Source organism: Azolla caroliniana, unplaced genomic scaffold (genome assembly GCF_043228905.1).
Source record: "Azolla caroliniana isolate FFs.n. ecotype wild unplaced genomic scaffold, voAzoCaro1.0.p SCAF_12, whole genome shotgun sequence".
Classification (NCBI taxonomy): Eukaryota; Viridiplantae; Streptophyta; class Polypodiopsida; order Salviniales; family Salviniaceae; genus Azolla; species Azolla caroliniana.
Window position 1 is genome coordinate 11,442,449 of NW_028230447.1, and position 72,089 is coordinate 11,514,537.

A 72,089-nucleotide genomic window follows, 5' to 3' on the forward strand; every position below is an offset into this window, starting at 1 on the left:
CTCCTCCATTCAACTTGGACCAATGCACTCGGATGCTCATGCCCCAATCACAATGCACTCCATCTCAATGGGCAATGACTCAGAGTCGAATACCCCAGCTTTAGTTCTTATGAAAGCCAATCTGGACTCGCTTCCATACAAATATGGTGACTTTGCTAATGTGTTCGAGAAGAAGAATGCAGATCACTTACCGAAGCATCAACCATATGATTGTCCGATCGATGTACAGGAGGGCACATCTCCACCCTTTGGGTCCATCTATGGTCTCTCTGAACTAGAACTAGAGGCTCTTCGCACATGTCTCGATGAAAATTGGGAGAAGGGCTTCATCCAACTGTCTAAGTCACCAGCTGGGCCCCCCATCTTTTTTGTGAAGAAAAAGGATGGATCATTGTGTCTATGTGTGGATTTCCGTGGCCTCAATAAAATCACGATACGTAATCGATACCCTTTACCTCTCATTCCAGAGCTCCTCGATCGCCTTCGTTGTGCACAGGTCTTCTCCAATATTTGACTTGCGTGGAGCATACAACTTGGTTCGGATTAAACCTGGTGATGAATGGAAGACGGCATTTCGTACGCGATACGGACACTTCAAGTACAAGGTAATGCCTTTTGAACTCACCAATGCTCCAGTTGTTTTTTCAACATATGATGAACGACATATTTCGAGAATATCTCGATCACTTTGTCGTTATCTAACTTGATGATATTCTTGTTTTCTCGTCAAGCATTGAAGAGCATACTCACCACTTTCGATTGATTCTCTCGAAACTCAGGGAGCATGGCCTCTATGCCAAGAGAGAAAACTGTGAGTTTCATTGCAATTCCATAGAATTTCTTGGTTATGTTATCTCTCCCCAGGGCATCGCCATGGATCCAAGGAAAATCAAGACAATTCAAGAATGGGCCACTCCAAAACGCGTAAAGAATGTCCAATCGTTCCTTGGTTTCGCAAATTTCTATCGGCGATTTATCAAGGGGTTCTCCGTCATAGTCCAACCCTTGATTGAGCTTACTCGTAAAGGGATATTGTTTCAATGGACTCCATCTACTCAACACGCCTTCGACCTACTCAAGGAAGTTTTTACCCGGGCTCTAGTCCTCCTTCACGTCGACCCTACTAAGCCTTTTCTAGATTAAATAGATGCCTCTGACTTTGCCATTGGTGCCAACTTATCCCAACCCGATGATGGCATCCTACATCCGGTGGTGTACTACTCGCGAAAATTCACAGCTCCAGAAATCAACTATCCCATCTACGACAAGGAGCTCAAGACTATAGTGGCAGCTTTCATGGAGTGGAGACCTTACTTGGCTAGGGTGCAACATCAGGTTCAGGTATTAACAGATCATAAACATTTATTGTATTTCTCAACAACCCATACTTTGAATTGGCGACAGGCCTGTTTTTCAACTTTCTTAACCGACTATGACTTTGAAATTGTCTTTCGGCCGGGCGCACAAAACATGAAGGCTGATGCTCTTTCATGACGGTCGGATTTTGAGTTGAGCCCAAGGGATGATGCCTATGCTCAACAATCTCAATGTTTTCTTAAACCAGATCAATTCCAGCTCTTCGCCACATGCATGCTCCATGACGACTCTTTGCTTGAGGAGATAGCCAAAGCACTTCCCACCGACAAATTCGCCAACGCAATTCAAGAAGGTCTTATTGATTTGCCTAAATCCAAGCCCAATGATTTACTACGTGCAAATGGCAATGTGTAAAAAAAATCTCTTTCGATTGTTTCCTCTCCATCAATATCCAAGTTGTCTTGTTCTTCTTCATTTTATTTTGTACTTGATCTGAACATTCACATTTATAATATCGATCGTGTCTCAGGTCATTTATCATATTTTGAACAACAACTCAATGAAATCTTAAATGATTTTCGTGATGGTTTTTCGAGTGAACTACCACATGGGTTACCTCCTAAACGTAATATAGACCATCGTATAGATATTGTACTTGGCGTTGCACCAATAAGTATACCTCTGTATCGCTTAAGTCGATCTGAAGAGGATGAGGTATCTAAGCAACTCAAGGACTATTTACAAATGGGTTATATACGTTATAGTAAATCTCCATGGGATGCAGTTGTTCTCTTGGTAAAAAAGAAAGAGGACACATGGTGTATGTGTATTAATTACCAACGCTTGAATAAAGTGACGATCAAGAATTCATATCCATTTCCCCGGGCTAACGCTTGAATAAAGTTAGCACCATGGTTTGTGGACCTTTTACATTCCTCAAACGCATTGGTTCATCAGCCTATCGTCTCGCTCTTCCTGATAGCGTTGAAATCCATCTAGTTTTTCATGTAAGTCATCTAAAAGAACTTCTTGGTTTTGGCGACAATACAGTTACAACAGAAACTCTGGTTACTTGTAAAGAATTGTCTTCGAAATCACATGTACCAAAAGTGTAATGTTTTAAAGAGGGGGAGGCATGTCCATATAATATCCCATGGTAAGTTTTACCATAGTATTCTATACATGTGAATAAAGTGTGAGGATTAAACGAGAGTGTAAAGTAGGGAAGGATTACTTTTAATCCTTGTGATTGAGACAACCCATTAAGGCCAAGTGTGAACTTGCCTGGGGGTCTTTGGTCTGGCTATAAATATGAGGCTTAGCTACCCTCATTTGACACATGATCGACTACATTGAGATTCCGTCATTGTGGTAGGTCAACTCTTGTAGTGAGCGCGCCACTACCAAGTACGACCTGACGCCATGGCAGTGGTATGGGACACCAATCGAGGCTCGAGTCCATCTCGATCCCTTCGTTCGGGGTGGTTGGGTGGATCAACACCCTTCTTTCTCTCTCTCCTTATCTATTTATCTTTTATATCCTTATCTCATGCTTACATTAGGATCTAGCTCTAACACAAGTTGTATCAAAGATAGGGAGATATTTGTAGCTTAGACCAAGTTCTATATTTGTGTAACATAAGACCCACCTTAACATACGTAATGGGAGTGTTGGCAAAGTTCACACCATATGCCGTGAAGATTTATTGGCATTTTTTAGATGCATACACATAGACACCTCTGAAGGATAAACTATCGGATTGGAATCAATCATGGTGAAGGGACAAAGCTTTTTGGATATTATGATTATGATCGAACAAGGAATTTCAAGTATAGAAGTGAACCTCCAAATTTTGTTTCATTTTTGCGTTCAAAATATTTTCATGAACCAACAAGAAGCAATATGGCGAAGAAAGCTTCTACCTAAAATGAGGATGTTGATCGCCGGAGTCAACATGGATAGGAGTTGACAACAAGAGTTTCATCATTATTCCAAAGAATATAGTGTTCTATGGGTAAAACAAATTGAAATAACACTTATGAAGTCAACTTTAACATAACAAAGTAAAAAGTAGATGGATAATTAGAAAAACAGGTTTCTGAACCCAAGCGATGGCGGGGTTTATGGGTGCAGAGAGTGCCTTGAACACAGCAGAGCGGTATCAAGTTTCCTTACTCCTCATGGATCAGGTATGTCTCTTCAACTAGGGTGTAAGGTTAGTAGTAAGGTTACATAGGGGCAACGAAACATGGTGGTGAATGAGCCAACAGTGGGCAATAAAGCATCAATGGCGGCAGTTAAAGCATCGGCGGCAAGGGGGCCGGCTGGACGATGGATGGAGTCGAGGTATGCATTGCATGGGATGAGTAAGAATTGGGAGAAGCAACAGGCAGAGATTTTGGGACAAAGGAATGCAAACAACATGTGGAAAGATGTAGGGAAACACATTAGTGGAGGAATTAGTAAGTTATGCAAGGAAGTAGTGCATCAAACAGATAATGGGGGATTGGTGGAAGAGGAGGTTAGGGCTGCTGCCAATGGTATGGCGGCGGCCGCCTTCACAGTTGATTGTAGGGAGGACTCACGGGTGTGGAGAGAGTCGGAAGCTTGGAATAAAGAGGTGGGGATGCATGAGGATGGGGGAGATCTCCCCAACCTTGCATTATGGCATATGGAGGGTGTGGGAGTAGAAGAGAGGCAATGGGGACCACAAGGCGGGTCGTCTAAGGGGCTAGATGTTGTGGAAATGGAGGCCACCGAGGACATGATGCAGGTGGAGAATCTTTTGAATGAATGTGGTCAAGCACATAATGCATGCCGGATAGGAGATTATGGTAAGCAATTGGAAACGAAGGAAGGCTCTGAGATACTTGATGTTTTTCTGTCCGAGGAAGAAAGTGAAATCTTAAATGCGGAGAAACACTACAACGGTTGATTATGTCTAGAAACACGATGGTATTCAGGAGTTCCGCGGCATGGTGGAGCAAGAATGGGGATAAGGTAAATCATCAATTTTTTAAGTATAAAAAGCCGAGATCAAACTGTAGTTACAATCCTAAGCTGATTAAGGAGGATGGATCAACATCGGAGGATGGATCAGAGATCATGGAGGCAGTCACAACTCACTATCGTGGGTTACTCTCATACAGTTCTAATATCCTTGAACAGCCTAATCTAACAGAATTTGTATTGGAGGGTATGCAACAAAGAATTTCAGAGGTTGCACAAGTTAATTTGTCAAGGCCACTCTTGGAAGAGGAGGTGTCAGATGCTTTGGCAGGTATATGTAGAACGTCTTGTCCAGGCATCAACAGACTATCAAGAGATTTTTTTGAAAAATATTGGGATGTGATTAAGGTTGACTTGGTTGATGGTCTTAATGAGGCATGGGCTATTGGCTGCTTACCTGAGCATTTTAAAGAGAGGCTGATATTTCTAATTCCAAAGGTACAAGGGCTAATAGCTGATGCAAGGCAATGGCGACCGATTACGTTGCTCAACACAATATATAAGATTTTTGCCAATATTTTGGCCAAGAGGGTCAAACCCCACTTGAATGCACTAATTAATTTTGGACAAACTGGATTTATGGCAAATAGATGCATTATTGATAATGTGTTGACCTTTTGGGAGGCGATTGCCATGGCAAAGAAAACCAATCAACATATTGCATGTCTCATGCTTGACTTCGAGAAGGCGTATGACAGAGTACAATGGTCCTTTTTATATAAAGTGATGGAGAGGTTGGGACTACCCTCCAAATGGAGATCGGCTGCGTTAGCCCTTTACGAAGGAAGTTTGAGTAGGGTGATGGTGTCAGGACATCGGGGCCCACCAATTCCATTATGCAAGTCTATCAAGCAAGGGTGCCCGTTGGCCCCCTACCTTTATTTATTTATTGCAGAGGCATTCTCTTTCTTTTTAAACAGACCAGATGCAGGTATAAGGGGATTAGTTGTCCCACATGCGGGCAAGGAGTTGTTGGACTCATCATACGCAGATGACACTATGCTCTATCTACAAGGCAATGATGATAATTTACAACTTGTTGAAAGACGGATTGAGCTGTTTTGTAGTGCGTCAAGAGGGAAAATCAATTGGAACAAAAGCAAAGGATTTTGGGTAAGTTCAAACCCATGGCCTCTTTGGTGCCCTAATGCTGATTTTCAATGGGTTCCCAATGGAATGATTGTTAAATATTTGGGTTTTTTGGTGGGCGTTGAGACACCTAAAAACCAGCAACTTGAGCAAGTGAAAGACAAAATCAGAAAAAAGCTTCGAGTATGGGCATCAGTAAAGCTTTCTCTTGCAAGTAGGGTGGTCGTGGTAAACCACATTTTGTTAGCCACCATGTGGCACTCGGTGGCATGTTGGGTGTTAGACAAAACTTGCATCAAAAATATTAAGGCAATGGTGAGAGGGTTCCTATGGTCGGGTAGAGACCATGAGATGGCATCAGCTAAAGTGGCGTGGAGTTGTTTGATCAAGGCGAAAAACCAAGGTGGACTTGGGTTGGTGGATCCAATTCACCAAAGGCTTTACTCGGTAAGCTACTTGTGCGAAGTTTACAACCTGGACCTAAACTATGGAAGATGCTTCTTAGGGACAGAGCTAACCTTTGGTGTCCAAGGAATGGCGGCCCTTGGAAGGCAAAGATGTGGTGGTTGTTCAGTCCAGATCTAAAGGTGAAAGAACCAACTAACATGGAGGACAGTGTGGGCCGTGCCATAATGATGGCTTGATCAAGTGTAAGAGAAGGGTTGGTCTTAATGCAACCGAAAACATTTTGGAACCCTAGGATAAGAAGCGAGGACAGCATGATGCTTGGACAGAAAAAATATTTGCCATGGGGCCGCATGTTAGGGTACAATGTTAGTTCAGTAAGAGAGTGGGATGTTTTCAAAATGAAGAGGAGTGAGGGTCAGTTTGGTAGCATTTCTTGTAGGCTTGAGAAGGTGACCCAACTGATAAATAAGGCTGTTGATGGTCTAGATCGTTTGACTAAGGAAGAGGGGGTTTGGTCTGGGTGGTTTGTAAGTGAGAGTGATGGACAAATTATCCGTGGCAAGTGTCCATTTAATGAATATCGCTTGTGGGGAAACCTAAGTGCTTTGTCCAATAATGGTCGGTGGTTGGCAGTGCGGGTGGCAGTGTTGGAAGGTAAGAAGTGGCAAGTAAACCCGGACCCAGGGAAACTAGATACTGATTGTAAACTATGGCTATTTGACAACAAGCCTCTACATGATTTGGAGTGGGATCCACTAGAGGTATGGTGGTAGAAACCAGGAACGAACAAACTTGAGGGGTTTTTTTATTATAGTACTAAGCTCGGAAGGCAAATCATTGGCTCCAAATCAGTGGGCGTTGTTCAGACTCGCAATAGTTGGAGGGATAAAGGCATATCAAATGACTTGTTGAAGTCGTTTTGGAGGAGACTATGGGCATAAGATATGCCAAAAAAAATAAAGGTGTGGTTTTGGCTTCTTAGTCATACGGCGTTACCCGTAGGGGAGTGGATGAGGTCCTGTGGTGGGGAGGCTGGTTGTACGTTATGTGGTCACTCTTTGGAATCGATACCTCATTGTTTTTGGAACTGTGCCGAGGCAATCAACATTTGGGGTCGAAGTCTTAGGATAGTGGCAGCATGCGGTGTAAATGGGAGAGTTGTGTGGGGGTCCTTACAGGGTTTGAAACTAACTAAGGAAGGTTGGGCGGAACATCTAAATCCATATGGTCAGGGTTTTATAGTGCAGGGCGACAGTGTATTCAAATGTGTTGGTGGCATGCTTCTCGGTCTGGCACATTTGGACCAGACGATGTTTGTTTGTTTTTCAACAACGAAAACTCCCAAGCGGTGAGGTGTTGCTAAACATTTGGTTCGAGCTGGTATCTTGGCTGCGCGGACAATACAACTCGATTGAAGGGAACTCGGATGTAGCAGAAAGGGCTCAGTCAAAGTTTTTGCTGAAATGGGGTCGTTCTCCTATGATGGTAAATTCAGCGTCAGGGCCTAAATGGAACTACCAAGCACCGAGATGGTTGTTTCCGCCATTGACTTCCATGAATGGACAGGAGTTGTAAATATGTGGTCACCATGTACAAAGTGTTAGCAGGATACTTTTGTTGTAAATAGTAGGGTGGGGATTATGTTGTTTTGATTATGGCTGATCTTTGATGTACTTCTTTTGCTAACTAATAGGAAGTAGTGTTTTTTTTGAGAAAAAAAAACAAATTGAAATAATAACTAATTTCAAATGTGAAGGTCTTCGAAGTTGGAGTATTGTCTAACAAGGGCCTAGAACTTGTACAAATAAAGAAGCTATTTTAGATGATCACCTAGATTGAAAAATACGAACCAAAGGGAGAGAAGAGAAAATCAGATGATACAAGAGTTCAAGAAATCCAATGTTGCAAGAGTCCAAAAGTAAATGATGGGAGTCAAATAGGCAGATGATGTGAGAGCTTGCTATACAAAAAAAGACAGTCAAATGAGGCAAGATGACTGGCCCTACAAAAAAGCAAAATTAAACTGATTTTTAATCAAGCTAGATGAAATAATTGCTGTAGGCAAAGTGATTGAGGTGAAGTACTGTGAACAATGCCAAAACCCTCACACATGTAGTCACCGAAAAAGGAAGTGCATTGAATGGGTTATTCACAAAACAAACAAACAACCTATTTCATGAAATGAAGCTCAGAATGTACTTTAAGATGAGTTTTGGAAATAACAACGTATTGCATGAAGGGAACCTTACAATACATGTCACTTATCGCATGCACTTCATGATCATATATCTACTGCATGCCGTAGGAAGCACAATGAGTTGTAACTCACATTGTAAGTAACCTTGTTGTCATGGTATTTCAGAAGCTCCATGAATACACATCCCTTCCTTATCTTGGTCACTCAATTGTTTGGTCTTTGCATTCCCTTCCAAAAAAGTAGGACATGTATCCCTCACTTAAGGAAATATTGATGATTTGGTGTTTCTGATGCAAGGTACAAAACCTTCCATAACATAATATCCTTGGTACGTCCACTTTGAAATGACTTCATAATTTTCCACACCACAATACAAAGAATAAGTATAACCTTGCCTTCTAAAAGGAACCACATTTACAATACTTGTAAATTTCTTTCTCAAAAGTCCTTTGATAATTGTAGACACAACACAGTTTGCGCACTTAATGAAAAAGAATGCAATCTGAATTAATATAACAAGAACATCAAACCCATCCTCACAATATACATGCTTGCATCTTATGATAGATACTAATTGAACCAAGTTTATTTCTCTCTCTCTCTCTCTCTCTCTCTCTCTCTCTGGCTCTGGATAAGGCACCCACACATGATTTAAGCCGAGTTTGGTACACCTTTTTCTGATAATTAGCAATGCCCTCATGTACTAAAGACATACATACAACAAACTCACCCGTTTATGCCGATATTCAACTTTAGCCATTAACTGGGACACTAATTGTTGCATTTTGCCCTATAATGACTGGCTTTGACTTGGGGTGCATCAATAGAGCTAGAGTATTATTAAGCCTTCTTGCTCTTAACCGTCCCGCTTCTTTCAGCAATTCGGATAGCCGATTTCTTTCATCATCCACTTCGGGTTCAGCAGTACCCAATTCCTCCTCTCTTACTTCCACAACATATTGGAGGGCATTTATAGCATCATCCAACCTGAGGTGAGGTATATTTATTTATACAAATATGTACACACACACACACAGACACAATGTACACAAGTAGGTTGAGTGAGTGTCATGTTCTTTTGTAAAAAACTGACCTCAGTGTCAGGCTAAAATAATAACAGACCCACCCAGGTTTCAAATAAATCGTTGCACTTATCCAAAACCAGTTGTATTACATTCACAGAAGATTTTTGTGAAGTTACGGTCGAGACTGACTAATGCCTATTTTGATTGGTTGAGGGAAAGGTTGTGGGTGGGTGACAAACTCCCCAAGCACAAAATTCCCCAGACCATACATAATATACATACATACATACAAGAAGCCTTAGAGACATTTTTACACACAGGCTCATTAATTCGCACATGGTAGCCAATAAAGACCTAGTATTATATATATATATATGAGAGCTTCTATGGGCGAGGTAAAAACACACCTTATTTAAGTAAGTGCGAGGGGTAATATATTCAGCCAGCCAGTGTGTACTTTTAGGATTTCCTAAACTAAAAATTGGCTCGACCATTTATGAATCAAGTGTTTGAAGCTCCATCCAATAGAGAAAACAGGAGGGAAGTCGCATGCTGAGACTTCTAACCATGTCCCACTACATTTTCTTAGAGCTATATTCTTATTTTAAAATTCCATTGAAATGTTGCACCTCCACAGACCATGTTGAATGTGTGCTGATAAAATTTTGGGCGTTTTAAGTAACGAATTGTTTAATTAAGTTGTTGTGTTTTCAAGCGTAGTAACCATTTTGAGAGGTAAAGTATTATATATTCACCAATCAAAATTATGTACTACTACAGGTTTACACACCCCACGCAAATACAATAGAATATAAACAATGAAGTTGTTTCCTTAGTAATGCATTCATTATGGGAATGTTGGAAACGAAAGTAAGTTTTACCTGCCCAAGGCATCGTACGCGCCTGCCAAATTGCTATAGACGATGAGTGTGTCAGGATGGCGGGGTCCACAGGCCAACTCTAGAACCGATCTCGATTCCTCGAAGAATTTTACCGCCCTTTCGATCTCTGATAGGTGCAAGCAACAAAGCCCCATTTGATTCAACACAATGCCAAACAACGCTGACTTCTTCTCGACACTCGCTCGAAGCTTCATTATAGCCTTGCTAAAAGAGCCTTGTGCATCTATATAGTTTCCACACATATAACTAAGTACTCCTATTTGAGCCTCAACCCCGGCTATGGCACTCTGTTGTCCTGGAACAGACTCGAGGATAGACAATGCCTTCTTAAGTAGAGAAAGTGCTTGGTCTTGTTCATTCAATGATTCATACACCACGGCTAGGTCTGTGAGGCCACTCGCAACTTCATCCAACAAATGTCCACCTCCTTGTTTATTGTTATTATAGATTCTTAGAGCACTCTCGCAATACGTTTTGGATTCACGGATCTTGCCAATTCTTAAATAAGCTTCAGCTAGGCTCACATACACTGATGCAACCGAAACGTGATTCTCTCCTTTCGAAGACTTGAAAACTGTAAGAGCCTTTTGGTATGCAAAAACGGCTTCATCGGATCGACCTAAGGAGACGTACGTATCCCCAATGCTCACATCGACGGTCGCCACATCCACATCCTTATTATTTGCAATTAATGCCATACTAGCAAGCACCAAATGCTCAAGGGCGGCTTCAAATTGGCCTTTTCCATTGCAAATCAAGCCCATTAGCCTCCTATCCGTTGCTTCTTCAATCGAGGCAGGAGCACTATGCTCTTTGTGAATGTCTAGGGCATGTTGGCATAGTTCCTCAGCCTTATCAAATTGCATTGCCTAAGACTCAACCACATACATATACAGAGAGCATTTATTCATCTCAGTCAGGCATTGAACTTGAACGATGGAAACAAGGCATTAATTACATGCTAAAAATCACATTTTCCACACTCTCTAAATACAAAAGGGTAAAGGTATAAATAACCATGCGAAAATATAAGTGTGCTGCACTCCCAGAACCTATTACGGTTCTGAGATTGAAGTCTCACGCTATGGATCTAATGCTATATATTATTGATTGGTAACTTTGTCTTCACCGCCCACCCTAGATGAAGATCGTGCAGTGCGTACCATAAAAAACAAGTTTCTACAACCCAAGGTAATTTCGAGATTTGATCTAGCATCATGCAAATTAACACTCTATTCCTGATTCATTTTCCACAACCGACCCAAGTAATTCAAAAAGCATTAGCGTTCCCTTACAAAAAAGAGAAGATAATAGTACCTGAGCATGGGCCTCAGCGAGGTATCGGCAAGTCTCTCCGACTCGAGGATCTTGATCTCCGAGTGCTCTTTTCTGGACCTCCAATCCGGCATGATATGCTGCAAGAGCATCCTCACCCCTCCCCAGTAACGCATAGGTGTCACCCAGTTGCATATTACCTGCAAAAGCAGCTAGAGCATGGTCTTGCCCTCCCACATCGATATCTGGCACTCTTATGGATCTCTCTAACACTGGTATAGCTTCTTCGAATTGCCCGAGAGTGCAATGAATAGCTGCAAGGATGTGAAGGCTCATCACTAGGTCAAGGCTAGGTTTCCCATCCGCTGCACTCTCGAAAGACTTGGCTGCCCTTGCCGCATAATCCAGTGCTTTTTGTGGGTTGTCTCCTGAAGTAACCGTTTGTTTAGCAAGCTTGAGCAGGAAAGGTCCTAAATCTGGATTCTCACGAGCCAAGATAGTACTAGTCCCATGGTCGCTCAACGCAATGCTCTCACTTTCTCCGTATTTCCTGCTCCCAATTCCGATGCTAGATTTCCTGCGATGAAAGAAATCCTTCACACTCGAATGCACCCTCTCGCCTTCGAGAGAAGCCCGCCTTTGATGTATAGGGTTCTGCTCGGGGGTGACTTTACCTGTAATTGATGAGGGAGACTTTGAGATCGACCTATTGAGGTCCATGAACCGAGAAGGAGGTTTACTAGGAGAAGTTCGATTCACGATCCTTTCAGAGCTGATTGATGGAGAAATTGTTTTGAGGGGGCTTGTTGCTGGCAACATTGGTGATTGAGATGGGCTGGTTGAGCTATAAACAGGTTTTTCCTTGTCTTTAATCAAGGGAGAGGGAGATGCATGTTTGTAACCATTTCCTATCGTTGTCCTTGTTGGAGAAGAGTGCTTGGGTTGAGCTTTAGAAGGAGAAGATGTTTTCTCTTTATCGGCTTCCTTGGGCTTCATCAGATCCCTCTCTTTGGATTTTATTCTAGGAGCAGGGAATGGCAATTTCAATGAGGCAGTAGTAGTGGTTCTGGTACTACTACTGGACTTCTCTTTATCCACTTTCGATGATGCCGAATTTATTGAATGTCCCACCAGATCTTTGTCTTTCTCCACATTCTTGTCTGTGATGGAGTTGCGTTTCTCGGAAACATATTTTGGCTTCGATTGAGATCGCAATGGCTTCTTAATCTTAGGGTTAGATTGCATCAAGGTAGTAGAAGAATTAAGCAAAAGGTTTATCTGCTCCTTTTTAACATGTGGTGGAGCCGCTTTGGTTTTTGATCCAAAACTCTGATTGAAAGACGGTAATGTGGCTGCCGATGCTTCTTCCTCACCATCATGTTCATGTTCATGTCCATGTCCATGTCCATCCTTGGGGGTAGTATCGTTTTGATGATCCAGTGACGACTCGGTTGGTGCATTCAAATTCAAATTCTTCTTGATGATGTCGGGAATAACAACATGATGAGTAGCATTATCCTGTCCATCTTCTTCTACTTCATCATTTGGCATTCCATTGTGGTGCACATTATTTCCTTGATGTTTAGTCTGCATACACACTTGCTCTCCATTCTTTCCCTTTCCATCATCATCATCATCATCATCATCATCATCATCATCATCATCATCATCCATTTCCTTTTGACCATCGTTCTCACTTTGATCATTCGTTTCAATTCTACAACTCACAGTCTGCGGGGACAATGCTTTACCATTCTCAGCTTCCAATCCATGTACTAGGATAATGACATCAGGCTGCTTCCCCGGTTGAATCCGAACGTGAGATTCAGATTCCTTTTCATTGGAAACGCCTCCTCCGTGGCCGTGGCAGTCATGCCCTTGTTGTTGGGAGCCAATATTATTATTATTATTATTATTGGTGGTAGCTTCTTCACTCTCCATCAAAACAAGAATGAATCTCTCTCTCTCTCTCTCCCTCTCTCCCTAAGATAGATAGATAGCTATAGCAGTAAGTAGGAAAGGAGAGATCGTGAAGTAAGTAAGCAAGCAAGATTTATAATAGCATAGTTAATAAAAAAGCTATATGTTGTATGTAGTACATACAGTAGCGAGCGAGCCAATATGCGAGGAGCGAAATGAATTAGGAAAAGGAGAATCAAGGAATGAGATTTGGGGGGAGATCTAGATTCTAGAATAGAAGAGGAAGTGAGTGAGTGAGTAAGGAAGTAAGTAAGGACCACCAAGGAAGGAAGGATGGAATCATGAAAGAAAGGAAGGAAGGAGAGAAGAAAAAAAATCAGGCTAGATCTGCAATGCGCTCTGTTCTAGACAGACACAGACATACACAGAGAGAGAGAGAGAGAGAGAGAGAGAGGGGAAGGGGGGGAAGGGGGAAGGGATGATTAATGAATGAGGAGGAGGACGTCTTTCTTTTTAGGGGGGTTCACGTGTGTATGTATGTAATGTATGTATACATATGTATTTATGTATGTATGTATATGTATGTATGTATGTATGTATGTATGTGTGTGTGTGTGTGTGTGTGTGTGTGTGTGTGTGTGTGTGTGTGTGGGAGCGGAGCACACATACAGGTACAGTGAGTTAGGGTGAGAGTGAGAGAGAGAAACGGCAAAAGGTATGATGTATGTAAATAAAGTAGAAGAAGAAGGATATCATCATTTGAGAGAGTGAGTGTGTGTGTGTGTGTAAGGAAGTAAAGGCTAAGATTAGGTGGTGGTGGTATTATCAACATGTGCATATTTATGTATGTATCATATGTATGTGTGTGGATTATTATTTATTAAGGAAGAAAGAAAGAAAAAAGAGGGGACACACACACACAACACGGAAAGAGTAAATAAAGAAGGCGCACCCTGGACACACACACACACACACACGCTCCCTCTCTCAATACACGTACCCACGGACACTCTCGCTCTCTCGCTCTCACTCTCTCGCTCTTGGAACGTTACTAACTAAAGTCTCCGGATCACTCCACTCCCACTTCCGCTCCCTCCCCCTCCAAACAACAAAATGCACGCACCACCCAACAATCAGTCATGCAACTTCTCATTGCTTCGTATGGCGAATCACAATATTGCATTCGACAACAGCTCATATCGGGCATGCCCAAACAAACAATGCACTCTATACAAACCGCCAAAGATGAGTCCTTCCAAGCATGCCTCTCTCTCCCTCTCATTTATTTCTTAATCACTATTGTCTTGAACTCGTGTTATGCACGGTAGTTGTTGCACAAGGTAGTTCTTGTTGCATTATCATATAGTTGGTTGTGATCGAGATTTGTGTGTGTGGTGTGTTTTAAAATAATTCATAGTGTATGTCTAAAAGAATGACAAAAGATAACAACCCATATATACATGGGGCCCTTCAAATTTTAACTCATCTCTCTCTCTCTCTCTTTTTCTCTTCGTAAAGCAAAAGAAAAACATGGTCCCCAACTCCAAAGGAAGGGCACAGTAGCTACCAAAATACGGGGAGAAAATGGAGAAGCAAGTAAAATGCACTCTAGAGTCTAGATATGCAAAGAAAATATATAGAAACGCAAACATAGTGAAAAAGAGAGAGCATGAGCGTACTTCTTTACTTTGACTTTTTCCTTGCTTTGGCGCATACTAAAAGAACAAGTTCACATGCTCTTCCTTACCACCTTTGGTTATAGATGCACAATTCTTACGTAGGAACATGATATACTTTCGAGTTGGGTTTGGGGTTTTGATGGCAAGTGTTGAAGTTCCTGTACATAGTGCTAAACGAAGCCACCACACATAGCGGGGTAGTATAACCTGTAAGGTAAATCCCCAATTGTTTTTGTCACAATCAGCTTATGGATAATAATGGAATTGATATTCCTTGGGATGAAGAAGCATTAATGGATCTATTTCATCATGAGCATCACAATGACGTGAAGATTTACACCATCTAGCTCACTATAACAAAACAAGCAGTTAACTACGACAAAAACATGACGCCAATTGCGTCACTAGCCATGTCGCTTCCATATTGTCGTGCAATGTAGGGGCGTCGGGGTGCAACACAATACAGGCGTAGCAATTTGACCTATAATAACTATGTGTGGAGCTCGAGACCATTTGGATGCTCTATTGGTGTTTTCTTGGTCCTCTCTCTCTCCTTTTGTTTTTTACTGTAATTAGCTTACCCTAGTGGTAAATTGTTTACACTTTTAGCTCTACATCTTGGGTTTGAAAACTAATTTTCTCACCTCGCTATTACTCAATAGATATCTCTTATTTCACTAGATGCCACAATGGAATGTAGGGGTTGAACACATGATTGCTTGGTCTCCATTGGGCAACCTTACCAACTGTGCGGCATCCATCTAGGCTCTCTCTCTCTCTCTCTCTCTCTTTGACAAGTACTCTTGCTTTCACTCTTTGACTCACCCTCTTCCATGTGCACTCTCATTCACAATGAAAATATTGAGTAAGACAACGAAATAATATTGGGTAAGACAATGAAATAAGTGTTGTTTACACAAAATTATATATGTCAAAGACATGTACAATATGTATGTCAAAGATGGGGATTATCTCTACTAATGTCATAATTCCTCATTGCTATATGATGAAGAATTATCATTATCTTTTGTCGAGTGTTCCACCCTTGACTAGATCTCGAACACTTACCATGAATTTCCTAAAATATAAATTTAGTTTAGGAGTAAAAAATGTAATTAGGAAAGGACTATAATTATAGTTATTAGGGTTTTAGAAAATTAGTTGTTTTATGATATGCATTTACCATCATATTCAGTGGAGGATACATGGTTGTCAAATTTTTATAGCCTTTGTATGTGGCTATTTTTGCTCATCCATCATTGGTGAGTGCCCATAATCTTTAACCTACAAAACAAATGTTGCATTAGGACATCTTATGAATTGATGGTTTCATGAATGAAAATTTTGAATTACAAATTTATACTTACAAAATGGGCCTGAAACCTTTTTATGCCGCTCTTCCCAAGTGGGAAGCATGGCCCATGCATACACATACCACGACTTCCTATTTAAAACACAAACTCACCAAATAATTTACACAATATACTAGCATATAAAGAAAAAGTTAGTGTGCGGAAGCTTAGACAAATCGGCTCGGCTAGATAGCAATAGAAAACAAAGACAAGGTTTAATGAAAAGCTTGGGAGTGCACAGTACGTGGGAGAGACAGAGAGAGTAGAACAATAAACTCTATTTCAATAATAAACTCAATACTCTGTACATACAATGTGCTCAGTGAGCACTTTTATACAAGTCCTTAATAGGATTGACAGAAGTATTGACATGTACTTCAATGCTCGTATCGAGTGACTGACACTGACTCCAAAAAATAGGCCTACGTACTAGGCTATGATCGTAGGCCTCTAACGGCCTACCGGTTACAATCCGATCCAGATTACAATCCAGCTCTTGGTTCCGAATACCGATCCGGACACCGATCCGATTCTTCGTTCCGGATACCGATCTGACTCCGGCTTACTTAGCCGATTCGGATCAGGTTGAGCTTGTCCACTCAACAATATACAAGAAACTAAATCAATTACCATGATAAATAATAGAGCATACATACCTTCTACTATGGGGATTGCATATTTAAATGCAGTTCTTTACAAAAATGACCTCACCTAGCCTTGTTCGTAAACTGTGGCATGATGACACATTTACTAATTTGGCAATCCTCTTGTTATACAAGTAAAAACTTATGTTAGATTGGTTCTAATTCAATTTTTTATCTTATGCGTAATACAAATCCATATTCAAGGGCACGAACACCATCTTGAACTCAACTCAAGGTTGGAACACATGAACTTACCAAGGATGTATACATCGTCTTTGAGGGCTCCAGAGATGCAATATTAACATGATGGTATTCTAAGTTATGTCAAGACATGATCACCTGGTTATGAATCCAAGTTCATCAACACGAGTATCAAAATGGAGTGACCCAAATGTACCACCAACACATTAACGAGAGGGCCAGCCCATGGCAAACATATTGTTTTATACTTTCATATTTTATAATTGGACATGTGTAGGTTAATTGACATAGTGTATCCTGGAGGTACTTGTCACAATATCCAAGCTGGATAATGATGAGGAGGATACTATTGACAATACCTCTCATGGTCATTCTATAAGAAGGACATGATCAATACAAGCGTTTTGAGAATTGGAATGAGATGTGTTGTTATGCTCCATGCTTGTTGGACACGTAACAAGACATGTTGAGTAACAAGCTCAACGTGTCTATCGGCTTCGATGGATAATGATGAGGAGGATACTATCGACAACACCTCTCATGGTCATTATATAAGAAGCTCACGATCAATACAAGCGTTTTGAGAATTGGAATGAGATGTGTTGTTATCTTCCATGCTTGTTGGACACATAACAAGACATGTTGAGTGACAAGCTCAACATGCTTGATCGGCCGGGAGCCGACAGGCCGTTAGATGCCTATACTCCTATTTTTAGTAATAGGAGTATAATAGGTAGTTAGTGTTATATGCTCACTTATGAGCATTAAATGACTTGTAAGTACTTGTGTCTGCCCACTATCAGGGCTTGTATATAAAGTGCTCTGTGAGCACATTGTCTGTACCGAGTCTCATTTTTTGAATATAGAGTTTGTTGTCCGCTCACTCAGTCTTACTCTCCCTCTCTGTGTATCATCCATTGTTACCCAACTAGGATAACACAATGTCGAATGTCCGGTCCTTTGGTGATTCGACTCAAGGTCTTGTGGTCAGGGATAAAGGGGAGTTCGCTTTGCTACGAACTTGTTCGATGATTTCCAACTATAGAACTTAAGCGTGAATCGAAATGAGACTGTACGATTGTGGAGATGACAAGTTGGCTACAACCGACTGTGTACACGTGATTACGTAGAACGTAAACTCAATATAGTTACTCAGAGTATCAGAGATAAACAAAATTCTATTAAGCGCAATGATACACAAATTTTCGATTAGCTTTACAAGCTTTCCATGGTGCTTTATATAGGCTCATAGATGGTTATGTCTTTTCGTGAACCATTACGATAATTCAATAGCTTTTCTATTTTTACGAATGTTTATTTCTCGCCTAATAATTACTCGGCCCTACCCATTCCTTTTACTCTTTCTAACTGTCCTCCATCCTTTCTACACTTGGACGTCCAACCCGGCCAACATCCATCTCTGTGTTTACCGGCAAGGGTTCATGGGATTGTGACTCGGGAGGAGTCGTAGGCTACTGCGGTTGCAACATCATCTCCAAGATTTCTTTGGTCGGCCATTGCTCAGTAATTTCTGCGTTGAGGAGGGGGTGTGAGGGTTGCTCGTCGGATTTGTTATTGGGGAGCGGTATTGTTTCCGGCGCCTTCTCAATGTCTTGCTCCTTTTTTGCCTCCAGATCCAGATCTATCCAAATCGGCGCGCTTCTTCCGGCACTCGCTTTCTCTGTGTCCCTTTTTACCATAGTACCAGCATTCCGTGTCGGCCTTTGCTTGCTGGCCTCCGGCGCCATCTTGACTCCCCCTGCTTGTGGAGGGTCCGGAATTGCTGTCGGCACGTTCCTTGTGCCTTCGGTCCTGCTCTTGCCGGCCGCTACCATTGTGAGCCGACCTGCCTCGTCCACCACGCCCACGGGGCTGATCTGCCTCTGTGTACAACATCCGGCTGTTGGTGGGTGCACTTGTTGATGCACCGGTGTGGTTCTCCTCTACAAGGAGCATCGACTGTAAGTCGAAAAATGACAGCATATTCTCCCTTGTACATACCGCCGTTCGGAATGCTCTGAACTTAGACGCTAGGCCTCCAAGACAGATCTGCACCATCTCATCTTCCTCTATGTTCACGTTGACAGAGGCGAGTGAGTCGCAGATTTCTTTGATCTTGGTGGTGTAGTCAGCCACCGACATATCTCATTGTTGTACATTGCTAAACTCTTGCCTGAGTTGAAGCTTCCTAGTTGTAGTGCTTGCGGCGAAGATCTTTTTTAGGTTTCCCCAAGCTTCTTTGGGCTTCTTGGAGTCTCGAATATGGCTCAGCAGCTGGTCTCCGACACTGAACACAAAGTAGTACATCACTCTGCTTGCCGCTTGTTCCCACGTTGGAAAGTCCTTGTGTGTCGCATCATGTGTTGTGTCGTTAGATCCGTCAACATAGCTCTAGTAACCATGCCCAAGTAGGTACTGGTGCATCTTGTATGACCAAGATGCATAGTTGGATCTGTCAAGCTTCTCCACCGGGAGGGAGCTAGCCATTCCTCTGTCCATTACTCCTCTTCCTGTTCTTACCGGTTCTTAAGGTTTGTCTTCAGATGTTGATGTCAGTTGTAGAGGTTCTCAACCCTCGCGCTCTGATACCATGTAAAAGATTATGTGTGGATAGCAATAGAGAGAGAGAAATTAACACACAGAGTGTACACAGGAGAGAGAGAGAGAGAGAGAGAGAGCAGAACGTTCAAAATCTATTCTAAACCAATAATAGTTCTCTGTACATAAAACGTGCTCAACAACACTATTTATACAAGTCCTTAAGTGGACTGACAGAAGTACCGCGTACTTCAATGCTCACTCGAGCGTTTGACACTAACTACAAGACTATTAATTACCAAGTAGTTTAGGCTACTACTAGGCTTCCAATTACTGTTTGATACAACTAACCGGCTCCCCAGCTCACCGGCTCACTTGCTCACCGGCTCGTCGATCTATCTCACCAATCCGGCTTCATCCTTCCAGATGCCGATCCGGCTCAGGCTTATTCAGCTAATCCGGATCCGGTTGACCTTGCCGCTCAACATGAAGCACCCAAGATGCGTGAACCGGACTTGCATCCCTTGGTCGACGATCTGCCTGACTGACACCAGATTCTTCGTGATTGTCGGGACGTGTAACACGTTCATGAGTTTCCCTTTTTTCCCGACATGGCTCAAGGGAACTTCATCGACATTCTCGATCGAATGCGGAGTGTCGTCTCCTGTTGCTATTACTCATGGTTGCATCGGTTTCTCAAGGTATGAGAACCACTCCTTATGGCTCGTCATGTGGTTTGACGCGCCGGAGTCAACATACCACACCTCGTCTGATTTTGGGGTGATCTTCTTCATTGAGTTCGCTCGTGTCTCGTCACGAAGGCTGCCCCCCTTTCCGAATTTTTCGGATCCTTCGGCGTAGTGCGATCATTGCCGATTTCCTTTGTCGGTTTGTCCGGATCCGGATCCGGTTTTGTCCGAATCAGCGCGGCGTGCTTCTTCCAGTAGTTGCTCTCCTTGTGGCCTTTCTTGCCATAGTACCAGCATTCCGTGACGGATTTCCCTTGCCGGTTCTCGTCACCTCGACTCCCCCTGTTTTCGGAGGGTCCGAAATTGCTGTCGGCATCATTTCGGTGCCTTCTTCCTTGATCCTGTCGGCCACCTCCATTGCGCACCGACTCGCCTCATCCGCCATGTCCACGGGGCCTATCTCCCTCTGTGTACAACATCTTGCTATCGGCGTGCGTACTCGTCGACGCACCCACATGGTTCTCCTCTATAAGGAGCATCGACTGTAGGTCAAAAAACGACGATGTATTCTCTCGTGTGCACACAACAATTCGAAATGCTCCGAACTTCGATGCCAGTCCCCCGAGACAGATCTGCACCATTTTGCCTTCCTCGACGTTCACATCGATGGAGGCTAAGGAGTCACATATATCTTTGATCTTCGAGGTGTAATCAGCCACTGACAAATCGCGTTGTCGCAAGTTGCTCAACTCCTGTTGGAGTTGAAGATTTCTAATTGTGGTGCTTGTGTTGAAAATCTCTTTCAGATTTCCCCAAGCATCCTTTGGCATTTTTGCATCCCGAATATAGCTCAGAAGCTGTTCACCCACACAAGATGCGAAGCAGTAGAGAACTCTGCTCGCCAATTGTTCGCAAGCCGGGAAATCTCTGTGTGTCGAATCAGGTGATGTGTCATTTGCCTTGTTGTGATAGCTCCAATATCCATGCCCGAGTAGGTACTGGTGCAACTTGTACGACCAAGACGCGTAGTTGTTTCTGTCGAGCTTCTCGGTCGGAAGCGAGCTAGCCATGCCTCTATCCATTTTGTTCTTTTTTCCTGTTCTTTACGAAGGTTAGGTTTTCTTCTCGAGCTAAAGTCGGCTGCAGAGGTTCTAAAACCTCGCGCTATGATACCATGTAAAAAGAACAACGTGCGGAAGCAACAGAAAACTGAACGTAGGAAAAACACAAGTTTAATGGAAAGATTGGAGTCACACAGTATGCGGGAGAGACAGAGAGAGAGAGGCAATACACACAACTGTATTCAAAAAATAATACTTAGTCTGTACATAGGATGTGCTCAATGAGCACTTTTATACAAGTCCATACGGACTGACAAAAGTACTGACGTGTATTTCAATGCTCATAACTGAGCTCTACACTAACTCCCAAAATATATTCCTACGCGGAATATCTTTCCAACGGCCTCGCGATTTACGCACCGCTACGGCTTCTCATTGCGCACCGGTTTATGCACCGGTCTGGCCTAACCGATCGGTCCCAATTGATCCGGTTCTCGGCTTGCACAACCGATCCATCCAATGTTGAGCTTGTATCTCAACAAAATGAAACAAAGAAATGGTAAATGGAGAGTACACAAGGAAATACACATGATGTTTATGTGGAAAACCCTAAATGGGAAAAACCACGGGAGCCCACAAACTCCAACTATCACTATATGAGAAAGGTACACTCAGACCCTCGGAGGCAATGACCTCGAGCTCTGTATCTACGCCAATCGGCGGTTACAACAGAGTATTTCTCTGTATCTTACACACACACACACTCTCTCTCTCTGCCACTCTCTATACAACAATTACAACAATATGACAACGACACATATATGATTGCCCTAAGTCATATTTATACTGTTGAGAGACAAGCTCAACATCGATTGGATCGGCTGAGCAAGCCAAGGACCGGATCGGTACCGGTATGCAGACCGGTGCGTAAGAAGGCTGGATCAGTGCAGAAATCGGGAGGCCATCAGAAAGATATTCCGCAAGGAATATATTTGGGAGTTAGTGTAGGGGCTCCTTAATGAGCATTGAAGTACTGTTAGTACTTCTGTCAGTTTGAAAAGGACTTGTATAAAAGTGTTCATTGAACACACACGATGTACAGATCGAGTATTATGTTTGAATTAAGTTCATGTGTTTACTCTCTCTCTATCTCACCCGTGCGTACTGTGCAAACCTAAGCTTGCCATTGAACCTATATTTTCTTTGTGTTCGTCTTTTCTATTGCTTTCGCACATAATCTTTCACATGGTATCAGAGTGTGAGGGTTGAGAACCTCTGCAGCCGACATTGCTTGAAGGAAAAACCAACGAAGAAGAACAAGAAAACCGATGGACAGAGGAATGGCTAGCTCGCTTCCGACAGAGAAGCTTGATAGAACCAACTACGCATCTTGGTCCTACAAGATGCACCAATACCTTCTTGGGCACGATTATTGGAGCTATGTCGAAGGAGCGAATGACGCGACACCCGAATCTACACACAAAGACTTCTCGGCGTGGGAACAATCGGTGAGCAGAGTGTTGTACTGTTTCGCGTCTTGTGTGGGCGAACAACTATAAAGCTACGTTCGGGATGCAAAAACGCTGAAGGGTGCATGGGAAAATCTGAAGAAAATCTTCGCTGCGAGCACCATAGCCAAGAAGCTTCAGCTCCGATAGGAGTTGAGCAACCTACGACAACGCGATTTGTCGGTGGCTGACTATACCTCGAAGATCAAGGACATATGCGACTCCTTAGCTTCCATCGATGTGAACATCGAGGAAAGCGAGATGGTTCAGGTCTGTCTCGGGGGTTTGGCGTCGAAGTTTGGGGCGTTCCGAATTGTTGTGTGTACCCAGGAGAATACGCCGTCCTTTTTCGACTTACAGTCGATGCTCCTGGTAGAGGAGAACCACGCAGGTGCGTCAACGAGCACGCACACCGATAACAAGATGTTGTACACGGAGGGAGATAGGCCCCATAGACGTGGAGGACGAGGCAAGTCGGTGCGCAATGGAGGCGGCCGACGAGATCAAGGAAGGAGGCACCGAAATGATGCCGACAGCAATTCCGGACCCTTCGGAAACAGGGGGAGTCGAGGCGATGAGAACCGGCAAGGGAAACCCGCCACAGAATACTGGTACTGTGGCAAGAAAGGCCACAAGGAGAGTGAGTGCTGGAAAAAGCTCGCCGAGTCGGAGAGGACCAGTTTCAAATCTGGTTCCGGACATACCGACAAACAAAACGGGCATCGATCGCACTATGCCGAAGGATCCGGAAAAGCCGGAAAAGGGTCTGTCTTCGTGACGAGACACGAAGCAAACTCAATGAAGCAGACCACCCCGAAATCGGACGAGGTGTGGTACGTCGACTTCGGCGCGTCAAATCACATGACGTGCCATAAGGGGTGGTTCTCATACCTAGAAAAACCGATGCAACCGGGAGTGGTCGCAACCGGAGATGACACTCCGCATCCGATCGCAAATGTCGGAGAAGTTCCCCTGAGCCATGTCGGGCAGAAAGGGAAACTCATGAACGTGCTACACGTTTCGACAATCACGAAAAACTTGGTGTCGGTCGGACAGATCATCAATCAAGGGATGGAGGTCCGGTTTACACACCTTGGGTGCTTCATTGAGGAAGAAGGCCGTGTTATTGCGCAAGGGCACAGAGATGGGAGGATGTTCATCCTTAACTCCACTGACGGTGGCACCGCAATGTTCGCAAAGGGACAAAAAGTCGAGTCGGACATTGACTTATGGCACAAGCGGATAGGCCACGTCAACTACCAGCGGCTTCAAGACCTGCAATCGAAACAAGTGGTGTTCGGATTGCCCAAATTTAGTGGCCGGAAGGCACAAATTTGTGAAGCCTGCCAGCTTGGGAAGCAGCACCGACTTCCTTTCCCCAATGAGCGTAACCGGAGCCGGAACAAGCTCGACTTGATACACTAGGGAACATCGGAAATCACGATAAGTGAAGAAGAATTGATGCTCATTATTGAAGAGAATGAGTTAAACCTTGTCGGCGACGAGACAACGTGGTTTGTCGATTCCGGAGCGTCATTCCACCTGACACCGGATCGGTAATGCTTCTCATCTTACACAACCGGTGATCATGGTTGTGTCCGGATGGGGAATGAAGGGACATGCCGAATTATCAGCATAGGAGATGTGTTGTTGACAACATCAACCGAATGCAAGTTGTTGTTGAAGGATGTCTGACACGTTCCGGAGGTTCGACTGAACCTGATATCAGCCGGTCGGCTAGATGATGAAGGCTACACGGGTAGCATCCGGAACGGAGTTATGAAGTTCAACAAAGGGAGCCTAATAGTGGCCCAAGCTCGGAAGGTCAACACATTGTACATGATGCATGCCCGGATATGCTGGGAAGAAGTGAACCTAACATCCGACACTATCGGTGAGCTATGGCACAAAAGACTGTGTCACATGAGTGAGAAGGGGATGAAGAGGCTTGCCGAAGACAACCTCATTCCGGTGAAGGACGTGCACCTTGAGAAGTGCACCGATTGCTTGGCTGGCAAGCAAAACCGAACCTCCTTCCGGTCAAGACCACCGATGAGACCGAATGCACCATTTGAGTTGGTGCATACCGATGTGTGTCAAGTGGACACGAAGTCACATGCCGGATCTCAGTACTTCGTGATGTTCATAGATGACCACAACCGGCAGCTGTGGGCCTCGCTGTTGAAGACAAAGGATTTGGTATTATCCATCTTCAAGGAGCTCCACGTGAGAGTGGAAAGAGAAACCGGCCGGAAGCTGAAGGCGGTTCGAGTAGATAACAGAGGAGAATACCGGGGGCAGTTCGAGGAGTACTGCCAGTTGAAGGGAATCCGACTCGAATTTACCATGCCCAAGACGCTGGAATTGAACAGGTTGGCCGAAAGAATGAACTGGACCATAATGGAGAGAGTTCCGAGCATGCTCACACATGCCAAGCTACCCAAGAAGTTTTGGGATGAGGTGCTGACAACGGAGACCTATGTGATAAACAAATCACCCTCAGTACCCTTGGGAGGAGACTCAGCTCAGAAAGTATGAACCGGTAAAGATGTCTCTTACTGGCATCTAAAGGTTATCGGGTGTCTTGCATACGTGCATATGGCGAAGGACAAGAGAGCAAAGCTGGATCCGAAGTCCAGGCCATGCATATTCCTTGGATACAGTGATCATGAGTTCCGTTACCGGGTGTGGGATCTGGTCGACAAGAAGGTGTTCCGAAGTTAGGACATAGTCTTCATGGAAGATAGGACCATTGCTGACAAGGAGTCGAAGAAGAAGATGATCAACTCCCGATCATCCAATGAAAACCGATTTGAGGACACAAGACCTACTTGGTTGAAAACTGGATGTTGGCTGGTAACCGGATGACACTCGACGAACCGGCCGGATACGGACAAGAAACCGAATTGACCGAAGAAGAAGAAGAAGAAGAAGAAGACACTGGAACCGGACAAGATCCCGAATCGGATTTGGATTTGGAACAAACGGAGGAACTGGTAGTAAGAAGCCAAGGACGGAGATATCCTCTCCGAGAGAGAAGAGCCCCCCGGAGATTTCCGGATGCAGAGCATGTGTTGCTAACCGATGAGGGGGAGTCGGAAAGCTTCGAAGCAGCAAAGAGAGACACCCACTGCCGCAAGTGGTTGAGTGCCATGCAGGATGAGATGGATTCCCTGCATGAGAACCACACGTATGAATTGACGGAGTTGCCAAAAGGGAAGAGAGCACTCCGAAACAAGTGGGTGTACAAGCTGAAACCGGGAGACACCGGGAATCCACCAAGGTATAAGGCCCGAATCGTGGTAAAGGGATTCCAGCAGAAGAAAGGAGTGGATTTCGACGAGATCTTTGCCCCAGTAGTAAAGTTGACTTCCATCCGGATGGTGCTGAGCATAGCGGCAAGCATGGACCTCAAGGTAGAGCAACTAGACGTCAAGACAATGTTCCTCCATGGTAACCTCGAAGAGGAGATCTACATGCAGCAATTGGAAGAATTCGTGAAGAAAGGGAAGGAGCACCTAGTATGTCAGCTGAAGAAGAGCTTATACGGCCTACCATTCCCGGACGAAACATATCCAGCGGAGGTACCACTAGATCCGAGAGAGAGTAGAAGATCAAGAGTTTGTGTTGACGAAGATCCACACAGAGGAGAATGGGTCAGACATGTTGACCAAGGTCCTGACAACCGACAAGCTAGACACGTGCCAAAAGTGGATCCGGCTGACAAGACATCCCATGCTGGAGTGAAGGGGGAGATTGTTGGGAAATTGGTCCCTCTGGATGGAATCCGGTGATTAATAAAGAGGACCCGGTGAGAACCAAAAGAGATCCGGAAACCGGAGGAGACTTGGTGAGAACCGGAAGAGAAGACATATCTGTAAATATGTTTTGAGTAAGCCTATTGAGGCTATATTTGTAAATAACCCTAAGTTCATATAAGTATATGTGAAAGATTATGTGCGGAAGCAATAGAAAAGACGAATACATAGAAAATACAGGTTCAATGGAAAGCTTAGGTTTGCACAGTACGCACGGGAGAGACAGAGAGAGAGTAAACACATGAACTTAATTCAAAAATAATACTTGATCTGTACATCGTGTGTGTTCAATGAAAACTTTTATACAAGTCCTTTTCAGACTGACAGAAGTACTGACAGTACTTCAATGCTCATTAAGGAGCCCCTACACTAACTCCCAAATATATTCCTTGCGGAATATCTTTCTGATGGCCTCCTGGTTTCTGCACTGATCCGGCCTTCCTACGCACCGGTCTGCGTACCAGTATCGATCCGGTCCTTGGCTTGCTCAGCTGATCCGGCCGATGTTGAGCTTGTCTCTCAACACTCCTCCTCAAGATCAACTTGAGGCTCTTCGGGATCTTCCGGATCACCGCTCCGGTTCCTCCTGGCTCCACGCCTCGCTCGTGCTCCTCGGCCTGTTCGACTTCGCATGCTTCGACCCTTCCGGTCGGCTTCTCTGCTCCCACGGCCCTTCACAGCTCCCTTGCTATCGCGGTGTTGGCGCTTCTCCTGCTGCCTTCTTTTCCGCTTGGCCCTCAGTTGATTCAGTGTATCTGAATCAAACATCCGAACTGACTCGGCTACCTCCGATCGGTTTTTGCTCTCGTCCGAGTTGGCTGTCTCCAACTCGTCTTCGGTCTTCTCGCCCTTGATGGCGTCATCTCCCCCATGCTTGGTTGGCTTCAGCTCTTTCTTTCGGCCACTCGCCTTATGTCCGCTTTTGGACTCTTCCGCGGATCCGCCCTCGGCTTCTTTAGCCGATCCGAAGTCGAATTTGTCATCCGACTCGATTCCGCTCCCTTCCTGCTCCCTTGCTCGGTCTTTCGAGACTATTCTCCCCCTCAAGTTTGGCACGTTGAGGTGACACAACCCAAGCGCACCCGAGAATTTCCGCAACTTGTCCAGACCAAGGGGCTTGGTGAAGATGTCGGCAGTTTGCCGATCCGTCGGAACATACTGAAGTTCGACTTCACCAGAAAGGACACGCTCACAGACAAAATGGTAGTGCACCTCAATGTGCTTGGTCCGTGCGTGGAAAACGAGGTTCTTCGTGAGCTAGATGTTGCTGGGGTTGTCGTAGTAGATCGTCGTCGGATCAGACACCTCCTCTTGCAGGTTCTTAAGTAGCCGCTTCAACCAAATGGCTTCGCATGTCGCGACAGCCGCTCCTCGGTACTCAGCTTCGGTGCTCGACAATGCAACTGTTGGTTGCTTCTTAGTGCTCCACGCTATCGTGGCACTCCCAAGAGAGAACGCGTATTCGGACGTGGATCGGCGATCGGCGGCGCTGCCAGCCCAATCAGCATCATACGTACGTACCGCAGTCCCCGGTCCCTAGTGCCGCTTACGTCAGTACGCGTTGCGCACACTGAAGGTGCTCCTCGGTAGGTCGCACCATGAACTGACTGATCACCCCGACCGGATAACTGAGATCAAGTCAGGTGATTGTCAAGTAGATAAGGCTTCCAACAATTTGTTGGAACCTCGTCGGGTCGCATAACTTTCCGGAATTGGGGCGAAGCTTGATGGTTCTATCCAAGGGAGTCGAGACAGACTTATAGTCGGCCATCCCGAATTTGAAGAGCATACTCAGCATATAATGGCGTTGGTTGATCAATATGCCTTCGGGGGTACGAATCACTTCGATCCTGAGGAAGTAATGAAGATCCCCCAGATCCTTCATGTCGAACAATGCCGCAAGCTGGAGCTTCACAGTCGATTTCTCCTAGGTCGGTGCCTGTGATGACCAAGTCATCAACATATAGTAAAATACTGACCGGACCGAGTCGACCTTTCTGGATGAACAGTGAGGAGTCCAGTTTTGACGTCGCAAAGCCCATCCAACGCAGTCGTTGTGTGATCTTCGCGTTCCAGGCACACGGGGCTTGCTTTAGTCCATAAAGGGACTTCTTCAATCGGCACAATGTCGACGTGTTCGTTCCGGAGTGAAATCTGGGGGGCTGTACCATGTACACCTGTTCCTCAAGCTCACCTTGCAGGAACGCATTCTTTATATCCATCTGATGTAAGTGCCACCCCTTTGCCGCAGCTATCGCGAGCAAAACACGGACGGTCGTCATCTCCGCGACCGGCGCAAACGTCTCATCGTAGTCGATGGCATGTTTTTGCGCATAGCCTTTTGCCACTAACCGGGCCTTGTATTGGTTGACCGAGCCGTCGGTGTTGTACTTGACCTTGTACACCCACCTACATCCGATCGGCTTCACACCCTTCGATGCATCAACCAGGTCCCAGGTCTCGTTTTCCGCCAATGCGTGCATCTCTTCCTCCATCGCGGCGCGCCAATTTACGTCCTTAGCTGCTTCTGCGTAGCTCTCCGGCTCACGCACTTCCGCTACACGGGTCATGTACGCAGAATGATGCACCATGTACTCGTTGTATCCGAACCGCACAACTGGGTTTTTCTGGCAGGTAGATCAGCGTAATCGGTCATTAGCTGATGTCGAGGTCTTCTCAGCCGACACGGACTTTGCTCTTGAAGACCCGTCACCGCTTCCCTCGAGGTCGGACTCGCGTCGGTCTGACTCGTTCCTATCTGTGCCGGAATCCGACACCTTCTTCTTCCCTTTCTCTTTGCGCGTAAGCCGTCTCCTCGGCTTCCTGCGCAGGGAATGCACGACCGAGTCTCCACTACTCGCCGGCTCTTCATTGGATTGGTCGAACCGACTTAGTCGTCCATTCGGTCCACTTAACCGAAACGAAATCGGACTCTCTTCGCGGGTCCTGATTTCATGCACATCCGGAGGCATCTCAGTCTTGCTGACCTCATCGTCAGAGCTCGGATTGGAGTTGAGATCCGGAGTCGGAGGCAAGTACCAGGACGCGGACTCATCAAACACAACGTCACGGCTCACGCGCGCTTGTTTGGTGTGCGGGTTATAACACTTATAACCCTTCTGCTCATCCGAGTAACCAACCAAGATACATTTCTCGGCCTTTGCGTCCAGCTTCCTCTGTTTCTCCTTCGGCACATTCACATACGCAATGCTACTGAAAACTCGTAAGTGTCGCAAGTTCGGCTTCGTTCCGAAATATAGCTCGTGCGCCGACACTTTGTCTCCGATCCGATTCTGGATGTATACCGCGGTCCTTACCGCCTCGGCCCAGTAGAACTTGGGCAAGCTCTTCTCCTCCAACATTGCCCGTGCCGCTTCCACAACCGACCGATTTTTCCTCTCGGCCACGCCGTTTTGCTCCGGCGTGTATCTACAACTGAATTCGCGCTGAATTCCCATCTATTGTAGATAACCGTTGAATTGACCGGAAAAGTATTCTTTTCCGCCATCCGACCGCAGGCACTTGATCTTTCTTCCTGTTTCCGTTTCCACGAACCCTTTGAGGTCCCCAAAACAGTCGAAGACTTCGCTCTTCCTCTCAATGAGGTAGATCCACGTGTGCTGCGTGTAGTCGTCGATGAAGGAGACGAAGTATCGGCTCCCACCAATATCCGGGCCTCTTTGGTCTGAACTTTTCGGTCCGAACTCTTCTTCGAATCGGTGGTGCCGGTTTCTTTCTCTTTCCAGAAATGCCGACAGTTCTTCTGGAAGTGCCTTGGCTTCCCATAGTAGAAGCAAGTAGGTAGAGCTCTTGACTTCGACCTCGTCCCCGACTTTGGGGACTCCAATATCGACCTCTTCCGTGACCAAGGCCTTCGGATTGGTTCCAGACTCCCGGTCCTTCCGGCAAGCTTCTTCATCTAGCAAGCTTGACTTTACCCTTGCTAGGGACAATTGTTTTCCTTCCGGCCCGGCGTTGCCCAATGTGACAACTAACGTCTCCCAGCTATTCGGGATGGAATCGAGCAGGAGCAATGCGAGTACCTCATCGACGAGAGGTACTTCCAACGAGGTTGCCTAATGTATCAGTCCTTGGAAGGCATTCATGTGCTCCGCCATACTGGAGTCGTCTTGGTAATGGAGCCTCACTAGCTTCCGAAATACCGAAACTCGATTAACAACATTCTTGTTCTGGAACATGATGCCGATCTTCTCCCAGAGTTCATGAGCCTTGCTTTCTTCATTGAAGTTGTTGTACAGGCTCATGTCGATGAAGCACCAGGTGTATGCCGTCATCTTCATGTGCATCACCTCCCATACTGTGGCGTCGATCTTGTCCGGTATGTTGTCCCTGAACTATATCCGCAACCAAATATCTTTAACAACCAGCATATCCCTCATCTTCGACTTCCACATTGATTAGTTGGAGCCGGTGAGCTTGAACATGTCGCCGAACGTTTCTTCCATTTTTTGTGTTGTTCACTTTGATACCAGTTTGAAGAGAATAATAGCATGGAATATTGCTTGGCCACAACCGAGGCTTCAATACTTCACTTGGAATGAAACACAAAAATGGTAAATGGAGAGTACGCTGAATGGGAAAAACCACGGGAGCCCACAGACTCCAACTATCACTATATGAGAAAGGTACACTCAGAGCCTCAGAGTCAACGACCTTGAGCTTTGTATCTATGCCAACCGATGGTTATAACAGAGTATTTCTCTATATCTTACACACACACACACTCTCTCTCTCTGTCGCTCTCTATACAACAGTTACAACAATATGACAACGACATATATTTGATTGCCCTAAGTCATATTTATACTTATATGAACTTAGGGCTATTTACAAATATAGCCTCAATAGGCTTACTCAAAACATATTTACAGATATGTCTTCTCTTCCGGTTCTCACCGGGTGTCCTCCGGTTTCCGGATCTCGTCTGGTTCTCACTGGGGCCTCTTTATTCATCATCGGATCCCATCCGGAGAGACCGATTTCCCAACACTAGCTTCTCGGTCAATGATGTTCTTTCGATGTGTTCGGAACGACTGTTGTTGATGCCTAAAGGGGCGCCTTCGTGGCCGCCTTCGATGTTGTGTCTTTCGCTAAGCCTTGGCCATTTTTTCGATCTAGATGGCGGCATTGTGGCTGTGGGCTCCGAGGAGGCAGCTCCCTATTCTGTTCGCTCCATTGGAGGTTCGGCTCCGTGGTTTCTTGCTATCGCTCTACAAGCCCGGGGGTGTCGTCGGCCGCTTTGACAAGCCCGGACGGTGCGCTTTTTTGAGGGAGCTCCATTTCTTCTTCCTGCCACTCACTTGGTCGGAGTTCGCCGACTCGCCTCTTCCGTTCGGAGGTGGGTGTCTACATTGTTGCTTGGCTGACCGGATTGGGAGGTGGAAGCGACGTGACAGGCAGAAATAGTGCTGTTAAGTATTGCGCAATGATGGAGATAATTTCTTCCCCACCTGGAGGGCTATGAGTCCTGCCTGTAAGGCCACACCTATAATATATCCCCAGTCGATTGGGGCTTCCTTGTAGGTGGTGATGATCACCCCCGCTTTATGCTTCACCATCCCGTACGATTTTGGGTGCACATTGGCGACTTCCAGCATGAACTTGGCGACATCCTGGAAGAAAATATCCAGTGCTTGCTAGATTTTGTAGGCCTTGGTAAAAGCTGAGTACCCGCCGAACTATTTTTTGAGCAATGCAGGTGGGCAGGATCTCTAGGCACTGGTCTCCCAACGAACTGAGGCCAAGCGTCTTGCAAACCATGGCGTTTGTGATGGTGTCAATATTTATCTTGGCGTCGATGTCCATAGCGTGCGAATGAGGTTGAGCCTCCGTGATGTGGATGTAACTTGCCAAGCCATGAGCGAGGAGCAGGGGGAATCTCGATGGCCATGGAGACGAATGGGTCGTGGACTGAGTGCCAAAGGTGAGCGTAGGTAGATGTTGTACTAAAGTCAAAGGACCAAGTATTGTCTTTCTTCAAGGAGTTCCAAGCTAGAGCGGAAAGAGAGTCGGGTCAGAAGTTGAACAATGGTGGTGAATATAAAGGGCAGTTCGAAGAATACTGCAAAGCCCAAGCTATTTGAATTGAATACACAGTGCCGAAGACCCCTGAGTTGAACGGGCTTGGAGAGAGGATGAATCGAACAATCATGGAGAGAGTAAAGAGCATGCTCTCTCATGCTAAACTGCCGAAATCGTATTCGGCTGAGGCAATGTATACAACTGTTTATATGATCAATAGGTCTCTCTCAATACCATTGAAAGATGATGTCCCACAGAGGGTGTGGACAGGAAAGGATGTATCCTACCGACACCTAAGGGTGTTTGTGTCAGGAATAGTACTGAGACAGAGAAGAAATTAGTACTAAGAGAGGAATATTAGTACTAAGAGGAATAGAGGGTGTAGAACACTTGAGAGAAGGAGAGAGAGAGAGAGAGAGAGAGAGAGAGAGAGAGAGAGAGAGAGAGAGAGAGAGAGAGGGAGGGAAAATGATGATGACAGCGATATATTATGTGAGAATAATATACGAGGAAGGCTAGGAGGCTTAAGACTGGCGTTGAACCGATTTGGTTCGAAATAATGCCTTGTGCCTCCTTTCATAGTGTTCTCAGGAGTAGTCCTGAAGCTTCTAGAATGTTCTAGATAAATCTGGAATAACATTAATTTTCTACAGTAAAACTTAAATAAGAATAATATTTTATGTATTACAATAGATAGTGTAATGGTCAAGAGCTCGACTCATGTAACATAAGGTCATGGGTTTGAGTGTTGCCATATCATGACACTATCCCCCCTTTAAAACAACGAGTGTCACGAGTCATTTTGGATTGAGGACCTGGTTTATCTAGATATTGATGATGGAAATCTTCAAGAAGAGCACGAGCATTGGTCACAACACATTCTCTATTGGTTCCCAAGTATGCTTGCTGGGACTATATCCTAGCCAATTGACTAAATAGTAGAGCTTGTTGCAAACAATCTTGGAATCGAGGATGGCAGCAACCTCGTACTTAGGTCCATCTTCAAGTTCGATCGGTGGTGGAGGTTTTGGAATACGTCCTGGTATGGTGCTGTCTTGATAGGGTTCGAGGAGAGAACTATGAAACACCGGATGTATGCGAAGTTGCGGGGGTAGATTGAGACGAAAAGCGATATCATTAATCTTTCTAATAATACGGAAAGAACCTAATCACTGATAATCCAACTTCTCACATGGGTGAGTAGTCTTGATGTGTCATCGAATTAGCCATACCCGATCTCCAATGTTAAAACTGTATGGAAGCCGATGACGGTCCGCGTAAACAATGTGTGTTTGTTGAGCTTGATGTAGATGAGTAGATCAATCTGCTTGTATCTTGCGTAACCGCTGCAAACGATCCTCTGCACAAGGATTTGTGGGTAACTCTGGGGTTTCAAATACACACCACCGGGGGTGACAACCCATATAAGCATAAAATGGCATAACTTTAGTCGATGAGTGGAGAGAGTTATTATAGGAAAATTCGGCGAAGTGGAGAATATCCGCCTAGTCATCCTGATGATAGCTTACAAAGCATCGAAGATACTGCTCCAGGGTTTGATTTGTTCATTCTGCTTGGCCGTCGGTTTGCGGGTGGTAGCTGGAGGAGAGGTTACAAGTGACCTTGAGCATTTTAAAAAGGTGCTTCTAGAATTTCGAGACGAATTGGGGTCCATGATCGCTGATGATATTATCAGGAAGGCCATGATGCCGACATACTTCACGCATGACAATTTCAACGGTTTCTTCACTGGAGATTTCCTTAGTACATCGCAAGAAATGAGCCATCTTCGTATATCGATCTACTACTATTAAAATCGCATCGAATCCCTTAGAGACTGGAAGATCTATGATGAAATCTAGAGCAATGGATTGCCATGGCTTGCTTGGAATTGGTATTGGTTCTAATAAACCATATGGATGATGCCTTGACATTTTTTCTCTACACCATGTATCACAAGTCCGAACAAAATCTTCGACAAATTGTCGCATATAGGGCCACCAGAATGATCGTTGTACTAAATCTAATATCTTAGTACTACCAAAATGCCCAGTTGTATATGTGTCATGATAGTTTTGAACTACTCGAAGGCGGTAAGAACCATTAGGAACATACAAGAGTTTCTTAAAGAATAGTAATCCATCATGACATTCGAATTGTCGATAGTCTGTACCTGATTGTTGTGACTGTGAACAAGGTGCTCGAGAGGGATCAATTTGTGCTAGAATGGCTTGGGCAAAAGCATATGTCTTCAATTCCTCACGTATGGTATCGATAACATGGGAATCCAAGGGCATGTTGAAGACCTGTGTTGCTTATAGGCGTCCGTGCCGGTCCCAAGACTACTTGCTTTTGGTTATCAAAAGTTGGCTCGCTGGGGCGCGGTGCTAGATATGAACTCTATGATAATGCATCTGCCTTCCCTTGGTGCTTCCCCAGACGATATGTAATTTTGAAGTCGAAACACGTGAGGAATTGGGTCCACCGAGCTTGACATCGATTTAACACAGGAGCACTTTGAAAGTAGGCAAGGTTTTTGTGATCACTAAATATGGTGACTTGATGAGTGGATCCCTCTAGAAAATGCCTCCCTCCATTGCGTAAAAGAGTCCACTATTCCTAATAGCTCATCATGAATTTCATAATTGATTTCGGCGGCGTCAAACTTGCATGAGTGGAAAGCCACATGATGTAGCTTTTCATCATTACCTTGTTGCGATAGAATGCTACCCAATGCGAAATTTGAAGCGTTCGCTTCCATGATGAATGGTTTTTCCTGATCAACGTGAGTTAAAATAGGAGCCGATGTAAATGCCTTCTTAAGATTCTCAAAAGCCATGTCCGTTTCTTCAGACCAAATGAACGATTGTCCCTTCTTAGTAAGTTATGTGAGAGGCAGAACAAGCTTTGAGTAATCATGTATAAACTTCCGGTAGAAATTGGCAAAGCCTAAAAAGGATTGCACATCTCGCAACGAACGCGGAGTTTGCCACTCTACCACCGTTTTGACCTTAGCTGGGTCCATGGAGATGCCTTCCGAGGAGATGACATAGCCCAGAAATTCCACCTGGTTGCACCCAAAACTACATTTTTCCAGCTATGCATAAAGACCATGTTCTCGAAGTCGTTTTAGTACTAACAGTACATGAGAATCATGGTCTTCTTGGGTCTTCAAATAAACCAACAGATCATCCAAATAGATGATCAAACAAACATCCAAGAGATCTCAAATATATCATTTGCCATGTGCTGGAACACTGCTGGCGCATCAGTGAGGCCAAATGGCATGACCGTAAACTCGAAGTGCCCATATCTGGTGCGAAATGCGGTCTTCCATTCATCTCCTAGTCGGATCCGTACGAGGTTATATGCTTCCCCGTAAGTCGCTCTTCGTGAAGAACCTTGCACCATTGATCCGTTCTAAAAGACTTGAGATAAGGGGAAGTGCATACCTATTTCTGATGGTAACCTTATTCGAGCCACGGTAATCTACAATGAGACAAAGTGATCCATCCTTTTTCTTGACAAAGAAAATGGGTGCGCCAGTTGGAGATTTCGAATGCCGAATGAAACCATTTTCCAAATTCTGCTCTATATAGGTTTGAAGGACTTCTAGCTCTGTTGGTGACAAATTGTAGATCTGTCCTCATGGTGGCTCTTTTCCCGGTTGTAAATCGATGGGGCAATCATACGGTCAATGGTGAGGAAGCGTATTGGCTTGTACTTTATCGAACACATCGGCATAATGATGATACTTCTTTGGAAGTTGAACGGTGGACTCCTCTTTAGTGGTGTCAGAGGGTTTTACTAACATTGCTAAGAGAAACATTTTCTTCCTTGCGTCCTTCTTCTTGCAACTGATTTAACGAAATGGTTGCAAGCTTATGAGTAGATCCTCGGGCTTGTCGATACCGGATTTCTCTTGTTCTCCAATCTATGTCTGGGTTATGTAATTCGAACCATGGTAATCCTAAAACAATGGGATGTTCTGGGATACTAATTATATTAAATGATACTACACACGCTAGATTATCTAGGACAATATTAATGGGATCTGACTCTTTTATGATATTTCCAGAAGCAATGGGACGACCATCAATGACTACTACAAAGGCTGGACACGGGAGTTTTTTGAGAGATATCTGATGAGCTTGGGCAAAATTCCTATCCATGATGCAAGAATTAGCTCCAGAATCTAGAATTGCTAAGACATGTACTAGAGGGGTACTTTTAGTACTAAATGTTAATTGGGCTACGAACACGTTGCTAACTTGCTTAGAGGGAATGGTGTTAGGAAACAAGTCCCTCCGGATGGGAAGTGAGAAGAACAGTGTTGATGAGCAACTCGGCCGAGGCCGAATCCGGATGTGGAGTACCCGACAAAGGAAGACCCGGTGAGAACCGGATGACAAGTACCCGGCACCGGAAGACCCGGTGAGAACCGGGTGTGGAGTACTCGGCAACGGAAGACCCGGTGAGAACCGGATGTGGAGTACCCAGCAACGGAAGACTCGGTGAGAACCAGATGACGAGTACCCAGCAAGGAAGACCGGGTGAGAACCGGATGTTGTAGGCCCAGTGAGAACCGGATGTTGTGGAAGGGACATATATGTAAATATGTTCCAGAGAACCCACTAGGGCTATATTTGTAAATAACCCGAAAGTCATATTAGTATAAATATGATCTAGGGCAAACTTAATAGAAAACGATAGAGTTATTGGTGTAACCTTTGTATAGTGCGTAAGAGAGAGAGAGAGCGATATACAGAGATTGTGTCTTTGTTGTAACCACCGTTATCTTGTGTATTCTCTTTTTGTTTTGTGTACTTACCTCCATTCCCATTTCGTCTGTGTTTTGATTGTCATCAAGTGATCTACGCTTCGGTTGTGGCCGGAGATTAATCCATGTATTTCCTGACAAATGGAACCACTAATGGGATGCACAGATCTAGGGCTGTCCAACCAAACGACTCTTATTTTAGTTGGACTTAGTCGTTTAACTCTTCTTCTAACAGACTAAGGACATCAAATTTGTTCGCTAGATTGGGCTATTAGTACTATTAGGACTATAAGATATGCCTACTAAAATAAACTCGGGTTTGGTACAATTAGAACTAGCAACTATTTGGTTTACCTACCTTCGTGGCCTATGGGGACAATTTACTACAATATGCCCTGGTCCACTGCAATAAAGACATAGTCAATTTGCTCGACGTCGCTGCTTTTCTTCTTCTGATAATGGTCCGCGACGACGTTGTCGTGAAGATTTTCGGCAACGGTGTGAAAATTGCATGGAGGGTACAAAATCGAGTGTGGTTCTTCACACACAATATGAAACAATAATAATGTAAATAAGTTTAATATCTTGGTACAAAAAGATGGAGATCTTGAAGAGCTTTTGAATGCACGTTGGTATATAACAAACGGACATCTAAGTGTCAAGTTATGTGGGTATGAAGTCTGGAAAAGAAAAAGAGAAAAATAAAATTGTGAAATATCCCACATAAATAGGAAAAGTTTAGGCTCCATCTCTATAAGTAGATTGAGATCCATCATATTTCATCTATGTGTTAAGAGCACATAAAAAAATGGTTGGACTTGAGCCACTTTTGTCTAGATGGACATATGTGGCTAAGTCGCCAGATGTGGCTAAATGCCCAAACCAACCGGTGAAGAAACTCAAACCGGTCGACGACAGAACCGGAAAACCGGATGGAGCCGGAACTTCAAGTCCTTGTGGTCCAAAAACCCCGGCGGTTCCGCCTCACGATCTGCGCGTAGTGACGGATCTTCACAACATAATTAAGTGGTGAACTCGACGTGAAAGAGGCGGCAGGAAGGATCAAATCGAGGATCAACCGATACTTGGAGATGGCATCCTCAAGCAACCAAGCGGGAGAGTTCGAAAGGATGATGCTGTTCGTCGAACAAATGATGAGATCTCAAGACAACGATGCGAGCGTGGAGAAGGCTGTCAACCGTGTCGTTGAGCTCGAGGGTCAATTTGATAGAAGGAACATTATGAAGTTTCTTGATGCATACAAAAGGGAGATGAATTAGAGGGACGTGTCTAAATCAGAGGGACGCGTCAAATCACAAGTTTCAAGAGAGTGGTCGCAAACAACATCCAAAGGCGCGTTATCGAGCTTCAAGAAGGGAAGACAACGTGGTTAGAGTTCGAGAAAGCGATATTAGTGTTGAGAAATCAATGCGGAATTTAAATCACAATAAACGAACTATGTTGTCGTGTTACTACGCGCGTGCGTGGAGAAACGAGGCGGGACCGAGGCGGGACCACCGGGGTCTTGAACCGAAGAGCAGGTGATTGAAGGGGAAAGAGAAAGAGAGAGACGCCCGGTTACGTATGAGCAAAGGAACACAGGAACACGGCCCGTCAACGCGGAAGACACGAATGGACACAGAGACAGAGAGACACGAATGTTTGTATATTAACGAATGACAAATAAACAACAGAGCACGCGCGCGGTTACAACCGAACAGGCCGGCGAACAGATGCCGATGCTTGCTCGTTTGCGCATGAAAGGGGATAGGATGGAGGTGCTGCCGGAAGCACACGGGCGTTCCTCGAAGCAGCGCGAGCCTCCCGCAAACCTGCAGAGAAGAGCGATGGAGAACGAACAGAGGAGAAGCGTTCCGTTTTGGGTCCGACAACACTTCGTCCTCCTCAATGCCCTCCTCTCCCCGCGTCTCCCTCTCTTTTATAGCTTCAAGAAGGGAGCCGTTCCCCTCATTAACTCCCTACCTACCGAATCTAACTACCTAGCATATATCTTTGTACCTAATTCTCTATTATATACATTAAAGGGCGCGCACTCGTGAAGAGCCGGTTCACGCGCGCTATTCACCGATTGCGCTAAGGGACGGTTTTCTTCACGACATCCGCTCCCACCTAACCGCGCATCCACCGGTATGCGCCAAAATTGGGTTCTGGTTGGAGAAAACCGGTCCAGGTTCCGGTTCCTCGTCCATCGGTTCGTCCTCCGTTTCGGACTGTTCGTCGTTGCTGTCCAGGCCTCCTAGATCCGGTTCGCCGTCGTGGCGCTTCTTGAATGCTTTGATCCGCTTCCCTGCTATCGGTATCGCCATCCTCGTACCGTCGAGTTCCGCCAGGTGATACGTCCCGTTGTTTTTGGCGCTCGATACCACGTAAGGCCCGAACCACCGCTTTGCAAACTTCCGTGTTGCCCGGTGCTGGTTGTCGAGGCTGTTGTCGTAGACTAGCACCCAGTCGCCTTCCTCGATTTTCTTTGGTCGGAGCCGGTGCGTTCGGTCGAATCGGGCTTTGTTCCTCATCCTCGCCGTCCGAAGTCTCTCCGCCGCTCGTTCCACGTCCTCTGGCCTCCGCTCGAGCTGCCGTATACGTGCCGCTAGCAGTTCTTCCCGGCTCATCTCGTCTCTCCAGTCCGCTGTTGCCCAAAAGGAGATCGTCCGTTCCATCGGCATGATCGGCTTCTGTCCGAACATGAGCTCTGACGGCATGAACCCGGTTACCGAACTGTGCGTTGTCCGGTCCGCCCACAAGGCATAAGGTAACAGTCGTGGCCAGTTCCCGACCTAGCCTCTACACACCCGGACTAGCGCTTTGACGATCGGTCCGTGTCTGCGCTCCACCTTCCCGTTCGCCTCCGGATTGTACGTTGTGGTGAGCGAGAGCTTGACCCCTAACCGGTCGAACAACTCCTCGGCCTCTTCGACGTCCAACTCCCCGCGGTCAGCCACGATCTTCCTGACGCACCCGTACCGGCATATCACGTCCTCGATCAGGAACCGACACACGGCCGCGGTCGTTTTGTTCTGCAGGGCTCGGCCTTCCACCTGGTTCGTCAGGTCCTCCCGGGCCAGCACCAGATATCGCATCTGCCCTACGCCCATCGGCATCGTCACCAAATCTACCATCCATTTGAAGTGGATGGCCGGAGGGTATGTAGGGTGAAGCTCATCCCGATGTCGGACTATGGAGTGTATCTGACAACTCTCACAAGTTGTCACGAACCGATGCACGTCCCGGTACAGTCCCGACCACCAGTACTTCCCCTTTAGTTTCTCGAACGTGGCCCACGTCCCACGGTGTCCAGCCCAGGGGCTGTTGTGGTAGGCCTTCAGCAACTCCTCCTGTTCCTCCTCCACCGCCACTACTCAGAGCGGGATGCCGTTTCTCTTCTTCGGGTGCTTCCACAAGTATCCGTCCCGTAGAAAGAATCGGTACGCTTTCTTTCGGATCCGGTTGGCCTCGTCCTTTGTCCATGACGCGTCCGGCGTCATCGTCCTTAAGAATCCCCCAATCTGCAGCCACTCCCCTTCGTACTTGCTCTCGTCGAAGTTGTTAAGTGTCGGAGAGCATTCCCAGTTGGTTGTCACGTAAGCCGCCTCGAAGAAGTCCACCCCGACTTCCTTGTCCTCTGAAACCATGTCGCCGTCGTTTTCGAACCTCGCCCTTGAAAGTATGTCGGCCATGGCGTTGTCTTTCCCGGAGATGTGTCGTATTTCCGGATTCAGGGACTTGATGTACGCTATCCACCTGAGCATTGCCAGGTCCGGCATCGCGCATCTGGAAACCATGCCAAGAATTGACAGGCAGTCCGTCTCGATAATTACCTCTGCCCCGATCAGGTAGTCTTTATCGGCCTTTACCGCCGAAACGATACCCCAGAGCTCACGTTTAACTTGGGCGTATCCTCGCTGTCGCTCGCTGAGGACCTTCGCGCCGAACCGGATCGGGAAACGCATGCCGTCCTCGTCCTCCTGGTTGACGATCCATCCGATCCCGGTCGGACTCGTGTCTACCGTTACGTAAATTGGAGCGCTCTTTTCGTAGACAGCCTTTCGGAGCGCCGGAGCCACGACAAGTGCTTCCTTCATCTTCCGGACAGACTCCGTATGCTCGTCTCTCCACTCGAATTTTCGCCCCTTTTTCAGCAACCCGTATAACGGCTCCGCGACGTGAGCGTAATGCGGGATCCATATGTGGTAGAATGCGCACGCTCCCAAGAACCTCCGTACCTCCGTGACCGAGTTACAGTCAGGCTTCATTGCGGAGATGGCTTCAACCTTAGCCGGAGACGGTTTCCGGCCATACGGTCCGCATAGATGTCCGACGACCATGATCTCTGATTGCCCGAAGGCCGATTTCTCCCCGGAGAAGGTGAGCCTCGCGTCCTCTAGCCTCTGCAGCACCCTTTCGCAGTCGTCAATGTGTGTCGCCACGAATTTCCGGCATCCGTCCGGTCCGATCGTTTCGTCCTTTTCCTCCACCAGACATCCCTTGATCGGGACGTCGTCCAAAAACGGCATGGTGATGTCCGGGATACAATCCCTCAGCACTTTGTTCATTGCATTCACCATGTGAGCCACCGAGTTCATCCCTCCTTGCGGTAGGGTACACATCCGTACTAGGCCGAGAGGAGTTCGCATTGTCGTGATGTCTCTGCTTTCTATGGCTAGCTGGAACTGATCGTACCCCGAGTAGAGATCACCAGCCGAGTAAATAGACCTTCCGGCGAAGGCCTCCGCGAACTCGTCTATCGTTGGTCCGATTCCTGCGTTCTGAATGGTCACTCTGTTGACCGGTTGCAGGTCTTGAATGAAGCGCAACGTCCCGTTCTTCTTCGGTACGGTAAACCACTGGTTCGAGTACGGGGCACTCGACGGTTCGAGGATGCCCATATCGACTTTCTGCCTCAACAGCTCCATCAGCTCCGGGATGTAAGCTCTCAGTACCGGAATTGGTTTGAGATTCCACGGCACAAGCGGTACCGTGAATATCACCATCGGCTTCACGACTGTTGGGTCTACGCACCCGATCTCTTCCGGTGAGAATGCGAAGGCTTTCCCGTGCCTTCCGAGCATTCTCCGAAACCGGTCTTCTTCCGCCGGCAGTAGGAACCTGCCCCCACCGATTTTGAGCTCCCGTAGCGTTCTGTCGGTGAAGGTGTGTCCTATGCAGGCCGGATCTCGTAAACTGGGGTCCGACGTGACCCCTTCAATTCGCAACTCGCTGCCCTCCGGTAAGGGTGCCGCGACTGGCCTTACATTCCGGTCCATAGTCTTGTACTTCGTGTTAACCTGGGCCGTCCGATCCGACTCGTGCCCCTGACTGAAGCCCGCGATGACTTCGTACATCTCTTCTGAACAAACCGGTATCGTCCGGTCTTCTTTAAGGCCCTCTTCGACCACCTCTCGCAGTATTCCCAAGGTATCGCCGAAGGAGACCGTCTCCATGGCTCTGTTGATTTCCTCGTTGGACCCGAGAACTCTGCACGCCCGAAGTCGCTCTTCCGCCCTTGTCTTTTTTCGGCCAACGACGCCGACTATCACCCACCCTCCGTTGTCGGAGAAACAAAACTTCCTACTTATGGTACAAGGTTTCTTCGGTTTCGCCTCTATTGTACATTTGTGGGGTTTTCCCGGAGTGTCTGGACTATCGCGGCCCCACACCTTGATAGCCCTCTCTAAAAATCCTCTCGGTTCTCGCCGCCGAGGGACTCGCGGTTTCGCTCGTGGTTCAGTCACACCGTCAGGAACTGGACCGAATGACGCCCGTCCTGACTCTTGACCCTCGCATAAGCCGGCCCGTTGTCCAACACCTTGGTCTCCATCCGCGCTGCCGTAATGTACGGTTCTCCCAGTATGACCGGGTGCGAGGACGTCTCCGTGCCCAACCGGTATCCGCCCTTCTTCTGGTTATCCCGGGCACTGGTCTCACCGGCCTCGTTCCGTTTCAGCCCGAATCGGGTTTCATATCTCTGTGAGGGTCCGGCCCCTCCGGTTTTACCTACCCGTTTGTCTTCAACCAGAGCCTCGTAGTTCTGGCAAGCTGCTTCAACGAAACCCGTCTTTTCCTCGACCGGGTCACTCCACCCGGTTACCTCCTGAACCCGCTTCTCCGCGCGGTCCGCCTCGTCTTTCCTTAGTTGGGCACCGGCGAGGCCTTCCAGCATCGTCGGCCAGAACTCGGCTTTGCTCTCCTTCCGGGCTTCGCTGCCTCCGACCCGAATACCGGCTGACGCCGAGTAGTGGACGGTCTCCGCGTGCCAGGCCGCCGCCTCTTCCATCAGCCTTTTCATTCCTCCTCGCTCGTCGTTTCGGTTCAGGGCCCTCCGGGTATCACTGGCGTGTACCCGACCTTCCCACAGGTACATACCTGGCTTCTCAAAGCCTCCGCAAAGTCCCCGCAGTCTTTCCGGATGTGGCCGACCTCGTCGCACCACATGCACCTATTTCCTGCCGGAGGCCGTCAGTCACGAGCCTGTTCGCCGCCTTCCCTCCGAGCCTGGGCGATCTGGAGATCCTTTACCGCCCGTGTCAACTCCTCCAAAGCTGTTCCCCCAGACGAGCCTCTGACCACGCCGGTCGAAGCCGAACCGGTTTCGAGCCACTCCCGGGTCTCTTCCCTTCGCGCCTGTGGTATCGGTTCGAGCTTCCTTGCTGCGACAGGACCCGCCCCGGTCGCCCCTGTATCAGGCCACTCCCGCCGTTTGTCAAAGCGGCCGCGTAATCTTTTTACCGCGGCCCAGTTGGCCATCAACCCGTCTTCGGTTTCCAGTAAGGAGCCCACTTGCTCCCGATCCCGTGCGTCAACCGATTTGACAAACAGTAGGACACGACTTGTGTCCAGAACGGTCCGATCGAGCGCCGAAAGGCGTGCAAAGCGTTCCTCAAACTCCTGGAGGAGTACCGACGCATTTCTTCCTTTGTTGGGGGACTCCACCCACTCCATGAAGCCCCGCTTCGAAAGTCGAAGCGCGTCATCTAGCCCGTATTTCTCCAGGAGCCGTCCTTCGAACTCCTCCCAGGTCCGGCTCTCCGCCTGGACCTCGAGCACCTCCGTATGGATGCCTGGCATCGCCACTCGAGGGAATCCGGCAAGACGCCTCTCTTCCGGAATATCCCTTATCAACATCTCCGCCCGGTAGGACGCCAAATAACTCGTGGCATCCTTTCCACTGAACCGGCCGATCGTACCGACGATCGCCTCAATAGCCCTGTTAAGGGCGCCGGTGCCCTCGCGCGCGCTCACTATCCGGTCCACGGCCGAAGCCATGGCCTCTGCAAGATCCGACCCCCTCATCTTCTACTCCTCTGCCGCCTTGTTCACTTCGGGTTCACCAAATATGTCGCGTTACTACGCGCGTGCTTGGAGAAACGAGGCGGGACCACCGGGGTCTTGAACCGAAGAGCAGGTGATAGAAGGGGAAAGAGAAAGAGAGAGACGCCCGGTTACGTATGAGCAAAGGAACATAGGAACACGGCTCGTCAACGCGGAAGACACGAATGGACACAGAGACAGAGAGACACGAATGTTTGTATATTAACGAATGACAAATAAACAATAGAGCACGAGAGCGGTTACAACCGAACAGGCCGGCGAACAGATGCCGATGCCTGCTCGTTTGCGCACGAAAGGGGATAGGATGGAGGTGCTGCCGGAAGCACACGGGCGTTCCTCGAAGCAGCGCGAGCCTCCTGAAAACCTGCAGAGAAGAGCGATGGAGAATGAACAGAGGAGAAGCGTTCCGTTTTGGGTCCGACAACACTTCGTCCTCCTCAATGCTCTCCTCTCCCCGCATCTCCCTCTCTTTTATAGCTTCAAGAAGGGAGCCGTTCCCCTCATTAACTCCCTACCTACCGAATCTAACTACCTAGGATATATCTTTGTACCTAATTCTCTATTATATACATTAAAGGGCGCGCACGCGTGAAGAGCTGGTTCACGCGCGCTATGCACCGATTGCGCTAAGGGACGGTTTTCTTCACGACAACGTGCTAAAATACGAATTACAGATATGCTAGAAAGACAATATAAAGTGTACACAGAGATTTACGTGGAAACCCTAAAACGGGAAAAACCACGAGTGAAACAGATTCTTCACTATAGTATAGTGGATATACAATATAGAGATAATTACAACACTTTGTCTAGTGTATCAGCCGCACAGGCCTCTTTGCGTCTGTTGTTACACACATAGCTATGGCGCGACTCTCCCTTCTCACTCTCACGTTCTGTTCGTCTCACTCACACTGTTGAGTACACCGTTCATAACGTTTGCCCTAGTTGCATATATACTTACACAACTTTCCGTCTATTTACATACGTAGCCCTCATGGAGAGCACACTTAGACTATTTACAGGTATAGTCTCCTGAGTTAGCTATTTACACGATTCCGGTTTCGGCCTCGACCGAGTCGCTCATGAACTCGGCTCCTCGACTGTCGGCTTTCCGGACGGTCGGATCTTCCTTCCACTGGAGGGACATATCCCAACAATTAGTGGAGTTTGTGACAGAAGATTTGTCAAGGATGACTCGACATGCCTTGATGAAGTGGATAGAAAAGAAGAATAAGAAGATGAGCGCCTCGAGGGTGTACGGCGAATTCAACCAAATGTTTCGTCGTCTCCCCGCCACAGACCAAGTGCTACTTGAGGAGGACAAAACTTTGTACTTCCTAAAGGCTGTGGATATAAATGATAGATGAGAACTGGGTACTCTCCTCGAAGATGGTACCCAAGCGAACGGGCTTGTGGCGGACTGGGTTGCGGTGAAGCGAGCATGCAATAGGCTTGACAAGTGTCGTCAGTGGGTTGATGACACTGGCTTGGCGGGATTGACTTTCACAGAGAAAACAAGACAACCGAAAGTAGCTGAGCTGCCCAAACAAAGCAGCTCGGAAGAAATGAAGATTGACGACGACATCATCGAAGATCTAGCGCAGAAGTTCGAGATGGTCACGCTAGCCAACATGAATCGTCGAGGCCCCAAAGGGAAAGAACCCTTTAGATGCGTGTGGTGCGATAGCATGGAACACATGAGAAGGGATTGCGCGAGCCTTTGAGAGGCGATCCGACAAAATATCGTATACATAGATGACAATATGATCTACTCGACTGAAACTCGAAGACCCCTGCGGGTGAATTTCGGAAGAGGCGGAATGAAGAAATCTATGGAAGATGCTGAGGTGACTCATGTGGATGCGATGCACTATGCTGCAATGGCCGGAATAAGAGTCGGGAAAGACAAAAATGAAGCTGCGAAAGTGGGAGCAAAGTTTTGGTCTTCCGTTCTCGAGTATGAGAAGATGGGGAAGGTCACATCGAATGAGATAGAGCTTGCAGACGAAAGTGTGCAAAGCATAACCGGGTGGTCCGATCCGGTGGATTACAACACCATACTCGCGGAAGTGATATGCGACAACCACGAGGTGCTCGTCGAAGAAAAGAGAAAAAGAATAAAAGAGCAAGGCCCATAAAAAAGACATGAAACAAGGAACATGAAAAAGAAAGAAGATGCAGAAACGAGTCAATCTTTACAAATGGAGGAAGGAGACGCTAGCTGAAAAGCGGAGTCAGTCAAATGAGTCGAAGAAACGGTTCGGCCCGTGAAGATTGGTGTCGAAGACCCTACTCGAAAGACAAGGACTATGCCTACCTATAAGCTAAGGTCGGACATAGAGCAGATGACAAACCTGAAGAAGATTCTCGAGGAACGCATTCCTGATAGCCACGTGACTTTGTCCTTGAGGGAATTACTCGGCATTACGAAGGAGTTCCATGACACGATCGTGGACCTTGTAAAAAGAAAGAGGCAACAATCAAAAGAAGAAGAAGAGAAGCCACAAAAAGCAAAGAAAAATGCCATAACGATGGCAAGGGACGAAGTCGATGAAGATATGGTGGACAACCACTATACTCGACCTCATTGGGCACGAACGACAACCGAGACGCCGATGAAGATCGGGGAGAAGAAAGAGACCGTGGTAGCCTTGATCGACCATGGATCGGAGATCAACCTCATGTCAACCGAGTTCTACAAAAAAGGGAAGATGGGCCAATCAATACAAACCACGGATGGAAGATTCGAGCGGCGACAAAGTCTACGGAGGACTTGTATGGAGCTTGTCCCAATGTTAAAGTCACGATCGGGGATGTGGAGATGGATCAACACTTCTTCGTGCAAGAATTCGCGTCGCATCCTGTCATCCTAGGACAACCGTATATCACATCATCCCAGATGGAGACCAAGGTGTTCGATAATGGAGCAGCATTCGAGCGAATCAAGAGTCTTGACAATCAAAGATCTGTTCAATTCCTAACGGTGTGAGCTAATCATGAAAGAAATTAAGATAGTCTTGGAGCCGAATCCCCGGATTTTTAGAGTGGACTATTGAAGCACGGGGCACAAATAGTGATCACAAGTCCCCACAAAGGAGTAGAGCGCGTGGATTGCGAGGAGAAGCAACATGTGTCACACCTAGTGGCGCATGTAAACTAGTACTACCCGACAAGAAGGACAAGCGTTGGATACAAGACTTCTAGAAGATGCTGAAAGAAGAAAACATAATAGAAGAAGAAGAGTTCGTGACTCATATTATGGAAGAAGCCTCATTTAACGACACCATCGGTGAAATCGAGGAAGTCGTGGACTAGAGCTATCTTCATGATCAACATGTGATTTCGGTTAACTCCATCAACATGTACGTTATCATCGATGAATACCATCGTGGCATCTTGATGGAGGAAACTGAAGTCAACAAAAAATATAAAACGGTGGATAAGAAGATCAAGCTAGTTGTGGTTCCGCTACTGGAAGATGACTGGCAAAAGATGAAGGATGTCGCGAGTGATCCAAGCTTAAGGGATCCGAAGGCAATAGGTCATGTCTTCATCGAAGAGACGAAGGGAAAGCTACAAGTTGGAAGGGAGGATTTCCTCATCCCTTAAGAAGAGAGAATGTTTCGCGACATGGGAAGGCTTTCACATTTTTCCCACAAGAAATCGGATGTGTTCATCCAAGGACAATAGAGCCGATGGTGATCTTCACGGTACCGCACGTACTTGGAATTTGAAACCGATACCAGTTTCGAGAGCACACCTACCAAAGCTGATCGAGTTCTTAAAGGAGAAGGTGAATATGGGAATTTTGGAACCGTCGAATGCTCCTTATTCTAATAGGTGGTTCACGGTGCTGAAGAAGAATGGATCATTGCGATTCATCCAAGATCTTCAACCCGTCAACAAGGTGACAATTCGGAATGCTGGAATTGGTCCGAGCGTGGACGAATTTGCCGAAGTGTTTGCGGGGCGGTCCATCTACTCCATTGGCGATCTCTACTCTGGATACGACCCATTCCAGTTGGCGATCGACAATTGTCACATTACAACCATGAGGACTCCGATCGGGCTCATGCGAATGTGTACCTTATGTCAAGGTGCAACAAACTCAGTGGCTCATATGGTGAATGCCATGAACAAGGTCTTGAAGGATTGCATCCCGGACATCACGATGCCATTCTTGGATGATATTCCGATAAAAGGAAGTTCGGATGAGGAGAAAGATGAATCGAAAGATAAGGAAGGGTGTAGAAAGTTGTCGCGGATCATATGAAAGATTGCGAGAAGGTGCTTCAAAGGCTCAAGTTGCGAATTTGACATTTTCGGGAGAAAAATCCGCTTTCGGGCATCCAGAGATCTTGGTGGTAGGTCACTTGTGTGGAGCATACGGCCGGAAGCCTTCGCCATCCAAGGTGAACGCGATCCAAGATATGAAAGAAGAATGCGTAAACCAAATGGAGGTTCAAAGGTTCCTTGGAGCATGCACGTTTTATCATATCTGGATTCCGCACTACGCCCATGTCGCCGAGCCTTTATATGGGTCGCTAAAGAAAAGAATGAAGTTTGAATGGCGAGACGAGCACACGAACGCGATGCGAAGATTGAAGAAACTACTTCTTGAAGCTCCAGCACTAAGAAAGGCCAACTATACCAAAGGGAGGCCGATTTATGTAACTCTAGATACGAGCCCAACCGGAATCGGGTGGGTCATCAACCAAGAAGGAGAAGATAATGCGTAGTATGCCATCCGGTTCGGAGTAAAGGTTCTCAACGAACGACAACAAAGATATGCCCAAGTCAAGCGGGAACTTTGGGGTATTGTGTCGGCAGTGAAGACAGACAAAGACTACCTGATCGGGTCGGAAGTAATAATTGAGACAGATTGTCTCCCAATCCTCGGGATGATCTCAGGATGTGCGACACCAGATCTAGCTATGCTAAGTGTTACCCGGACCCGGACAGTCAGTTTTACCGAACAAGTGGGAAAGCGTCGAAAACAGAGTCGGTTCGGATCGACTGTTCGGATCAATGACTCAGCAGTAAACGAAGAGAACTAAGTTAGTTAGATAATTTTGTAAATCTTGATAGTAAGTAGGAATAGTTCTTGATGAGAAAAGACCTTCGGTATACCTATAAAAGGGAACCGAAGGCATTGTAAGAAAGGTCGTTCTATTTAGTAATATAAGTTTAAGTTAGGGATATCTTGTACGAATTCTGTGTTTCTTTTATTGTCTATGATCTTAAGTGCAAGCTTCCTAATTTATAACTAAGTAACGATCACGGTAATTACCGATTAATACAGTATAATTCCGTTCGTAAAACACAATTCCTTGTTAGAACGTTGAGTAGCGACGTTCACTCTTCTGTATCGGTAGTAGTTAGTACTTAGCCGATTAACACAGAAGAATTTTGGCACGCCCGGTTACATCTGCAATTCAGCAGAGAACAATTCGAATGGATGTCGTATGAAGAGGAGGCACCGGTCAGTTGTAAGCGGCCTCGTACAAGGTCAGTTACGAAGGTAGTGCAGCAAGCGTTCATTGCGCAAGAACAGCCGGAATCAAGCACAAAGTGGTCGAAACTTCCTGACTTATCCGATCAATTACCTTCAGACGAAAAACAGACGGAAGAGGTATCGTTTTACGACATTTGGGACGATATGCCTTATACTTATTCTAAGTTCCGGGAAGGAACAGATGCGGAAGCACATATTAGGGATTTCTTAACGACATGGGAGATTAACCATGGAGCTCAGCGATTGTCGGCAGATGCCGAAGATAAGTCAAAAATCGCTGAGTTCGTCTTATCATTAGACGGATATTCCGCTAATTGGTTTGCGCAGAACGGTCTTCAAGGATTTCCATCCTTTGAAGTATTAACTAGTAAATTTTTACAATTATTTCATCAACAAATTCCGCAGAAGGATTTGATTGCGCAATTTTATGCGTTATATCAAGAAAAAAATGAAACAGTATCTCAGTTTGTGATACGATTTCAGAACTTACAGCTTCAGATTTCGAGGCCGATTCCGGATAAGGAATTAAAAGAAGTCTTTCTAGAAGCTGTAAAAGAACCATTAAGGACGACATTGAAAGTGTTCGATTTTCGAAATCAGACTATCGAACAAGTCATTGATAAAGCAATAGAAATGGGTCGACCACCGGTCAATGTTCAGAGTATGGACATGTCGGCATTACACCGTACATTACCAACAATGGAGGAGTTACAATTTCGACAAGCAGTTCAATGCACCACTTGTTTAAATACGGGGCATTCAGCAATTGACTGTACGTTAAGAACACATTGTACAATATGTCATTCAAAATTACATTCCGTAGAACAATGTGAATATAATCTGCTTAATAAGACTACGGCGTCAGTACGACAAATTTTTGCTGACAATGGTTACCAAAATAACACTAATCTGTTCAATGGTTATCAAAATAATAATTTTTTACAAAATCAGCAAAATGTACAACAGAATCCGGTTATACAGCCAAATCAGATCTTTTCACAACAAAATATGCAACCCACTCAAGTGACTCAAGCATATCAACCAGGTTTTGCTCAATCCAACCCACCATTCGTACAGAATCCGAATCAATATTTTCAACAAAATAATCAAAGTTTCCAACAAGGTAACCCACCATTTCAAGGGTTTCAACAGAACTGTCCGAATGTGCAACCGAATTCTACATTTCAACCAAATCCGGCATTTCAACCGGGTAATATGACTTTTCAACATAATACTCAAACTGTTCCACAAAATAATCAAATGTTTCAACAGAATAATTTTCAGCCAAATCAGGAGTTCGGGACACCACACAATATAGCACAACCAAATGATAATACTGAACAATTTAGGCAGAATCGGTATAAAAACAAGAGATTTTACAAACCAAAAGCTACACGTCAATACCAACAAAACCCGAATGGTAATGAAGAGCAGCAATTTAATAACGGGCAATTTGCACATGGAGAGACTAGTGCAACATTTGTGCCCACTTGTTACATTTGTCGACAACTAGGCCATTATGCTAATCAATGTCTTTTGTATCGGTAGTAGTTAGTACTTAGCCGATTAACACTAAGGTGGATCACTTATATCAAATGTTTAAACCCAAAGATCCACCATATTGCAGGGAAGAAGAATGCCATGGCTGACATACTATCGAGGGCAAGATTTGAGAATGAAAGTGACATGGTTTCGGAAGATGAAGATGTCACCCTCGACTTCTTCAAGATGGCTCGACTATCAGCGGAAGACAAGGACACACTAACCCTCCACGCCTTCAACGAGGACGAGTACAATGACAACGGATGCTTCATTGGCGAAGGAGGAGGCCCTACGAATCTGGAAGAAAGCTTACCAATACTTCTTGAAGGGAGGCTTCCTTTGGCGACACCCAAAAAGAAGGACAAGAATACCATGTCGAGTGGTGGTGAAGAAAGAAGATCTAGTGACATTAATGACCAAATTCCACGAGAGTGCCTAGGCAGGTCATAGAGGAACATGGGCGACGTTCGAGAAGTTGAAGGAGAAGTACTAGTGGCCAAGCATGTACAAAGATGTACTCCATTTCGTGTCCACATGCGAAACATGCCAAGTACATTCGAATATACGTCATTGTGATGAACTACGACCGACATAACCGCTCACCATACACTTCAAATGGATGGTGGATATGGTCTCAATGCCAATGGGAGTGGGACAAATGAAGTACTTATTTCTGGCAAGAGAAGACTTGACAAATCAAGTGGAAAAGACGGGCCTTGACAAATAAGACGACATCAACTATTTCCAAATTTCTACTCGAAGAGGTTGTCTGCCGATACTGATGCGTGGGAAAGATAGTCGCCGACGGAGGGGATTTGGATGCACACGAAGCAATGAAGCTTTTCGAATGACTAGGCGTGAAGCTCTCCCTCACGACTGCCTACAATCCAGAAGCGAATGGGAAGATCGAGCGAGGGCATGGACCTATCGTCAAAGCCATCGTACGAGCATGCAACAGTGGAGTCGGGAATTGGCCACGACTATTGCCCTATGCCTTGTGGGCTAACAGAATGACACACAGCTCGGTGACAGGGTATATGCCAACGGAGCTTATGTATGGACAAAAGCCGGTAATGCCCATCGAAAAGATGATCGCATCATGGGTAGTGAGAGAACAAGATGAGCCGAGAAGAGTTATTAGCGGTACGGATAAGGCAACTTGAAAGAAAACCTGAAGATCTAGAGAAAGCGCGAAAGATGATGGAGGCAGCCTGAGTGAAGAACAAAATTCGATTCGACAAGTTGCATTGACTTCGTCCCAAGAAGATCGAAGAAGGAGATTGGGTATTTGTCTACGACAACAACCTTGACAATCAACACAGTACAACAAGGAAGTTCGCAAGAAGATGGTTCAGACCGTATGTGGTGACAAGTGACAACGATAATGCCACATACCACCTTGCGGACCTAGACTGATCAAGGTTGGCCGTACCCATTGCGGGGAAAAGAGTAAAGATTTTCAAGAAAAGACAAGACGAAGATCATGACCTCAATCACCTCGACGATGAAGATAATAGGAAGGATGTGAATGAGAATGTGGAAGAATCCGATTGATCACCGTAGCCGAAATCTTGCACTCTCTCTTCTTGGCACGTACCAGAGGACGTGCGGTTTGGTGGGGGTGGATGTTGTGAAGATTTTCGGCAACGGTGTGAAAATTGCATGGAGCGTACAAAATCGAGTGTGATTCTTCACACACAATATGAAACAATAATAATGTAAATAATGTAAATAAGTTTAATATCTTGGTACAAAAAGATAGAGATCTTGAAGAGCTTTTGAATGCACTTTGGTATATAACAAATGGACATCTAAGTGTCAAGTTATGTGGGTATGAAGTCTGCAAAAGAAAAAGAGAAAAATAAAATTGTGAAATATCCCACATAGATAGGAAAATTTTAGGCTCCAGCTATATAAGCAGATTGAGATCCATCATATTTCATCTATGGTAAAAAATAGTTGGACTTGAGCCACTTTTGTCTAGATGGACATATGTGGCTAAGTCGCCAGATGTGGTTAAAGGCCCGAACCGGCCGGTGAAGAAGCTCAAAACCGGTTGACGACAGAACCGAAAAACCGGATGGAGCCGGTTACCAGTGACCGGATGGATCCGCCTACCGGTAACCGAACGGAGCTGGTAACCGGCGACGAAACTGGTGACCAGCATCCGGCGATGGAACCTGCGACCGGTAATCGGCATCCGGCGACGGACGGTGACCGGCATCCAGCATCTGGCATCCGACGACCTCGGGATGCGAACCGAACCGGCTTGGGATGTAGACCGAACCAGGCCAGACTGAACGGATGCAAATCAGACGGATTAGTCGGGTCAGTTGATCGCGGTGCATGGTGTCTTAAAGATATTTGGTCCAAAAGCCTAATAGTTTTTGTGCATAAAAGAAAAAGATGTAAGCAAGACTCGATTGAACTTTGCACCTCCAAGATAGGAGGCAATAGACTTACCACTAGGCTATGTGATTTCTTTAGAAATTTTTTTCCTATCATCATAGTTTTACATGTAAATTCTCATATTAGAGCTTGATTGAGTGAGATGTGATGCATGAGCGCCAAATGGCAAACATGCATCACATGCATTCCATGCATTGTTTGCATGTCTTGTACCCTCATATGCATCATATGCATGGGAGCATCTAGAAAAGGGTGGATGAAAAAGATAAAAGGGGAGAGCTATGTATGAATCAAGAAATTAATAAGAAAATTCGTTACCTTTTTGATGATATAACTTATTCTTCAAATCTAAAGAAGAGTCCAATCTTAATCTCTCTCTCTCTCTCTCTCTCTCTCTCTCTCTCGCCATATCAATCTCTCTCTTTCAATCTATCTTAAATACTTTGTCTTTAAACTAGTGCAAACTTCGAGTCCTTCCGGTCTAGAACCCCGGTGGTTCCGCCTCACGATCCGCGCGTAGTGACGGATCTTCACGACAACGTGTAGTGTCAATCTCCATCGGAGTCAGAGCATTCACTGGAGACGCATTATATGACTCCCTCAGAAAAGGTTTCACTACCACTGAGGCGTAGGTGGGCTCTGATCTTGCCCTCGGCATCTGGAATTGCCATTCTGAATGTCGTTCGAAAAGGCGGTTGTTGCATCTCACCGCGCGACTGATTGCTTCTTTTAATCACTTTGGTTCTTCGAGGAAGGTCAAGAGTAAATCCTTGACATCATTGCGTAAACCATAATGAAATTGCTCCATCAATGCTTGATCATCCCAAGGGATATTGGCGACGAGTAGGCGGAAATTTGCAGCGTCAGTGGAGGCTGGACGATCACCTTGACGTAATTGTTGGATTTTGTTGATTGTTGTCCTTATGCTGTCAGTATCTCCAAAACAGGCTTCAAAATTGTTTAGTAATGGAGATTCCTTTTCTTACAACGGAGTGAACCATGCCAATGCTGAGCCACCGAGTAGAGTGCGTACTAATCCCACTCGTGATGCATTGGTGGGATATCGAGAAGGATGCATTTGAATCACTAAACGTACCTGATTCAGAAAACCTCTAAACTGTGATCGGGTCCCATTAAATTTTTGCAGGGAGATTGATCTTGGGTTCTTTGTGAATCCCTTGAGTGCTTGATCCTTGTTGTTGTAGTGATACAATATTCGTTTCAAGTTGTTGTACACGTAACGTCAACTCCTCGTGTTGTTGTTGTTTTTCCAGCGCTACTTGTTGAAGATCCCCCAACAAACAATGATTTTCTTGTTCTAGTGCTACAAATTTCTCTTTTAAGCACTAGAGGTCGAAGAAAACAGATTGGTATTCCTAAGCGCTAATAGTTTCCATTTTACTAGGGAGGATAAGAGGATTAGTATGGAGGGGGAAACGGGGTAAGAAGATGAGGGAAACCGGAAAGAAAACCGGAAAAAAGGAGATATGTAAGAAGATAAAAGGAAGAGGAGGAAAGGAGGAGATGGAAGGCGGGAAAATCGGTTCAAACTGTCAGGAATATTACTAAGATAGAGAAGAAATTAGTACTAAGAGAGGAATATTAGTACTAAGAGGAATAGAGGGTGTAGAACACTCGAGAGAAGGAGAGAGAGAGAGAGTGAGTGAGAGATCGAGGGACAGAAAATGATGATGACAACGATATTATATTACATGAGAAGAATATACAAGGAAGGCTAGGAGGCTTAAGACTGGGGTTGAACCGATTTGGTTTGAAATAATGCCTTGTGCCTCCTTTTCTAGTGTTCTCAGGAGTAGTCTTGAAGCTTCTAGAATGTTCTAGAGAAATCTGGAATATACATTAATTTTCTATAGTAAAATTTAAATAAAAATAATATCTTACGTATTACAATAGATAGTGTAATGGTCAAGAGCTCGACCCATGTAACATAAGGTCATGGGTTCGAGTCTTGCCATATCATGACAGCTTAGATGGTTAGTATATATGCATGTGGTTAAGGATTAGAGGTCAACACTCGACAGTAAGTCGAAACCATGCATATTCACGGGATACTGAGAGGACGTGTTTAGCTACAGGTTGTGAGACTTTGTCGGTAAGAAAGTAGTGAGGAGTCGGGATGCAGTCAAGACAAACACGATTGAGGACTGGAAGTAGCAGAAGTCAAAATCGACTCCCTAGTCAACCCCCACTACTACCGACTTAGGGACAAGTGAACCGACACAGTCGGTTGTTCCAACGCAGATGAGTCAGAGTCGGAAGAACTATTGAAGTCAATCGAGGAATACAAGTCGGAGTCGGCTAACCCCCAACGACCAATCGATGCATATGAACCCAAGTCAAGAGAAGAGTCGACAGAGGCATCCGAACTGGAGCTGACAATGAATGGAAGGAGATACCCACTCAAAGAAAGAAGAGCACCGACTAGTCACGTATGCCAGTCAATACATCCTCTTGACTGATGAGGTGAACCTGAGTGTTATAAAGAAGCCATGGCCAATGAGCACAAAGAGAAGTGGCAGAGTCCAATGCAAGATGAGATGGACTCCTTGCACGAAAATTATACCTAAGATTTGGTGGAGTAATTGTTAAGAGTCTATTACTAATAAATTGACCAAACTAAAGTAAAAGAAGGAAAATACACCCCCGAGCTATGATCTAGACATAGCCAACCTACCACCGATGTCCCATACCGCAGGATATTAGGATGACTAATACCTCGAAAGAGATCAACACAATCGTCGAGATGAAAGCCTGCCCCGCACCACCGGTGTCTAAGACAGCAGCCTTCCGACGTAATGTGCTTATGAGGGTAGCTAAGCCTCATATTTATACCTTTTCCTAGGCCCCTTGAATAGATGTGCCTTTCTAAAAGGGTTTCCATTCATTGGTTGCCCAAATCATGATAGTGCATGCACCTATCATTTCTTCTATCCAATCACGTTAGCCCCTTTTTTAACATTAGTGAACATACCCTTCACTAATGTAAATATTAGTGACCTACCCTCACCAACATTATGTGTACATAACAGTAACCAAAAGGTAAGAGAGCACCTAGAAATAAATGGGTCTATAGGGTGAAGACTGGAGAAGTCGACAACACACCCTGTCACATCTAGACTCGAACCTCTAACCTAGAACACACCCAAAACTAGAGAATAACCTACCCAATCAACCAAATAATAGAGCTTATTCCACACAATCTTAGAATGGAGAATAGCAACTACCTCATATTTGGGGTTGTCAGCAAGTTGGACAGAGGGCGGAGGTGGCACGACACGATTACCAATGGAAGATGTGCAACAAGGTTCCAAAAGAGAGCTATGAAAGACTAGGTGAAGCCACATGGGTGTTGGAAGGTTAACATGAAAGGTTGCATCATTAATCCGCGCAGTGATGAGAAAAGGACCTAAGCGTTGATAATTGAGCTTCTCACATGGTCGGGTAGTCTTGATGTGACGACGAAGCAACCATACTTGGTCACCAACCTTAAAAGGAGACTTAAGATGATGGCGATCTGCATTGGTCTTATGTTGTGCTTGAGTTGTCTGAAGATGTGAAGCTAACACTAACTAGATTCAATGTAGTCGATGAAGGTGATGCTCAACACTAGGGTTTCGTGCGACCTTGGGAAGATCCAAGATACACCATTGAGGATGGTTGCCGGTGTAGGCAAAGGAAGGTGTAACCTTGGTAGAAGAGTGTACTGTGTTATTGTATTCAAACTCAGTAAGATGTAAAATATTACTCCAATCATCTTGTTGATAACTTATGAAGCATCAAAGATACTGCTCGAGCGTTTGATTCGTGCGCTCTGTTTGTCCGTGGGTTTGTGGATGATAAGTCGAAGAGAGTTTGTAGGTGATTTTGAGGCCTGCCCATAGGTGCTTCCAAAAGTGAGAGATAAATTTAGGACCGCGATTGGTAATTATATCGTCTAGAAGACCACGATGACGAAACACTTCACGCATAATGGTATCTACGGTTTCCATACTACTGATGCTCTTTACACATGGTAAAAAATGTGCTATCTTGGTAAATCGGTCCACCACTATTAAAATAGTATCAAATCCTTTTGAAGGTGGCATATCCATAATGAAATCCATAGATGTAGACTGCCATGGCTTGGTTGGAGGTGGTTATGGTTGTAACAAGCCATAAGGATGATGCATGGGTATTTTGGCTCGACAACAGGTGTCACATGTATGAATGTAATCTTCGACAAAGTTTTGCAAATGAGGCCACCAAAACGAGCGCTTAACCAACTCCATGGTCTTGGCAATGCCAAAATGTCTAGCCATATGGGCATCATGACAATGGTCTAATACTTGAAGGCGGGGTGATCCATAAGGGACGTAAAGGAGATTCTTCTAAAAGAGTAAGCCATCTTGCCACTTGAAGTCTTGATAGTGTTGAGATGACCCTTGCAATGTGGAGCAAGGTGCATGGTTTGTACTAATGTGGGCCAATACATCCTTAGCGAAATCATCAGAGTGAAGTTGTTGCCGAATAGTATCAACAAGGCATGGTCACTATAAATGATGATTTGATGAGGCGATCCTTCAAAAAAATGTCACTATTGCTCGAAAGAGTCGACCACAGCTAGTAACTCCTTGTCATGCACCTCGTAGTTTATCTTTGTAGCAATAAATTTTCTCGACAAAAACGTGACTAGATGGGACTACCTGTCCTTGCCTGGTTGTGATGATACTCCCCAATGTAAAGTCTGACGCATCCGCCCAATGGTAAATGGTTTTTCGGGATCAATACGCGCTATGATAGGAGCTGATGTGAATGCCTCTTTGAGTTGAGTAAAGGCTGTGTCCACTTCAATAGTCCAAAAAAACGCTTGATTTTTCTTGGTGAGTTGGGTGAGAGGCAACACGATCTTTGAATAATTCCATATGAATTTGCGATAGAAGTTAGCAAATTTGAGGAAACATTGGACATCTCGAACAGAATGTGGGGGCTGCCATTCCAATATTGTTTTGTCTTTTGTTGGATCCATGAAAATACCTTTGGATGAAATAGTATAACCCAAGAATTCGACTTGTTCGCTATCAAAACTACACTTCTCAAGTTTGGCATATAGACCATACTTTCTTAAGCGTTCAAGTACTTTCCAGACATGTATATCATGCTACTCCTATGTTTTAGAGTAAATCAAAAGATAATCTAAATAGATGATGAGAACGATATCTAGAAAATCCTGGAAAATGTCATTTGCCATATGTTGGAAAATTGAGGGTGCATTTGTGAGCCTGAAAGGCAGTTTTCCAAGAACTCAAAGTGAACATACCGAGTACGAAATGTAGTTTTCCACTCATCTCCCAGTCGAATGCGAACAAGCTTATATGCACCCCTTAAATCAATCTTTGTAAAATGCTTTGCCCCACGAATGCGCTCTAAAAGACTGGAGATTAAATGTAGAGCATACCTATTTCTTATGGTGACTTTATTTAATCCCTGATAGTCCACGACCAAACGAAGCGAACCGTCCTTTTTCTTCACAACAAATATAGGAGCACCAGCTGGAGACTTTGAATGTCAAATAAACCCATGTGCAAGATTTTCCTTGATGTATTCTCGAAGAACCTTAAGCTCAGTTGGTGATAGATTATAGATCGGACCTCACAGTGGCTCTTTTCCTGGTTGGAGGTCAATGGGACAGTCGTATGGCTGATGTTTTGGAAGTACACTAGCTTTGACTTTGTCGAAAACATCAACATATTCTTGATATTTTTTGGGAATTTGGATATCTATATTCCCTCGAGTGGCACTAGAAGGTGTCACTGATATTGCAAATAAGAAAAGTTCCTCCTTTCCTCTGACTTGGGACAATTGTTGCAATGTGATGGTTGAGATTTGATGAAAAGGAGATGGTGCACTGGTAGAACTATATTCTTTAAGGGAACAGTCCTAGGCTCGATCCTTAGTAGTGTTGTTTCTTGCTGAAGGGCACCAAATTTCGCGCCTCCAATCGATTCTTGGGTTATGTAGCTCGAATCATGGCAAACCAAGGGCAATTGGATGTTTAGGGCTACGGATTATGTTATAAGAAACTGCACATCCTAAATCACCTAAGAGTATTTGTATTGGCTTAGAATCTTCAAATATATTCCTAGAAGCTATGGGACGTCTATCAATCACTACTAGGGAAACTAGGCAAGGAAGGGTATGCAAGGATATTTGATGTTTTTGGGCAAAAACTCTATCCATGAAACAAGAATTGGCTCCGGTATCATAGAGGGCTTGAACCCGAAGTTCATAACTCGGTGTCCTAACTTATATTTGGACTGAGAGGACTCTACTAACATGCTTGGACGAAATGGAATCTACATTAGGTTGTACAGATCTAGGGTTGTCCAACCAAATGGTTCCTATTTTGGCTAGATTTATTTGTTTGACTCCTCTTCTAATTGGCTTATGACTTCAAACTTATCGGACAAGGGTGGATTATTCATAATATTAGAATCACTAAGTGCTTCTAAAATGTTGGAATCATTTTTATTGTCATAATGAATTTGATTGACTTGATGTCTTGGCCTACAGGAGCAATGAATGGCTATATGTCTTGGACCTCCACAATGTAAGCATAGACAGTTTTCTCGGCATCGTTGCTTCTCTTCATCTGACAATGGTCCTCGTCGTTGGGTCATATCGATCTCCATGGGTGTAGGCCTATCCATTTGGGTTGGACTACGTGTTTCCCTTGGAGTTGGAGCAGGGCTATATGTTTGCCTCGGAGATGATTGTCCCGTTATTGATGCGTAAGTTGGTGTGAATCTTGATCTTGTTATTTGTTGTTGTCGCTCACATCGACCGCCAAAAAGACGATTATCACACCGTATTGCTCAATTAATAGTTTCTGTAAGTGATTTTGGATCCTCGTGGAAGGTAAGAAGTAAGTCCTTCACATCACTACGAAGATCGGAACGAAATTGCTCCATTAAGGCTTGTTCATCCCAAGGAATATCGCATGCGATGAGACGGAAATTGGTTGCATATGTTGATGTTGGCTAATCACCTTGACGTAGTGTACGAATCTTGTTGATTGTTGTTCTTGCCCCATCTGTATCTCCGAAGCAGGCCTTAAAATCTTTGATAAACTCCTCGAAATTACGCAATAGGTCTCATTTGTCTCTAGTAATGGAGCAAACCATGACAACACTCTGCCAGTGAATAAGGTGCCCACTAATTCAACTCATGATGCATCTGTCGGATAACACGTAGGATGCATTTGAATTACCAACCATACTTGATTCAAGAAACCTCGAAAATGCGCCCTCGAACCATCAAATTTAGCTGGGAGGCTGATTTTGGGCTACTTGATAATTCCTTGACCTTCGACCCTTTGTTGTTGCACCCATCGCGTTGCCGTGCCTTTCGGTGCCGGATCATTGCATGAGTCGGGTGGGAACCGCTGGGGTTTTGGACTAGGAGGAGGAATAATTTGAGGCTAATCTAGTTATGAATATGAATAGATTATAAGAAAGAGATATAGAAACTTGTGAATCCCACAAGTATAGTTGTTTTAGTTTATCTTAATCGTAGTAATAAATAAAAATAGTTTAGAATAGATTAGAGTGGATTGAGAAAAGAGATCAAAACTTTTGAATCCCACAAGTATTATATTAATCAATATTTATGTAAGAATATGAATGTAGATTGAAAGAGAAGGATATAGAAACCTCGTGAATCCCACAAGTATAGTTTATTTCGTGAATCCCACGAATATAGTTTATTAATTGGTGTTTTTTAGAAATATATCCAATTTCCAAATATTCCACACACCTATTACATTGTGCTCCCCATCCTTATATAGTGATGAGAGAGTCTTGACAATCCATGTTTTTTCTCTAATTATGCCCTCCATGTTTTTTCTATCAATAGACTATATGCTTTCTCTAACATGATTTTTCTAAAGTCATGCATTTTTTATCGACTATAGTGTTCATGCACGCTAGATGTGCATGTGTAGCTTTTTCTTTTCTCATGCGTTTTCCTAAAGTTTATCCTAGCGTGAACTTAGCTTTCTATGTGGGACATCTACTTTTTAACACAATGATATGTTAGTGTAATGGTAAGGCTTCATATTATTAACATGGAGGTACAAGGTTTGAATCTTGCCCTATGCATGTAATATACATTTTGATATTTCTTTCTTTTTCTTCATATTTATTCAATCGGTTATTTTATACGTTTTTCATGTAGTGTACGAAATACACTATGACAACGTAAACTCTTGTTGTTATTGCCACCCTACATCTTTCTTCTGCCACTCTATCTTTTCCCTTGTTTTTGACAGTTAGATTTGAATTGGTTTGAGAAGAATTGTATGTTTATATTTGTAGGTTCCTATAGAATAGCCTAGAGATTTCTATAATGTTCTAAAATGTTCTAGACCTAGAATATTCTAAGATGTTCTAGGATATTCTAGAATGTTCTAGAGTATTTACAATAATCACTGTATTACAAGAAGTAACTTTTATCATCTCAAATGATCATAGGTTATCTTAATGGTTAGGTTTTTGATTATGTATTTCAAGGTCTTGAGTTCAAGCCTAGGTGAAACCATGATGTTTATGTATTCATGACAGTTGGCCTCTACATAACCTGACTTATCATGCCGACCGGATAGCTAAGATTGGGTCGGGTGATTGTTAAGTATATTAGGCTTCCGACAATTTGTTAGAACCGTTTCGCATCGTAGGACGCTCCCGAATCGTGGCGAAGCTTCGAGTTTCGATCAAGAGGAGTAGAGATGGATCGACAATCCGTCATGCCGAATTTATACATCATATTCAAACATAGTGTCGTTGAGTTAATAATTTGCCATTGGGGGTGTGGATCATTTCGATCTTGAGGAAGTAATGAAGGTCCCCTAAATTCTTCATTTCAACTGCACTCAACAATTGGGACTTTACTCGGCTAATTTCAGCAAGGTCAGGGCTGGTGACGACTACGTGTTATCGGTTAAGGTGACACGGTGTCGAATGCTTAGACCTTCGGGATTCCACTCAACGTTATTGTGGTTTAGGAATGGAGAGTACGCCATAGCCATGATACAGATGGCTACACCCTAAGCTCATAAGTGTTAACTTAGTCATGGACATTGTGGAGATAAAGAAGATGGCTACAACCAACTTCTTACGCAATAGCAAACATAACACAACGTATATGATTCGACACAGAAAATGAACTCAACACAAACACAGATACAAAGAGTTATGAGACACAGAGAGTTAAGCAAATAGAAACTATATTGCAAGTATTTGCATACAAATTTATCACTCGTTATTACAAGTTTTCCATGCCCTTTATATACAGGGTTATGGTCGGTTATGTTTTGTGCATGAACCGTTACTTTTTCTTTAAACTATTAACTACTCTTTGGTTGTCCCTACGCTGCGACTGGTACTCCCTCTTCATTACACTACAACCCCACCTGTATTCTTCACTTGCTGTAACCGTCCCTTTGTCTTTTCTCCTTCTCGACCTTTCCCACTTGACCGTCCAAGGCGGCCAAAACATGGCACTCCTGTTGGACAGTGCTTGCACGATCAAACCTACAGAAGACATTCCTTAGTTGTCAAAGAGTCCAGGATGTTTGGCTCTGAATGGTCCGTTTGCATCGTAGGCGTGGATTGGAGGGGGCCGGTAGGCTCAATTGTCTCAGGTTCGGGGGAGCCGGCTTGTTCCGTCAGTTCCGGTGCGGGGGGGTAGGTGGGTTCTGTTGCCTCTCGTGTTAGCTCTTCTTGTAGGCCCCTCTTCAGCTAGTTCAGGGGTTGGTGGTTGTTCTACTTGTAGTTCTTCTACCACGTGTGCAACTTCTCCTGTCGGCTCTTTGTGCGGCGTTTCTTGCATAGGGCCTTCAGCGGGATGTTCCATCGTGGCGCAGAGGGAATCTGGTTGTGCATCCAAGGGTGGGTTCAACACTGTGGTGACCTCCGAGATTTCTTCTTTCGGGTGCTAGGGTCCTTCGATTGTGTGCTCCCCGGAGTTGTTGTCAGGGGAGTATGACGGTGGTCACCCTTTTTCCTTCTTCTACATTCCTTTGCTCGTTTTCGAATGCCTAGAGTTGGAGGGAGGTGTTGAGTTGAATGTCGCCGAACTCTTCTAGCAGTTGCGCTATCTCCTCGGAGTGGAGATCGACCAGGGCTTGATAGTCTTCTGTAAGGTCCTCGTGGACCGTGGGAATGCTTTCCTCGTTAAGTTTGTAAAAGCCCTTCCTGTCTTTGAGCCGATTCTCCTGGTCGGGCCGGTATGTGTGGAGCTCTGCGGCTTGCTTTGCCCATTCGACCTATCTGTTGTTCAGCGTTGTCTGAAGTTGTTGCGTAAATCTTTTGCACATTGTTGCGAGGAGGATCTTTATGCGCTTTGTGTTCATCTCCGTGCACGTCCTCATCTCTTCAAGGGCCGCCTTGAGGTTCGAAATGTTGCTTGAACTGGAGGCGACATTTTCTTTGTATCGCTCTTTTACCGCCTGCCACAGTTTTGGTTCTTTATCGTGCAACACTTGGAGTTGACCCATTTCATTGTTTAAGCATACTTCAACCGCTCTCATGTTTTGTTGTTTGATCTCGATTTGTTCCTCGTACCATTGTCGTTTTTTCTACGCGGCCTCTTGTAGTGCCGCAATGATCCCTTCAGCCCGATCGACTTCTTCCTTTTGCTTATTGAGCTCTTTTGTCGTCTTTGCGTGGGCCGTGATTTTGGCATCTAATTTCTCTTGGATCTTCTTTACGGCCTTACGTCCCTTAGCACGGATGTCTGTCTCACAGTCCGACAATTGTTGGAGTTCAGAGCGGAGTCTCTCGATCTCAGTGTTGGCGATTTCCGCCACTTTTTTCACCTTGGCCGCTGTCGCCGTCTCAGCTTCGACGTCCTCATGAAGTTTTTGTAGTTCGGTTGTGCAGGAGGTTGTGGTGGTGGTTGAGGTTGTGGTTTCTTGTAGGCGGTGTTCCAATTCCGCGATTGTCTTTTGGGCCTCTTCCAGTTGCTGATTGGCATACATTTCGGCCTTCTTCGCCGTCTTGTTCTTACGAACAATTCTGCTCGCAATCCTGTGTGGTCCATCGACTTCCTATGTTGTAATTTCTTTATGACCTTCGTGACCCTAGAGGTCGTGAAGAGTGTCCCCACAGTAGGTCGGGGTGTAGAAGGCATTGGAATGGGTGGTTGGTTTGGGATTTGGTAATGTCTCTCTGTATAAGTGTGCCAAGTTTCGGGATCTTCGATGGGTGTTTGTGGTCTTGGTTCCCGTAATCTCTTTGATGCAGTGGCACAATCGCTACTCATGAGCATATGGTAGAGTTCCCAATATTGGGATGCCTCCCATGCTCGTCTCTTACGACGTGTCATCTTGCGCATTTCTTTACGAGCTTGTACTGAGGTAATACTACCACTGAGTTGCGATATTGTAAGTTGTCTATGTAAGCACCTACAATCCTCATCATACCATCTATTTTGTGGCATAGATCCTACTTTACCTTGATTTGAGTGTTTCGTGTATGGGAAACTGCTAACTGTTGCAGAGTGAAGGATGTGTGTGAGTTTCGTACTAAGGCCCTCTAAAGGTAGGGAGGGATCAAGGGAGGAGAGATGGGCTTGAACATGTTGAGCATATATGTTAGAGAGCTCATGTGTGAAATGTATTGTGATGTCATGACGTGGTTGACTAGAGTTGGTGACATTAGAGATATTGCATTTTAGCTCGAAGTATAAGAAACTATGGTCCGCGCCAATAGGACATGGGGCCACTTGGAAGGAGTTAATCATGTGGGTAGCTTCAAGGCGTCCTATTAGATAATCAACTGTGCTTTCCCCTCCTCCATGTGGGAAACATGTGAGCTCTTTCGAACCTGGCCACTTGGCTAAACCATTATATATGACCATCTAGTGCCGACTGCCAAGTTCGAGCAAATGATGGCCAAAGCTTGTGGCGTCCGTACCTTGATCCTTTGATCTACATGTGGTGTCTATGTCTAAAGGATCGACATTTACCATTTCTAGGTTTCTATTCATTTGAAATATTGTGTATTGTCAGGATTGGGTTCTTGCATTAAAGTCTCCTACAAGGAATACTTCTCCTTGGGAAGAATATCGGATTATGTCATCCGATAGAGGTTCATATGGGGAAGGCCCATGTGGCACTCCTTCATCAACTAATCTCGCCTCGTCAGCCAGATTATAACGAGAGCCTTTCGGGGGGAAGTAACAAATGGCGAAAAATACTGCCTTGTCCTTGCTTGTGGAAACTTTCACCCACATAAAACGAGCTTCTGGGTCTGTGCTCAATATTTCTATCCTATTATGTAGCTCCCTCCGAAACAATATTGCAACACTCCAGATCCCCTGGTAGTGCATCGACGTGAGGTTTGTCTAAAAGCCGACTCCCAACGAAATCCTTTGACTCGTGGGAGTCCCCTATTTGGGCTTTGGTGTGTTTCTACTAGGCAAACTATATCTGATTCCTTTAATATCTCCTCTAGGCGGCCGGGGTGTGTCCAGAGTGCGCCGTTACAGTTCCATAAGGTCATCCTAAGTGTGTTTTCTGTCAAATTCGTGAATCCCACAAATATAATATACTAATCAACTCTTATAAAAAATCAACAACCATATAGTATCTAGACGTGCATGAGTAACTTTTTCTTTGTTTGCGTTTTCTTCTAAATAAAGTTTTTATGCGCTCTAAATGTGCATGGGTTGGTTTTTATAGAAATAGGTGTAAATATAAGTCTTATACCTATTAAATATATATTTAGATCACTTATGATATGTTAGTACAATGGTAAGGTTTGGGGTTTGTTTTACATGGAGGTACAAGGTCTGAATCTTGCCCTATGCATGTAACATATATTTTAATATTTTCTTTTATTTCTTTATGCATACCTAATCAGATATTTCTTACATATTTCACGTAGTGTGCAAATTACACTACGACAACGTTCGAAGGTGGTTTTGGATAGGGTGCAAACAACCTACCAAACCAAATTGAAGGAATATGAAGTGAAAGCAACCGTTGTTGCCAACCTCATCAAACAGCTTAAGAATGAAAAGGAGGCCATGAACGACAAAACAAAACTAGGCATCGATAGAATCCGGATGATCGTCGCGGCACGAAGGGACCGGACAAAGACAAGGATAGACGATTGTTCGACGACGGTTTGGAATCAATGGTCGCGACAAGCGGCGGAACTCCTAATACTCCAGGCGGATATGGAGAACCAAAAAAAGGTCGGTTACCATTTGTACAAAATGGATGAAGAAAGCATTGTTATCATCCAGGAAGAATTGTCGGATGACTTGTATGCCTTGGCCGAAACACAAATTGAGCCTGTCATCGAAGGGCTTGAAGGTCATCGAAAGGCTTGAAGATGATCAACTCGACACGTGGCTGCAGTTCGAGAGGTATGAGTAGGAGTGCCAGTGGAAGAAAGCGGAAAGGCGAGCGGAGGCCATTAATTTTAGTGATGAGGAGGCACAACCACAACCACAACTACCTGAGTTGCAACCCGATCAACAACCAAAAAGGGCCGGAAATAAGCAAGTGGAAGGGGTTGGAATGACACAACCAAAAGGAGCTGGAAATGACCCAGCAGGAAGGAGCCGGAGTGCAGCAACAAGAACAATAGTAGTCAGAGGTGCAACAACAACGGATGGAAGAACCACTCGAGCCTTTGGATCAAAGTAATCTGGACATACTGGACAAGGATTGAGGGAACTGACCTGTGGGTTCGATGTGCAATGCACTGTCCCACGGGCGTGCCTAGCAATGGCTGCGGTTCGGTTTCTTGGCCTTGAAACCAAACCAAACTGTTTAAATCTTATGAAGCCATTTAAATTGAACCGTTTAGAGTCGAACCGTTTAAACCAAACTGTTTATGAAAAATTTAGAACCATACCAAATTGATTTATCATAAATCAAAACCAAACCAAACTGATAAACCTTTAAACCTTCAAAACTTTTAAACCTTTAAACCAAACCACATAATCCGAAACCGTTAAACCGTGAAATTCAAAACCGAACCGAACCGAATCCAATAAACCAATAAGCCGCTAAACCATGAAATTCAAAACCGAACAGAACTAAAACCAAACTGGATCATAATATTTGAAACCAAACCAAATGGTTTACTTATCTTTGAACCAATAAACCATTAAGCCATGGCTTAACGGTTTGGCTCGGTTTGAGCTGAAACCGTGCCCATTGCTAGGCGTGCCATGTGTTGGCCTAGAGTAGGATCCGGAGAGTGAATGTGTGCAAGGATGAGTCGGAGAACAATTTTATGATTAGGAGCATAATTATTTGTTAAGAAATATTATAGGAACGAACGGATCCAGATAGTTGTATCGATCCGGATCCGCATCCATTAATAGTGCCGGTAGCCGGTGATGCACCGTTTTTTATTTCCTATTGGATGCCGATAAAAGGGTCTGGAATCGATGTAATTGGTTTAATGGAAGTAATATGAGATTAGAGTTTTGTTTTTATTATATTGTGTTTCTATGTGCTTATCATTCTGCGCTTCAATTGTTAATCTTACGTGTGTGATAACTAATCTTCTTTGCCCTAACAACCCGAAGTAACAGGAATTAATCGGATATCCGGACCACATCCATCCCTTAACCACGCCTTTGGTGAAATGTTCCGGAATGGACACCGTGTGTTTGAGGCTAAGTCCAACCCAGAGTAAACACTTGGCTTCGACGATCTTGTGGAGAGCTCCGTGAAGGTCTCTCTCTACCGGCTAGCCATGGCCGTATGTCCGCCAGCTACCGGACCCTCGATTTGGCCGGTTTCCGGACGCCGTCCGTGTCGTTTGCCAGCTCTATCGGACATCAACCATCTTTGTTCAGCTGTGGCTCGACGGCTGCCAAACTTAGTCCAGCCTCTGCTGTTCGGTAGCCGGCTCTATCTTCATCCATCCACTCTGTTGAATGTCATCCGTCCGCTCTGTCGTCAGTTGCCATTCATATGCCATCTCTTAGCTAGCCGTTTCTATCCGGTCGGCCGTTTGTTCCGGTCGTCTCCCAGTCTGGATAGCTTTTTTTTTGTTTTGTTACTCATCTATTGTTGTTTTCTTCATAATGAAATCATTTTCTGATATGATTCCATCCATTTTCTCTTCCTCACCATCAAATAGAAACCATTTTCTATAGAAGTACTTTCTAGAGCTATGGCTTCCATATTTTCATCAGAACTGTTTGGTTCCTCAACATTCTTCTTAACAATACTTTGCTTCAGTACATTGCATTCATTTTCCGAGTTTCTAATACCCCTGGAAACTTGATGCAGAGCAGTTTGGCTTAGTTCATAGCCATGAATGTGTACAATATCGTATGTGTAGGTATTTATTCCCTTCTATTCGTGAGAAAGACCGACTGTGTAATTGACAATATCACGGAAGGACAGAAACACAACAAATACATAGAATACACAGTTTTATGTGCAAACCCTAAACGGAGAAAAACCACGGGAATAGAGATTCCACTATACATGAGAATACAAAAAACGGTTACAATATTCTCTAATACACACAGAGGATAACCCTCTCAGGGTTCTTAGGAAGTTCACGAACTTTGTTGTCGCTCTCTCGCGCTCACACACACTCTCTTCTCTATCGCTCTCACTACAACAAAGGGTAGCGACTATTTTATTATCACTTACTTAATGTTTGCCCTAAGCGTATTTATACTTATACATTGTATGGGATATTTACAAATGTAGCCAGTGCTACTGTCATTCCTATTATAGCAATAATAGTTATTCAGCCGACAGGATTCGACTAGTCGACTCTAGTGTTGACTGTCTAGTTGGCCCGACTAGTCGGCCTTATCTTCGACCATCCGGTCGGCTTGACTAGTCAGTTGTGTCTTCAACTTGGACTCTCCCTTTGTTGACTCCCCCAGTCGACTCTGCATGTCTTCGACTGTTGGCACTCGGCACGACTAGTTGGTTGCACCCATAGGAGGGACATATTCCTAACAGTATGCACCATCATCTTCTTCTTCTATGACTTCATGCTCATCCTCCAAATCGATAACAACATGCTGACATGGATCATTTTCTCAAACTATTCCATGGCTTTCTCTACTTTCTTGCAGCACTATACCACTGCTTTTCATCACTAATGCACTTTCCTTCTTAGATCCATCTTTTCCATAGATATTCATGGAGAAATGGCCTTTTGAGACAAGTTTGAAGACCAGAACATTTCCTTTGATAAAAATGATCAAAACAAATTTTTCCCAGCCTTTTATGAAGAAAAGGTCTTTTTTTCCGTTACCTTCTATTGAAACAGGCCATATCTAGCCACTCATACCTTCTAATTGTGTTTCTGTAGAGCTGAAATGCCTAGTTGATTCCATGGAAAGCTTGGAATAGAGGTATGTTTCCTCCATTTCTACAAGAAACACCGTCAGTATTCTCATGGAGTCAGCTTGGAACAAGGTGAAAAAGGAAGGGGAGGATGAGGAAAGGGTGGGAGAGACCAAAAATATTACATTTCACAGGATACGTGTGAAAGTGAGTAGTGATTCTCGATGTTCAAGAACTTTACCAATGAATGTTGCAATCGAGAGTGCACATTGTGGTTGTGAGAGGAATTCATGCAAGGATTGGGCTCGGTCGAAGAGATGTGGAAAGCATGGTCGAATATGATCAAAGGCAGAGCATTGTATCAAAGTGTGTTACTCAGACTCACGAACTTGTTTAGGGCAAAGTGTGCATAGTCGACCACTCTCATCACCTGTGCCCCAATGCCTTGTCTCACATCGCAATACATGTGAGCTAAGTCGCATGGATGCCAAGGTTCAAATGACAAATAACGGTATGGGCTCTAACATGTATCGATGTGTACGAATTCCCCGTTCTGCAAAGAATATGTTTTGTAGTTAGGTGTAACATGTGTAGTATAATGTGTGAAGTGTGAGCCTCCACATTTGTCCCATGTCATGATACATTGGCATTGCAAAAATGCCTCATTTACAGAGGAATCTAATGATGCATCATGAAGCAAGTGTCTTGCATCCCATCTACCAAACCATTTTTCTATATCTTGCAGCCAACCAGAACACAAAAATTTGCTTTTATGCGTCTTTTGGATCTTTTTGCAATGATCTCAATCGGAAGCGATCCCATCTCAAGGTGCAGGGTGTAGGGTGTTTTGTTTCTTAACTTGTAGAAACTTTGTAAGAAATTGTTTTTGGACATTTTCAAACTCTTTCCACATAGATTTAGGGATGCTACCACCCTATACTTCCACCCCATAGAGAAGAACCAGTATCACCAAAGTGTCGAAAAGATATTTCTTGAGGACCCAACACATAATATCTCCAAGATTGCATGTGTTCTCAAATGCATAGTATGCTCGCTTACTCGCTTCTAAGCGACGTGTAGCACATTCATTCCATCTATGATTTGAAGGAACTTCAAGGCCAAGAGATTTGAAGCTTTCCACATATTCAAGTGACTCATTATTGTACATAATGCATGGTTTATCTCTTTTTTGGCTCTTCATAAGCATAACCTTTGTTTTAGAGCTATTGCCACTTAATTTAGTATGCATGCAAAATTTTTCCAATGAATTCATAAACTTTTGTGCATCTCCTAAAGTATTTGCAAAAAGCACTACATCATCTGCATATAACAAAAGAATAATCACAACATTCCCAATGACAACTTCTTCAACACATTCTTCCTTTGCAAACTTGGTAACCATTTCTTCCAATTCATCAATGCATAGACCAAATACTGTTGGTGAGAGTGGGAATCCTTGCTTAACACCAATAGTGCTTT

General features: G+C 45.0%; 1 protein-coding gene across 1 annotated transcript; it reads right to left on the reverse strand.

Moving 5' to 3' along the window:
* Positions 1–8,494: 8,494 nt before the first annotated feature.
* Positions 8,495–13,179, reverse strand: LOC147857135 (protein KINESIN LIGHT CHAIN-RELATED 1-like). The gene is made up of 3 exons (XM_087328309.1): positions 11,266–13,179; positions 9,928–10,817; positions 8,495–9,008 (listed from the first exon to the last, which is right to left on the reverse strand). Exons 1-3 carry the CDS (start codon positions 13,162–13,164, stop codon positions 8,774–8,776), a joined length of 3,024 nt encoding a protein of 1,007 aa, XP_087184435.1. The 5' UTR covers positions 13,165–13,179; the 3' UTR covers positions 8,495–8,773.
* Positions 13,180–72,089: the final 58,910 nt, after the last annotated feature.

Excerpts from the sequence above, each read along its gene's own strand:
- LOC147857135 (XM_087328309.1), bottom strand. The coding sequence starts at position 13,164 with ATGGAGAGTGAAGAAGCTACCACCAATAATAATAATAATAATAATATT. Across the intron at positions 10,818-11,265 it reads TCGCTGAGGCCCATGCTCAG|GCAATGCAATTTGATAAGGC; the intron begins GTACTATTATCT and ends GTTGAGTCTTAG. Across the intron at positions 9,009-9,927 it reads GCGTACGATGCCTTGGGCAG|GTTGGATGATGCTATAAATG; the intron begins GTAAAACTTACT and ends ACCTCACCTCAG.